The sequence below is a fragment of the Lutra lutra genome, chromosome 7 (assembly GCF_902655055.1).
Source record: "Lutra lutra chromosome 7, mLutLut1.2, whole genome shotgun sequence".
In the NCBI taxonomy this organism is placed as follows: Eukaryota; Metazoa; Chordata; class Mammalia; order Carnivora; family Mustelidae; genus Lutra; species Lutra lutra.
In genome coordinates this window covers 101604639-101665586 of record NC_062284.1, presented here as the reverse complement: position 1 = coordinate 101665586, position 60948 = coordinate 101604639, and the positions used below count along the sequence as shown (strand labels likewise).

The following is a 60948-nucleotide window of genomic DNA, read 5'->3' as shown; positions in this document are numbered from 1 at the left end:
GCAGAAAATTTGCAGTCCAGAAGTGGCATGATACATTCAAAGTGCCAAAAGGAAAAAAACCTACAACCAAGAACACTCTAACTAGCAAGATTATCATTCAGATTTGAAGGAGAGATAAAGAGCTTCCCAAACAGAAAAGAAAGGAATTTATCACCACTAAACCAGCCTTAAGAGTAATGTTAAAGAGACCTCTTCAAGTGGAAAAGAAATGGAAATTAATAATAATTAGACATAGGAAAAATATTAATAAAAAGATGTAAAATATGACAACATATACATAAAATGTGGAGAAAGATTAAAAAGGGAAGAGGAGAAAAAGAAAAAGAAAAAGAGATTTTTCTTTTTCCTTTTTTTAGAAAGTATTTTTTTTTAAAGATTTTATTTATTTATTTGACAGAGATCACAAGTAAGCAGAGAGGCAGGCAGAAAGAGAGGGGGAAGCAGGCTCCCCGCTGAGCAGAGAGCCCGATGCGGGGCTCAATCCCAGCACCCTGAGATCATGACCTGAGCCGAAGGCAGAGGCTTTAACCCACTGAGCCACCCAGGTGCCCCAATTTTTCTTTTTCTTTTTTTTTTAAAGAATGTATGCGAACCTAAATGACCAACAAATTAAAACAGATTGCTATCTACTTGAGATGTTGTATATGAATCTCAAGGTAACCACAAACCCAAAACCTAGATAGATACACAAAAAATAAAGAGAAAGAAAGCCAAATGAATCACTATATACACTCATCAATTATAAAGAAAGAGAGCAAGAGAAGAAGAAAGGAAAAAAAAAACGACAAAAAAGGCCAGAAGGCATTTTTTTTAATGGCAATAAGTATGTACCTATCAATAATTATTTTATGTGAAAATGGCTTAAATGCTCCAATCAGAAGACATAGAATGGTGGAATAGATTAAAAAAACAAAAAACAAGACCCATCTATATGCTCCCTATAAGAGACTAACTTCAGACCTAAAGATGCATATGGAATGAAAGTGAAATAATGGAAAAACATTCACTATACAAATGGTACAAATGGAAGTGGGGGAAAAAGCCAGGGTAGAAATATTTTTATCAGACAAAATAGGCCTCAAAACAAAAACTGTAACAAGAGACAAAAAAGAGCATTACATAATGATAAAGGAATCAATACAACAAGAGTCTAGAACAGTAATAAATATCTATGTACCAACACACCCAACATTGGAGCACCAAAATATACAAAGCAGATATTAACAGACATAAAGAGAGAAACTGATGGTAATGCAATAATAGGAGGGCACACTCCACTTACACCAATTGATAGATCATCGGGACAGAAAATCAAGTCAAACAGTGGCTTTGAATGGCACATTGGACCTGAAGGACATAACAGATATACAAAACATTCCATTCAAAAACAACATAACACACATTCTTTTCAAGTGTACATGGAACATTCTCCAGAATAGATCACATATTAGACCATAAAACAAGCCTCATTAAATTTAGGAAGATTGAAATCAAATCATGCATCTTTTCTGACCACAACAGTATGAAACTAGAAATAGATCACAAGAAAAAAAATCTAGAAAACCCACAAACATCTGGAGACTAAACAACATGATACTAAAAAACCAAAGGGTCAATGAAGCAATCAAAGAAGAAATCAAAAAATACATGGAGACAAATGAAAATGAAAGCACAATTGTCCAAAATCTCTGGAACACAGTGAAAGCAGTTCTAAGAGGGAAGTTTATAGCAATACAGGCCTACCTCAAGAAATAAGAAAAAACTCAAACAAACAACTTAACCATATACTTAAAGGAACTATAAAAAGGAGAACAAACAAAACCTAAAATGAATAGAAGAAAGGAAATAATAAAGTTTGGAGCAGAAAAAAAATGACAAGAAAGAAAGAGAGAAACAGAGGGAGGGATGGGGGCAGGGAGAAATAGAGGAAGGAAGGAAGGAAGGAAAAAAAAATCAACGAAACCAAGAGCTGGTTCTTTTAAAAGATAAACAAAATTGACAAACCCCTAGCCAGACTCATCCAGAAAAAATGTGAAAGGATCCAAATAAATAAAATCAGAAAGGAGAGAGAAGAAGTAAAAATTGACACTACAGAAATGCAAAAGGTCACAAGAGAATATCATGAAAAATTATATGGCAACAAACTGGACAACCTAGAAGAAATGGATAAATTCCTAGAAACATACAATATTCCAAAACTGAACCAGAAAGAAATGGAAAATCTGAATAGGCTGATTGCAAGTAATGAAACTGAATTAAGTAATCAAAAACTGTCAAGAAGTAAAAGTCCAGGACCAGATGGATTCACAAGTAAATTCTACTAGACATTTAACAAAGAGTTAATATCTATGCTTCTCAAAATATTCTAAAAAATAGAAGAAGAAGAAGAAGAAGAGCTTCCAAATACATTCTACAAGGTTAGCATTACCCTAATACCAAAACCAGACAAAGACACCACAGAAAAAGAAAACTATAGGTCAATATCCTTGCAAAATCCTCAACAAAATATTAACAAACGGCATACAACAATACATTAAAAAGACCATTTACCATGATCACGTGGGATTCACTTCTAGGATGCAAGTGTAGTTCAATATTTGCAAATCAATCATCATCATATAGCACATCAACAAAATAAAGGATAAAAATCATATGATCATCTCAACAGATACAGAAAAAGAATTGACAAGATTCAACATCCCTTCATGATAAAAATTCTCAACAAAGTGGGGTTAGAAGGAACATAACACAATAAAGCCCACATTAAAAAAAAAAAAAAAAAAAACTCAGAGCTAACATTATCCTCAATGGTGAAAAACAGAACTTTCTCTAAGATCAAGACAAGGATGTCTATCCTTGCCACTTTTATTCAACATATTACTAGAAGTCCACAGCAATCAAATAAGAAAAAGAAATAGGCATCCATATTGGGAAAAAAGAAGTTAAACTGTCAATATTTGTAGATAACATGGTACCACACATAGAAAATTGTAAAGATTCCACAAAAAAACCTCCTAGAAGTAATAAATGAATTCAGTAAAATGGCAGGATACAAAATTAAATCAAGAGCATTTCTATGCACTAACAGTGCACCAACAGTAAGTTGCAGAAAAAGAAATTTAAAAAACAACACTATAATTGCACCAAAAAGAATAAAATACCTGAGAATAACCAAGAAGCAAAAGACCTGTACTCTGAAAACCATAACACACTGATGAATGAAATTGAAGATGATACAAACAAATGGGAAGATGTTCCATGTTCATGAATTGGAAGGATTAATTTTGTCAAAATATCCATATTACCCAAAACAATCTACAGATTCAATGCAATTCCTATCAAAATACCAACATTTTTCACAAAACTAGAACAAACAATCCTAAAACTTGTATGGAACCCACAGAAGATCCTGAATAGCAAAGGCAGTCCTCAGAAAGAAGAATGAAGCTGGAGGTCTCAGAATTCCAGATTTCAAGATATACTACAAAGCTGTAAAAACAGTATCATACTGGCACAAAAATAGACCCACAGATTAAGAGAACAGGATAGAGACCTAAGAAGTAAACCCATATGTACATGGTCAGTTAATCTATGACAAAAGAGGCAAGAATATACAATGGGGAAAAGATAGTCTTTTCAATAAATGGTGCTGGGAAAACTGGACAGCTACCTGTAAAAGAATGAATCTGGCCTGCTTTCTAACACCATACACAGAAATAAATCAAAATAGATTACAGACCTAAATGTGAGACCCAAAACCATAAAAATACTAGAAGAATACATAGGCAGTAATTTCTCTGACATCAGTCATAGCATCAAGATATGTCTTCTAAGGCAAGGAAACAAAAGCAAAAATTAACTATTGGCATTGACTACATCAAAATAAAAAGCTTTTGAACAGGGGTGCCTGGCTTGCTCACTTGATAGAGCATATGACTCTTGATCTTGGGGTCATGAGTTCAAGCCCCACGTTGGGCATAGAGCTTACTTACACACACACACACACACACACACACACACACACACACACACACACACACACAGCTTTTGCATAATAAGGAATCAACAATAAAAGAAAAAGACAACCTACTGAATAGAAGATATTTGCAAATGATATACCCAATAAAGGGTAAATATAAAAATATTTAAAGAACTTATATACCTCAACACCAAAAAAACAAACACTGATTAAAAATGGGCAGAGGAGGGGCACCTGGGTGGCTCAGTGGATTAAAGCCTCTGCCTTTGGCTCAGGTCATGATCCCAGGGTCCTGGGATCGAGCCCTGCATCGGGCTCTCTGCTCAGCGGAGACCCTGCTTCCTCCTCTCTCTCTCTGCCTCTTTGCCTACTTGTGATCTCTGTCTGTCAAGTGGATGAATAAAATCTTAAAAAAAAAAAAAAATGGGCAGAGGACCTGAATAGGTATTTTTCCAAAGAAGACATACAGTTAGCCAACAGAAACATGAAGAGATACTCAACATCACTAGTCATCAGGGAAATGCAAATCAAAACCACAATGAGATGTCTGTTAGAATGGCTAAAATCAAGGAGAAACAACAAGAGTTAGCAAAAGGAGCCCTCATGCACAATTAGTAGGAATGTAAATTGGTACAGCCCTGTGGAAAACAATATGGAGGTTCCTGGAAAAATTAAAAATAGAAATGTCATATGATCCAATAATTCTACCATTGGATATTTACCTAGGGAAAACAAAAACACTAACTTGAAAAGATATATGCACCCCTATGTTTACTGCAACATCATTTACAATAACCAAGACATGGAAGCAACATAAGTATCCATCAATAGATAAATGGATAAGGACACTCTGCTATATAAACACAATGGAATATTACACAGTCAAAAAAAGGAATAGACTGTCCCCTTTGGGACAACAGAAATGGACCTAGAGGGTATTATACTAAGTGAAATAAGTCAGACTGAGAAAGACAAATATCATAAGATTCTACTCATAAATGGACTTTAAAAATAAACAAACAAAAAGTAGAATCAGAACCAAAAATACAGAGAACTAATGGTTACCAGAGGAGAGGTTGGGCAAAATGGGTGAATGGGAGAGGGAGATACAGACCTCCAGTTATGGAATGAGTAAATCATGGAAATAAAAAGGAGAGCATACTGAATATAGTCAATTATATTGTAATACGATATAATGGGACAGATGATAGCTATGCTTGTGGTGAACATAACACAATGTATAAACACCAAATCTCTTAAGTTGTACACTTGAAACTAATGTAATATTGTGTCAACCATACTCAAATTTAAAAAATAATAATAAAAAATAAAGACCATGTTGTTTGTGAGATACTGTAAAGCATTTTGTTGTTGTTGTTAGCAACAAGCAAATCAAATCAGATCAAACTCTCCAAATTCAATTCACACTCTTTTATAATAGTAAGAAGATAGACATGGGTTTCGGGGTGGGGGGGAGGTAACCATTCTCTTTCTTATTATCTCATCTTTCTTTGATCTCTAGAAAGTGCTTTCAATAGTCATCATGATGATTTTTTCAATAAACTCCTTAATATATCAAAACACCTCACAAGTCAAAAAATCTTCAGATTGCTGATCCACCTTCAATCAAGGCTAATCCCTTTGGCTTTCTTCTTAACCAATTGCTTAAAATTCAATCAGTTACTTCCATAAATGCTCATATTCAATTTGATGTTCCCGTTATTTATGTGTCCAAGACTACAGATTAATAACGAATACCATGTATTGGGCACTTTACACTCTCCAGGCCCTGGCCTAAGCACCTTACATTCGTTAATTCATTTAATCCTTATAGCAACACTAAACAGTCTTTCCAAATTCCCAATGGATATTAATCTTTAGGAAACAAGAAATCAGAATTCCCAGAAATTTTTGTGAATTCCTGACATCATTAATTATTCTATATTTTAGTGGTATTTACCAAGAAAAAGTTTTTAGTAGTGGTTTCTATTTTCCTTTGTCTTAGTAGTTTTGACAAACTTATAAAGAACTATACACTATAGTGAATATTCAGAAACCAGAAAATGCCAGCAAAAATTACTGGGTGATGATGGAAAAACCTAACATTCAGATCTTCTAGCAAAATTAATAGCACTACACAGAAACGTATGTGAAAAAAGCTGATTTAAGGACTTATTTTGCTTCCAAATGTATTCTTTCCTAAAATACTTAGGATTTGTATGAAGTATACAAATTTGTTGATAATTATTTTATTCACAAGAATGACTGATTGTTAGTCACAAAGAAGGCCACAAACAAGCTCTTATAACATGCTTCATTAGATTTCTTTCCTGTGTAACAAATCACCACAGATTTAACAACACAAATTTCTATTTATCTCATAGTATCTGTAGGTTAGGTCCCTGGGGCTCAAATCGAAAGCCACAGTTTTCATCAGGGGACTCAATGTCCTCTCGAAGCTCACTGGTTGTTGAAAGAATTTATTTCCTTGTGGTTTTAGGACTGATGTCCCCATTTTCCTGCTGGGTGTCAGCTAGAGACCACTCTCAGCTACTAGAGACCACCCACCATTCCTTGTCTGTGGCCCCAGGGGCAATTTGAAACCTGGATGTTTTTCTTTCTCCCAGTCCAGCTGGAGTGCTATCTCTGCTTTCTTCTTCTGTGACCAGCCAGAGAAAACTCTGTGCTTTTAAAGCACTCGCGTGATCAGGTAAGATCCAAGTGGATAATCTCCCTATCTAAAGTCAACACATTTAAGGCCCTACTTACATCTCCAAAATCCCCTCACAATAGCACTTAGATTAGTGTCTGAATCACTGGGAGAAGGTGTGTATACACCAGAGACCTGGAAACTTGGGAGCTATATAAGAATTTTGCCCACCACACCTGATCATAGCCACAGGATCTATATGCTGACCACCTATGTCATTGAATTTTCTAGTAGCCACATTAAAAATGGAAATGAGACTAGGACAAATTAATGTTAGTAATATGTTCAACCCAATATATTCAAAATATTATCATTTCAGTATGTAATCTAAATAAGAGTTATTGAGATATTTCACATTCTTTTTTCCATATTAAGTCTTTAAAACCTGATTTGTATTTTATACTTACAGCATATCTCACTGCAGACTAATCTCAGTTCAAGTACTCAATAGCCATACATGCTGTACTGGACTGAGCAGAATTCGATTATGGTTGATTTTCTCCTACATGGTTCTGCCCTGTTCTGGAAATGTCTAACTTGACTTTCACTGTGATAGCAGTTCCTGCTCTTGCTCTCAATGTGATATCACTGACTATCTTTTTTTTTTTTTTTTGACAGACAGAGATCACAAGTAGGCAGAGAGACAGGCAGAGAGAGAGAGGGAAGCAGGCTCCCCACCGAGCAAAGAGCCTGATATGGGGCTCGATCCCAGAACTCTGGGATCATGACCTGAGCCAAAGGCAGAGGCTTTAACCCACTGAGCCTCCCAGGTGCCCCTATCACTGACTATCTTAAAGCCTATAACATTTCTATGTTTTTTATTATTAAGCTTAATTTTCATAAAAGAATTATAATAGTTTGTACTATTTCCCAATTTCTCAACTGATTTTTTGTGGGTTGTAAGATTCAAGAAAACATATATTCCCTGGGAAATTCTGGGAAGGAATTTCCACATGGAGATACTACTATAAGATATACACTACAGAAAGTAAAACTGAGGCTCAAAGCAGTTAAGTTATTGCCCCAAATCACATAGCTAGTGCACTGTCTGATCACACTCTTGGCTACAATACAATATTGTTGATTCTTGTGTGACCAGAGGGACAAGCCTTCCTTCCTCTTCATTCCGCATTCCCACTATGTAAGAGATTAATTCTTGTCTAAGACCTTACTCAGAGGCACATTTGGAAGCAGTATATTCATACTTCAGTTACCTCCTTTAATGTACAAAGGAGCATCCAGAGCTAAATTTGGAGGTGAGGGCTGGAGACTAAAGAATTACTCTGCTCAAGAACATAGAGGTAAACCCATACATTTAACAGTCAGGAAGTTTTCTGACAAACATGCCAAGACAATTCAATAGGGAAAGCATCGTTTACCCAACAAATGGTGCTGGACGACTGAATATCTACATGCAAAAGAATAGTTAGACCCTTATCTCACGCTATATACAAAAGTTAACTCAAAATGGATCAAGGACTTAAATAAAAGAGCTAAAACTATAAAATTCTTAGAAGAAAGCATAGGTATAAGTCTTCATAAGCTTGGATTCAGCAATGGTTTCTTAGGAATGACACTAAAATCAAAGCAAACAAAGAAAAACAAAATAAATTGGGCTTTAAGAAAATTAAAAACTTTGGAGCTTCAAAAAAAAACACTTTGGGGCTTCAAAGGATACTATCAAGGAGGGGAAATGAGAACCCATAAAACAGAAGATTTAAATAGATATTTTTCAAAGAGGACATACAAATTCCAATAAGCACCTGAAAATATACTCTACATTACTAGTCATTAGGCAAATGGAAATCAGAACCTTAATGGGGTATCACTTCACATGTACTAGTATGACTATAATAGTAAAAGTAACATGTCAAAACAAAATGTGTGGTAATAATGTGGAAAGGTTGAAACTTTCATACCTTGCCAGTGGGAATGTAAAATGGTATGACCACTTTGGAAAACAGTTTAGCACTTTCTCAAAAAATTAAACATAGGGCGCCTGGGTGGCTCAGTGGGTTGAGCCTCTGCCTTCAGCTTGGGTCATGATCTCGGAGTCCTGGGATCAAGCCCCACATGGGGCTCTCTGCTCAGCGGGGAGCCTGCTTCCCCCTCTGCCTCTCTGCCTGCTTGTGATCTCTGTCTGTCAAATAAATAAATAAAATATATTAAAAAAAAAAAAGTGGGGCACCTGGGTGGCTCAGTGGGTTAAGCCTCTGCCTTCAGCTCAGGTCATGATCTCAGGGTTCTGGGATCAAGCCCCGCATGGGGCTCTCTGCTCAGCAGGGAGCTTGCTTCCCCCACCACCCCACCTACTTGTGATCTCTGTCTGTCAAATAAATAAATAAAGTCTTTAAAAAAAAAAAAAGTTAAACATAGACTTGTCCTTTAACCCAGAAATTCCATTTCTAGGGATATAACCAAGAGATTAAAAATGTATATTCATACAAAAACTTTTGCACAAATGCTCATAGCATTCACAACAGTCAACCATTGAAAACAAACCTAATATTCATCAGCCGGTGAATGGGCAAACCAATAGGCCTAGCCATACAATGGAATATTATTCAATCATAAAAAGGAAAGACCTACAGATGCATACTACAGCATGGACTGAAAACATCGTGCTACATGAAAGAAGCCAGACTATAAGACCATATGTTGTATGATTCCATTTATATGAAATGCCCAGAATAGGTAATCCATAAGGACAAAATAATAGATTAATGGTTGCCAGGGCCTGGAGGTTAGGGGCAGAGGAATGAGAATTGCTTAACGAATATAGGTCTTCATCTGGGGCTATGAAAATCTTTTAAAATTAAGCAATGATGATTATTGCATGACTTTGTGAATATACTAAAAAAACTTGGAATTTTTCACTTTAAAATACTGATGTACTTGATGGTATGGAATTATAGCTCAATGTGAATTATATCTCAATTTTAAAATAACATAGAACATACAAGAACTTGGCTTTTGTTCTGGAGAAGGAGAAAGAAAAGGAAGCAGCAGCAGGAAGAGAAAGAAATAGCCCCTAGGGCAACATGGCTAGAGACTGAGCCTTACTTGCTGACAGGGACAAGCATAATTTTAAGATTAAGGATATCTAGTGTTCAGTGTTAAGATGCTGCAACATTAAACCCTTTCTGTGTTACCACAACCTCAGAAAAGTCTGATAGATACATAAAGACTTTGTATAAATGTTTGTTTGTTTGTTTGTTTGGCTCTTTCCCTGTGTGAAAGAGAGTGTGAAATCAAGTAAAAGCTCTGAGTTCCAAGTGTAGGTCAACACATCATGGAATGGGAATATAATATGACAGATGATCCCTCTATAAACCAAGCTAACACAGGAGCCTCTGGAGTGTGGAGTGGAGGCGGGCATGGGACTGTCAGCACTTAGAAATTTGTAGAAAACTTTGGGAACATACTCGACTTCCTACAAACATGGAATGGAATTTCTAAATAATACTATGTAAATCTTAAGGGCAAGAATGACTCCAAAGGACATATGAGTAATCAGTAAAACTTAGTTTAAGGAAGATCAGTATTCCTTCTTTTACAGATTTAGACCAGGCCTGCCCTCATGAGGACTGTGTGTATTTCAAATCTCTATCCTTAGTTTCCCGGTTTCTATACAATCAGAAGTTTGGTGTAGATCCTTTAAAATGCCAAAATTCTTATACCCTGGAAAATTAAAAATAAGCAGCTCAAGTTTTCAACCCAAAGCTTTCTGAGTTAAAAAAAAATTTTTCACTGACGATTTACCCTCAAATCAATAAAACCTCAAATAAGTCATTCAGGAAAATCACAAAGATGCAAGCAAGTACTTGCCAACAGAGATATAAAGCAAAACTCTCTTTCAGCTGAACATGTAGAGACAGAGAGAACATCCTCCAGACCTACAATTCCTAAAAATTCAAGGTCCAAGTCCATTAGATATGATTTTAAATTTAGAGTAATCTAATTTGCAAAATAGAGAAGAGTAACTTCTCACATAAGGGGTTTTCTTTTCTGCTTTGGCAACTCTTCTCTACCTGAACAATGATACTCCACCAACAGCCTTTTTCCTGCAATACTTTCATGTAATCCAAGATAAATCCAAGATCAATCAAATGATGTCTTTATTATTATACTTAAAAATCTTAAAAAACCATGAAGAATGTATACAATGGTCAAGAATGAGATTCTCAGGGGTGCCTGGGTGGCTCAGTGGGTTAAAGCCTCTGCCTTCGGCTCAGGTCATGATCGCAGAGTCCTGGGATGGAGCCCCACATTGGGCTCTCTGCTCAGCAGGGAGCCTGCTTCCTTTCTGTTCTCTCTGCCTGCCTCTCTGCCTACTTGTGATCTCTGTCTGTCAAATAAATAAATAAAATCCTAAAAAAAAAAAAAAAAAGAATGAGATTCTGAGATCAGAAAGGTCTTCTTCCATCTAGAATGTAAAGTCTGTGAGGGCAGGAGATATATCTAATTCATCATTACATCCCCAAAACCTGGAATAAGCCTGACACAAATCAATTGTTTAATAGCCATTCAAATAAATGAATGGCTGAAATACCAACTCTACCAATGTGCTGTAGTTCAGTGAACCTCTGTTTCCTCATCTTCAGAATGGAGGTAATTATGTTCCACTCAGAGAACTTTGAACAGTGTGACGTATGCAATGAGCTTAGCATAAGGACTGGCACATAGCACTCACTCAATCCTTGGTACCTCTTATTGTCATTTTTCTATCTGTCTTTGAGGCTTTTCTTCATACACATTATGAAAATATTTTAATAAAGTGAGTGGCTTATCACATGAATCCAACTACCAGAACCTCATAAGGATAAAGTAATTTTAGCTCAAATTAAAGGCCAACCCATATTCAGACAGAATAGTTTTAACGGGGGAGCCACTGTTTGCTTAAGAGATCTAAGACTGAAGGAACAAAAATGATATTTCCAATTCTGATCTCACATAGGGCCTCATAAAGTACTGCAGGAAGAAAAAGTATTATCTCTGTTTTTACCTCCTACTACTGCCATGGCTCCAAAAGCACCCACCAGACCCTGTTCCCATCTTTACTACTACTTTAGAAACTTCAATGAAAAATCAGAGGTAGTCATGGGAAATCTATGAATGGAGAAGTCTCACTGCCATAATTTAAACCACAGAATGTCTGATTGTTCAGGTTTGCAAATTAGCAAGTGAACAAACCAATTTAAAGAAATAAGGACGGTACCACATGAAACACACTCCTCTTATTTATCTCGACAAGGCATGGTTCCATTTTAATGATTTATGTTAATGTTTTATTGTACAGTGGTTATGCCCCGAAGTACATTTTATAAGACAAATGAAGTCTTAGTAATCCCAGACATCTTCTCCAGTATTCTCTTATTATGGCTTTGCTGAGAACTCCTGCGGGGGAGACCACCAACCACTGTGTGAGTTAGGAAGTTTGCAAATCAATGAAATAAAAAATCAGTCAAATTCTACAGTAGTGAGGGGTCCACAGGCGGTTCCAATGGGATTCTGTTTTCACACAAAAATGGTTTATTGGTCTTCATCAAAATGAGAGATGAGCAAACTCTGCTGTATTTAGGGTTCATCAAACATCAAACCATTTTTTTTTTCAAATGTTTTGGGTTTGCCAAAATCCAAAACACGTTTTGCCCTCAGCATTTTTCCCTTCATTTTCAAACCCCTGTGTATTTTAAGGGAAATTTAATCCTTATGTTTCTGACTCATTTACACTTAACACGTGAACATGTTTCATAAGACTTATTTGACGTCTATGAAGCCTTGTAAGTCTTCTAAAGCCCTTTTTTCATAGCAGCAGGAAACTGTGTGTTGCAAAGACATGTGAACTTGAATCCCCAATAAGTGGAATTGGTTTAGAACTCAAGATTTGTTAAGACACCATGTTAAATTGAGTTAAACTTGGTAAAAATCTGTTTTCTCTCCTATAATTACTATCCTATACTTTGGCGCATGACTTTTAACAATGAAATTTCTGAGGCCACAAAACTCATTCTTGACATTCCTATGATATGTACCATAAGCTGGATTTCCATAAAGGAGAAAGGAGCTGAGGCCATTTATTATCTGTGGCCAGTGGAGTACAGTTTAAATTCTAGACTTTCTAGCTCCTAGTCACAATCCTCCATGGAAGCTCTTGTCTCCCAACTGTTCAAACTAAAAGGCTCCTGCACAGTCCTTGTCTTTGTCCTCTTCGACCTCCCCCAGTCTCATAAAGGGCCAGTGTGGTGCCTGAGGAAGCCCATGCACACTGGAATGCTACTAGACTTGGGTTCAAATCCCAGCACAATCACTTCTTGAAAGGCACATGGGGTGGTGGGCAAGCGTTGTCTGGACAAAGACCCTTTCTTACCCTAGAGATTCAGAAAATGAAACTAGAATAGCTATCAATGCATAGAGTTTAAGTCTAGATGGTTGGCAGTATTGCAGGTGAGGAAATGGAGAGACTTCAGTTCCTTCCCTATTCTTATGTTCGGCCCTTTTGGGAACTCTTCAATCCTAAGCAGCTGCTTCCACAGCAGTGGGACCTAGATGGGTCTAGAAGCGTGGTATAAATGGAGCATTCAGAGCCATTTCTGGATTCCTCCTAGAGAAAATATCAACTGTGGGTCTCCTGATGTTTCTTGAGGACAGAAATGATGTGGAGAGATTAGTGGTAAAACACAAGGACTTGAGAGTTAATCAAATTTAGACTGGTATCTTGCCTCTGCCACTTCTTAGTTGCTTAATGCTTGGCAAGTTAACTATATCTCTGAGCTCTGTTTTCTAACCTCAAATGGAGATTTAAAGATATACTTATAAAGTGGATGGACAAATGAAATGGGATCAAATATGGTAAGTGCTTAGTGAGCCCATGTTGGAAGCACCATGAATAGCAGTAGTATTTGTTGCTATTACCGTTGCTTTTGTCCTTGTTTTCAAAGCAGCTCCTATAGGATTTCTGAGATCTACAGTCCTTCTCTCCACTATTTACAACCCCTTTCACCATACTAATATTTGCATAGGACTGAATATCCAGGAAAAGGATTTGGTTCTATTTAGTTTTTGGTCACTACTGGATCTTTTCAGGGTGTCAATTAAATAAGGGTGCCTCCTTCCTCTTTGCCTACGTGATCCATCTTGAGGAAAGACATTGGGATAATCGGGGTTTTGTTTGTTTGTTTTCAAGATTTTTTAAAGGTAATCTCTACACTCAACATGGGGTTCGAACCCACAACCCTAAGATCAAGAGTCACGTGCTGGCTCAGTTGTTTAAGCGACTGCCTTTGGCTCAGGTCATGATTCCAGAGGTCCGGGGATCAAGCCCCGCATCCGGCTCCCTGCTCAGCAAAGAGTCTGCTTTTCCCTCTCCCTCTGCCTGCTGGTCTGCCTACTTGTCCTCTCTCTCTGTCTGTCAAATAAATAAAATCTTTAAATAAATAAATAAATAGTCACCTGCTCCACCAACTGAGCCATCCAGGCACCCCCAGTATTGAGATCATCTTTAACCTAACTTCTAAGCAGTGGACTTCTGTACCATCTTTGTAGTCTCAACAGGCTGAATCCAAATATATTTGCCTTTCCTTTGAGGTTGCCTTCCCCTTTTCTTCATTACAACAGATTCCTCCCTTCTATTCACTCTTCTATAAGCAGACACATTCATTGATGGCCTTCTTTCTGCCTTCATGCCCTTCTATAGCATTTCCTTCTGGTATTTGTGGAGTAATTTCTCATTTCTGATCTCCTGCAAGACATATCTGTGGTTTAACCTGTAAGCTGTCCTCAAAACTAATCCCTCTATCTTCCTCCACAGATTAATAACATGACTCTACCACTTTTCCAGACACTTGTGCCCAAACTCTGGAGTCACTCTGGTTTCTTCCTTACCATAGTCCCTCGCATTTAATAACTCTGTTCATTCTACCTCCACACAAATGTATTTATCCATCCTCTTCTCTCCATGTGCATCACTAACACTCTGGGTTAATCCACTGTTCCCTGAGGACTGTGCGACTGTAACACTTTTCACCTTTCTACTCTTCATCTCCTACAGTCCATTCGCCAGGGGATAGAACTATCTTCTTAAAATGAACATCTGGAAATACGTGGGTGGCTCAGTCTGGTAAGTGTCTGCCATCAGCTCAGGTCATGATCCCACTGGGATCGAGTCCCACATCAGGCTTCCTGCTCAGTGGGGAGATTTCTTCTCCCTCTACCTGCTGCTCCCCCTGCTTGTGTTCTCTCTTTCCCTCTCTCTCGCTCTAATAAATAAAATCTTTAAGAAAGAAAAAAAATGAACATCTGATCATGTCACTTTTTTGCCTGAAGACTTGTCACAGTCTTCTAATGTTGTTAAGATCCTGAAGGCCCACATAATCTAGCATATCCTGTTACACTCTCTCTAGCTCATCATGCACCACACATAACCACCCTTTCAATTTTTCAAAGCTGTTGTTCTCCTTTCCACATGCAGGTCTTCCCTCTGTTGATAACAAGGCTCTCCCCTTCTCCCTCAATTGGATTGATTCTTGTTCTTTCTTCTTGTCAAAGCTAGAACATCACTTCTTCTGAAAAGCCTTTCCTAACCTTCCTCCTACACCCTCATAGCACCCAAAATTCCTTGTGACACTTAGCACAAGCATCACTGAATAATTTGGGGAAGACTATTTGTTCACTAGCTCCTAGTTGTGTCATAAGCCTAAACTCCAACAGGGTCTGTGTCTCTTGCTCACTGCTGAATCCTCATTGCTAACAGGAATGCCTCAGTCTGGTTTGCTCTTAATAAAAATGTCTTCAATGGATTAACCACTCCCACCTCTGTGCACTCCTGCTCCATGTCACTTCCCATGTGAGTTTCTGTTGCACAGACAAAATTTCTGCTAGACTCAAAGTCTTTTAGTGCTGTAATTAAGGTACTTGATCTGGATCAGGATTACCTCATAAGCTTTCTGTGGAAAAGCACCACATTTTCTATTTCTTCTGTTTTCACCACAAATTTGCCGTTCCTAATATTATAAATCACAGTAAATACTAAATCACACAATATTATAAATACTTTCTGGCTGATAACTCATACTCTTCCTGGACAACTGTATTTATCTTCAGGATTCATCCTTTCTACAGTATCCAGTTTTTGCCCAAGCCATGGTAATATATAGTTGATAGATTCATATATATATACAGTTGTATAGTTACATATGAATGTATGTATCATTGTTAGATTTTCTCTATCAGTTGAGTGGCAAAATGAAATCATTGTTGTTAAAATTAAGTAATTGTTTTCAGTTTTTGTTAATGTTAAGTAACTCCATGCCTTTGATGAATCGTATTAATTCTAAGGTAAGGCCCAATTGCAACTGGTTGGATGAAGGCCACCTACATTAGGGAAGGCAATCTCTTTTATTCAGTCTTGTGTTAATCCTACCTAGAAACATCCTCACAAACACACCCAGGCCATGTTGACCAACTATGTGGGCATCTCACCAGCCCATCAAGTTGAACATAAAATTAACCACCATACTTTGGGTTTTCTAAATTCTTCTGCTTTTTTTTTCCTAAGAATGTTTTAAAGTTTAAAAAATTAAAGTCTTCCCTCAGTCCCTAGACTAGATTCAATACCCTTATTCTTCATTCCTATAGTCCCCTATCCATTTTATCCGTAACATTCCTCATCCTTGTAATTAACCACATGTTTAATATTGGTAATTCCCCTCATCTCTGGTTCAGTGAGTGCACTGACTATATCACTTTCTTTCTGCCATAGCCCTAGGTTGCAGAACTATGCCTGACCCAGAAGAGACACTTGATAAACGTTTGTTGAATTTAACTGATTATGTTCTAGTTCCTCAGTTTTCTGACCTTTAAGCAATTATCTTCCAGGTCTGCATCCATGTTGCACTATATCCCAAGTATAAATGATGGCAGTCCTCTTCCCATCTGTTTTCTGCTGAGAAGGGGCACCATGACTAGAATTTGGGTTTGGGAGAAATCCACACTAAGCTTTGGGTTTAGCAGAAATCCATAATAAGTCAAACAATCAAAATTCTCTATCTGTGGTTCATTCTTCCAACATAAAATAGTGGTTTCAGCAGCATACAACCCAGCCTGTCATCGTCTACCCACACTACCCTCAGAGAGGAAATCTCTCCACCTAAGGAGCAGGCAGATTAGGTGACTCTGGCTACACTTATTTGCCAGTTCAACATTGCATCTCCTGATAAACTTATTATCAAATGAGATAGAAAAAAACAACAAAGGAAATCCTGACACAATGTTTAGATAAAACAAAGCCTGGGATTTTCCTTCCTAAAATAATTGCAAAATAAATGTTCCATATTTAAACTTGAAGCATTATGCTTTTTTTTCCCCACAGTCTTACTATAGTTAAACCATAGCTACTTGTCCATCTATAGTAAGAGATAAAAATCCTAGCAATACTTTAGTTTACACTCATTTTTAAAAGGAAAAAACTATGACAGCAATTACCAAGAAAATGCTGGCCTAAATTTTAAGGTGTCACACATGCAAATGTAGCCACTCATTATTTTCTCCTTCAGCATTATAATAGAGAAGAAATGAGCCAGTCTAAGACTCAGAAGACCTACTTCTGATTCTTGATTCGATCTCTTATTAGCAGGTAGATTTAGCTATCAACTCATTGATGGGTAAAAATAAGATGATAATTTCTTCTTCCCTACCTTCCACAAACAAAGTTGTATAAATTAAATGAGATATCATATGTAAACATACTTTATAATTATGAGATGCTATGTATGTTAAGCTAATAACAATGCCACATTATACCAGTATTTTTTTTCCAAGTTTTAAATTCAAGTTAGTTAACAGATAATGTAGTATGGGTTTCAGGAGTAGAATTTAGTGATTCATCGCCTACATACAACACCCAGTGCTCATCACAAATGCTTTCCTTAATACCCATCACCTATTTAGCCCATCCCCCCCACCTCCTCTCCAGCAACCCTCAGTTTGTTCTCTATCATTAAGTCTTTTATGGTTTGCCAGTATACTTAATTTTTAAATAAAGGTCTTCTTTTTTTTTTTTTTTAAAGATTTTATTTATTTATTTGACAGAGAGAGATCACAAGTAGACGGAGAGGCAGGCAGAGAGAGAGAGAGAGGGAAGTAGGCTTCTCGCTGAGCAGAGCGCCTGATGTGGAGCTGGATCCCAGGACCCTGAGATCATGACCTGAGCCGAAGGCAGCGGCTTAACCCACTGAGCCACCCAGGTGCCCTTAAATAAAGGTCTTCTTAAAACAAAAGAATTTCCCAGTAAGATATGATTTATAAATAGTACTTTTAAATAGTTTGTTCAACTTTCATACTGAGATTTTTTCCAACAACTTCTTTTCCTGACTATATTAGGGTATCATGTACTTTATGGGTAACAAACAAGTAATTTGTTGAGTGAAAAAAAGATTGCTTCATCTTTTCAGGTTTCAGGCAGGTAGTTACTTGGTAAAACAACACCTTCAGTTAATTTCTTAGCCATTGTACATATAGGCAACTGCAATTTTCAGGAAGAGCTTTAAATCTCAGGGAAGTCAATGAATCATATTTAAGTTAAAGATGCTGCAATGTGAACCACCAGTCACAATGTTAAAGAAAAGGCAATGTTGGCACCATGTTCAAACTTCTTAGCGAGGCTCCCATCTTAGAAAAGGATCCCTTCATGGTTTATTTCCACCAGGACATCAGAGACAGCAGCCTGTTCCCACCATCTGGGTATAATAAATGAAGAATTTGAGTCATAAAAATTTCTACCCAATTTAAGATGCACAGTATTGCTTTTCTCAAACTAACTGCCCCTGGCAGTCCTAGTTAATACTTCCGTTCAAAACAAAACAAAACAAAACAAAAACAAAAAAAAAAAACTTAAAAACCTGTTACACTGACATTTAAAATAATTGGGAAACAATGTTAAGGTTTAATCTCATTTACATTAAACCTCCTATGAGATATGGTTGTGTAAACTTCCCCCAACACTTCCCCACTTATGGTAGACCTGCTGAAAAGCAGTATAGAGGGTAGAAATCAGTCTCCCCCAGGAAAACAAATGATGAGACAATGTGCATTTTAGATTTATCTCCTTAGCAGGGTCTAACCAACAACAACAGCAAATTCAACAAAGAGAACTGGATTCTACTAAGTCATGAGCAAACAGAGTCAAGAGCAAAATGTGATTTTTTTTTTTAAATTGCTATTCCAAAGTTTGAATCTTTGTCAAGCAATGCCCCACAATTTATTTACAGCTCATGGGAAAATATTTTCTCCTTAACTATTTAACTACCACAGACTCTCCAAGATACTGGTGTGAACCAAGAGTAGAAGCCTTAAAGTTGACAAAAATGTATTTTTCCAAAATTAACCACAAATTGTCTTTGGTTAACAGACTTTTTTGGAAAAGGAGGAGGAAGGAGAAGAGGACAAAAGAAATCAGAATGAGAAAGAAATATCTCTTCTACTTCTCCTTAGTAGAAATTTAATTTCTTTTTTTTTTTAAAGATTTTATTTATTTGACAGACAGAGATCACAAGTAGGCAGAGAGGCAGGCAGAGAGAGAGGAGGAAGCAGGCTCCCCGCTGAGCAGAGAGCCCGATGTGGGGCTCGATCCCAGGACCCTGGGATCATGACCTGAGCCGAAGGCAGAGGCTTTAACCCACTGAGCCACTCAGGTGCCCCTAGAAATTTAATTTCTTATACAGATTTTATTAAGACAAAATTTCTAAATTTCTAAATTTAAAAACATGAACAAAATCATGAATCAATGAAAAATTCTTAAACTGACTTTGTAAGAATGTAAAACTTCTGTATATCAAAAACAAATAGAAATAAGCTGGCCAAATGTGACCAAGAGTTACTTTCACTACTGTACAAAGAGCTCATACATGTAGATAGGAACATCAAAAACATCCCCTCGAAAATGAACAAGGGGTACAGACTATCACAGATGGAGAAATCCAAAGCAGAGAAATGTATGAAGAAAGGTCAACCATGCTAGTAAGCAAATAATTACAAATTTAAAGGAAAATGCTATACTTTATCTATTAAGCTGATGAATATTTTAAAGTGATAATTATAGTGAATTTTCAGTGAGATATGAACTCTTCAGCATTGCCAGGAAGACAGTAAATTAGTTAAAGTTTTCTGAAATAATTTTGACTTTAAACATTAAGAGGTTTAAAAACCCAGTCTTTAACCTAATATATTCATTTCTAGGGTTCTATTCTTAAAAAAAAAAAAAAAAGTCAAAGAACCTCACAAAAACTTATGTAAAAAAAAATGCTTGCAGTTTTTATATACTAGTGGCAAATTGTAAATAATCCAAACTATAGCAATAAATAGATTTCTCATGATGGCATATGATGTCACTGGTAGTGGGTATTAAGGAGGGCATGTATTGCATGGAGCACTGGGTGTTACACATAAACAATGAATCTAGGAATACTACATCAAAAACTAATGATGGGAGGGCCTGGGTGGCTCAGTGGGTTAAAGCCTCTGCCTTCGGCTCAGGTCATGATCTCAGGGTTCTGGGATCAAGCCCCACATCAGGCTTTCTGCTCAGCAGGGAGCCTGCTTCCCCCTCTCTCTCTGCCTACCTCTCCACCTAGTCGTGATCTCTGTCTGTCAAATAAATAAATAAAATCTTTAAAAGCAAAACAAAACAAACTAATGATGTACTCTATGGTGACTAACATAGCATAATAAAAAAAAAAGTTTTTAAAAGTAAGTGACAACAAGGGGAAATGCTATCCAATGGACTTAATGAAAAAGTAGGACACAAAACTACATATGTACTATGACCACATTTTGGTTAAAATACACACATAGAAAAAAAGACAGGAAGGAAATGCAAGAAAATATCAACAGAGCATACTGGAGCTCTATATTTTCTTCTCTATACCTGTGTATGTTCTATATGTTTTATAAAAAGATATTATTTCATAATTTTAAAAAATTCTGACTTTGGAATAATAGATGCACTATTGATACATTTTTGTCTGATGGGTCAGTAAGATATGAACTTGGCTTCAGAAGGGCGTCATTAAGTACCGTAAAGAAATATTTCTAATTTCTAATATTTCAGAGCTCAAATTCAACCTGATCCATTAAGCCTTCCATGGAAACTCCCTTAAGTATTCTGATTCAAAGAAATATCTCTCTTCAAAAATTCACACTTTGTTTACATGCATCTTTTTATTTAATATCATATAAATATCCCCAGTACTGATATCCTGTCCTAAGACCCTTAGATGTGTTAACTGTTATTATTCCCATTTTATAGCTGAGAATGATGAGGCAGAGAGCAGTTAAATGACTTGCCCAGAATCACATAACTAATAAGTGGTAGAATGAGAATTCAAATCCAGTTAGTGTGACTTCTATACTATTTTTCTCCACCACATTTTAGCATGTTCTATCTGTTTTAGCACCATTTTATGTGTGTTGAGTCTCCTCAGTGACAGCACATTTGCTTTAGAGTTGCTTTAGGGGTAAGCATAGGACCTTCCTTAAACTTCTCTACCTATCTTCATCAAAATTCAAGATGGTGCTGTGGATTAAGGATGCTGGCCATAAGGAAAGCAAACAAGTCCAATATGTTTACATATGCACTGAAATCTTCAGGAGGAGTACTTTAGAGATTAATATTATTGATTTTCAAGACTTGTTCTAGACATAGATATCTACAAGGCAAACTAGAGCTGACCTATACAACCGTGTGTTCCAGTCTTAAGTTCTCTGTTACAGCAACATAGAAAGGAATAAAAAAAATTAAGATTTATTCACTTATTTGAGAAAGAGAGAGAAAGCACAGATGCATGTGCAAGTAGGGAGAGAGACAGAGGGAGGTGAAGAGAGTCAGACTCCCAGCTCAGCATGGAGCCTAACCTTCAACTCGATCTCAGGACCCTGAGATGATGACCTGAGCCCAAATCAAGAGTTGGGCCACCCAGGCACCCCAAGACTAACAAAAATATTTTTTAACTGAAAACACCAAGTTGTTGTTATGAACAACCTTTCACATAAATCCATTTATTTATTACCTGTGGAATTCTTTCGGACAAATGCAACTCAAAGATAGAAAATGGGGAAGGAAGAAATGAAAGACTCCTTTTGCATTCTTGCCAAATAAACAAGTGGTTTATAAACTTGGCTTCCAAAGGGAGTCAGTGAGTACAAAGCACAGTTACCGTGCTACCTACTGCCTCAGCCAACTTGGTAGTAGAACATGTTTAATAGCATGTAATGTGATGCAAATTTGGGGGGGCAAAGAGAACAGAAAATGTAATGTGTCATCCAAGTGAAATTACTAGGGAATTCTGGGTTTGTAGGTTACCCAAATTGGATTTTGGCCAAGTGATTGAAGATCTCTAAGTGGGTAGAAAAAGTTGCTGGACTTTTTACTGACCAGGACAGATTAAGACTCCATGTTACAGCTCAGTTGAAAGCCAAACCTTCCAACAGTGGCCCCTGACACTAAAGCCGGCCCAGTCCTGGTTCAGAAGAAAGAGTGCCAACATGTTGAATCATCAAATTATTTCCTACAGCAGATATTTCTTGGATGTCTCCCATGCAGTTTCATCAAGGCAATGATCCTATTTCATTTATAAGCGTACAGCCCAAAGAGATGTCTACATGAATACTCAGAGAAGGCTTCAAAGGAAGACCCAATAATATTTTTTAAGTTTCAAGGTGCTGAAGGCAATAAAGGAAAAAACTAGGGTTTTAGGGCTGGAGTGCTGAAAACAACACAGCATGTTTCTTATAGATTGCTCTGGCCACATATACCGTTTCTAGTGACTGTCGCCATGGTTCTTATACCCCATATCTCTTTCTTATTTTAGAAAGCCATTGTACTGTGTGCTAATGGAAACTCTGGCAGCACCAGCAATGAGAAAACTTCATAAGTTTTGGTAACTTCTGGAAGTTTACATATATTAGATCCTATCTGTCTTTCTAATTCCCGAGTGTACAAATAGCATAATGCCTGAAGTTGGTAGGTACACATGAATGTTGTTAAGTTTCCCAATTCCTTTTATTACAACTTGGATGTGGTGCAGTCAAAAACCCTAAGCCCATTTTATGCAGTCCTTCCCTTCATGAGATGATACCCCTATTGAAGAGGATTTTGGAAGAGCGTCTTCTGCTCCAGGGATTTACTGCAGCAGCCAAAGATCCAACTCAAATATCTATCTGCAGAAAGAATCTTCCAGTTGTCCAGGAATTTGCCTCTTTCTGTTGAACTATAACTACCTCCTCACAGCTAAGATTCTCAAAATCCTTTGTGTGTGGCTCTCCTCCCATGTCTCAGACTGTTGTATTTCTCCGGGGTGTTTATATCTGCAGGGGACAGTGAACGACTTCCTTATCTGTCACAGTGCATTGCCGTCATAATTGTCTTCAAGGTGTTTAAAGACTCCTGATGAGAATTTGGAAAACCTGGTTTCCAGTACTGAATGAAGGAAAACACGTAACCTTTGTCTTTTGTCTCATTTCCGAATAAGTGATAAAGATCTCTCTCCCAAATAGTTCACAGTGGTAAGGACCAGCATCTGTAATATAATTGCAAAGTGTATACAAGCACGTGGAATTATGCACATGAAAACATAAATACATCCAGGCAAATGCTAACAATCTAAAAAATATTAGTTGAATCTTAGTATGGAGTTAAACTTATGGTCAACCAAAATTTACCTGCAAATGGCCATGTCATTCATATTCAAATTAAAAGAGCCTTTTAGTGCCACTCAAAACAATTAAGGGTATTGCCCTAAAAAGATAAACACTGTAATAGGTCTTTGAAGTAGGAACTGGTTCAGCTGCCTTTCCCCTCCACTGCAGTGCCTTCAAAATCATCAAAGCAATGTTCTTAAAGTGTGAATGTCTTACAAGTAGCTCCTAATGGATTCACCCTTCACTCTGTTTTTCACTAATCAGAGGTAACCTGACTTTTACATTCGTAATTATGCCTCTTTCAAAGAGCATTAAGGCTAATATTGGTCTTAAATGATCCTAAATGCATCTCTGCTTTTGACCTGGGCTGCTCTGACCACATACATCCTGATATTAGAGCAATCCCAAAGACAGTATGTCCCAAGGGCACTAGTCAGTAGGATTTTTTCCCCCAGGGTCATTTCCCTTTCTTTTCCCTTCACCACCTGCAGGATGTTCTCTAAGTGGTTGACTTCCTTAGAACCCTCCCAGAAGAAGTCAAAGTTTTTCAAAGGCTCACTCTTGTCTGAAAGAGTTATTTTCAAATTTAATGCACTTAAAACAAAAACACAAAAACCAAGGCTTTATGGGATATTGTTGAAAATGAAGACCTCCTAGGCCCCAAATCCCTGATATTTTAATCCAATTGGAGTGTGGGAATGTGCATTTTAAATAAGCAGGCTAACCTGTCCAGGTGTAGTTGATCTGCCTTTTGAAAAGTACTGCCCTATAGATTAATGTCCATTCTGGGCCCAAATAACTTTCCAGGCTTATCTCCCACCTTAATTCCCAAATCCCATCCTTAATGTGTGCGTGCATACACGCACGCACATGCACACACACACACGCACACACACAGATATTAGGCCTTAGAGGATGATGTACAGCCTCATCTTTGTGCTCTTCTCCTTTTTCTCTCAGCTTTGACTGTTCTTCTCTATTCCCTGCCACGTGAGGTCTATGTGTTCAAGGTCTTACCCACACACCAGCTCTGAAGCCAGTCCTAATACCTCAATTAGAACTCCCTTCTTAAAGTTTCTGGAGCACCCAGTTTAAATGTCATTTGACCCTTAGCAACATATTCCTTGCATTACATTTATTTTTTAGCCTATCTGTGTTCATTATTAAACTATAAAATACTTGGTAAATATCATATCTCATTTATCTTTTTAGTCCTAGCAGAGGGCTATGAATATAATAGTTGCAGAGTAAATGTTTATAAAAGTAAACTTACTTTACTTAGGTCTACTAGATGTATTTAAGGTTAGTTTGTGAAGATTTTTGCTGTCTTCCCTTGGAACATTAAAGCAGAAATCATCTCTGAGGTAGCTACAATACACAACTCAACTAGCCAAAATTACAAGTTTCCAAATGTCTGCATTTCGAAAGGACTGCTTACCTTGTTTTGCCAACTTTGGGTTCCAGAATCTTACCCATAATAGACAAGCTGTAAATACAACTATCTAAGTATAAAAATATTTAGGATTGTTCTTTAATGAGGAACTTACAGAGATAACAAAATATTGACATAAAAATTAAATGATCCTTGGGGTGCCTGGGTGGCTCAGTTGAGCGTCTGACTCTTGCTCATGATCTCAGAGTTGTGAGATCAAGTCCTGCGTCAGGCTCTGCACTCAGTGTGCAGAGTCTGCTTGGGATTCTTTCCCTCGGCCCCTCCCCATACTCACAAGCTCTCTCTAAATAAATAAATAAAATCTTTTAAAAAAATTGAATGACCCAATAATTAGAAAACTTTTTATACTCCTCAAATTGCAAAAAATTAAAAGGAGTAATATTGTGTATTATTTGAGATGGGGAGCTGAGCACCCCCACATATGGTGGGAGCATAATCTAGAACAAGGGTCTTGGAGAACAATGATAGCTTCCATTGAAATGTGAAGTGTAACAATTCACTGACCCAGTCATGCTACCATTTTGTATCTTCCCCAAAGAAATTCACATACAAATACAGAGAAAAATGCACAAAAATATTCATTGCATCATTGACTGTAATAACAAAAATTCTATCAATAAGGGAAGGTGTAAACAAATATCGACATGGTCATGCTACAGGGCATTATGCAATAATTAATTATGAGATGCATCTATATAGACAGATATGAAGGACCTTTTATATATATTCTTGAGTTTAAAGCAAAAGTTGCTGTGCCTTATTGTAGGAGACTCTTTCTTTCTTTTTTTTTTTTTTAAGATTTTATTTATTTATCTGACAGAGAGAGAGAGAGAGAGAGGGAGAGAGAGAGAGAGAGAGATCACAAGTAGGCAGAAAGGCAGGCAGAGGGGGAGGGGAAAGCAGGCTCCCTGCGGAGCAGAGAGCCCAATACGGGGCTCAATCCCAGGACCCTGGGATCATGACCTGAGCCGAAGGTGGAAGCTTAACCCACTGAGACGCCCAGGCGCCCCGAGACTCTTTCTTTTTTGAAAGCTGATCCCGAAAGTCAGTAAGTTGATATGTACATTTAATTGCAGTTGCAAACGCAAATTTTTTAAAAATGTAATTATATCCCTATATTGTCTTCTTCTTTTACGCCTTTTTTATGTGTAAAAAGACACGGAGGAACATATTGACACACAGGAACATATCACAAACTGGTGACATGGGTTCCCCCTCCTAAGGTGATGACTGAAATTGGCACAGTAAGTATAGGGAGTTGGGGGACAGCCAAGAGACTTTTCCTTTACTTGTATTGTCTGAATGTATTTTAAATGAGCTTGTGTTCATTGCAGAAGTGTTTTACATAAATGACTTGTGCTGTGAAATGGCAATTACATTCTACTACATATTTTGTATGGTAGAAAACTATATTATATGGTTAGTTTATTATACAGACACTATATGGTTAGCATCAAGCTGTAGTTTCCAAAGGATGTGCAGAGGTTCCAATTCTAACTGCCAATTCCCTTTCACAAAAGACTGACACAGACACTTAAGTAGCCTGTTGGAAACAGAAATCTGTTTGCCATGGTAGCGCTCAGTTTCTTCCTGTTTCCCTGGGTCCTCTTCACAATATCCTGAGGCCTGTATGCTACACCTGCTCTGTGTTGTCATTCTCCTATCCCAGGACCAAGGACAAATTACAGAAGTCTTTACTCTCTTCATCTACATAAATATTAAGCAGGGTTCTCCAGAGAAATAAACCAAAAGCCTATATATAGATATATAGAAAGAGATTTATTATGAGTGATTGGCTTACATGATTCAGAAGTCTGAAAAGTCCACAATTCTGCTAGAAGTCCAGGAAAGCCAATGGTATCATTTCAGTCTAAACCCAAAGGCCTGAGAACCAAAGGAACCTATGGTATTAAGTCCTAGTCTGATCCTGAAGGTCCCAGAACCAGGAGCACCAAGGTCTTAGGGCAGGAGAAGATGTATGTGTCAGCTCAAGCAGAGAACAAATTCTCCCTTCCCCTCTCTTTATTCTACTCAGGGCCTCATGTATTAGATGACACCCCTCTGCATTGGTACACTTCTTTAGTCAGCATACAGACCGAAATGCTGATCAATCTCATCCAGAAACACCCTCATAAACACACTGAGACATAATGTTTGACCAGTTCTGTGGGTTTCCCTTACCCTAGTCTAGCTGACACATATCACAACACAACATTGCCCACCGCTTTGCCTATTAACCAGGTATGGCTGCAGAGCACCACGATTCTGTCTCTCACTAACATGAGCAGAAGGCACAGCTTCTGACTGGTATGTTCTCTGCATCCCAGGAGAGGGGAATATCTTTAATTCCCTATTCCTGTAAAGGTCACTGTGAGTGGGGGCTCAAGCCAAAATGGATTTTGGTCTCCCTTTGTTCCTACCTCTCAAAAGAAACCAAGAAATGAAGATATTCCTTATTTTTGTGAGACTGACGTTTTTATCATTCTGGAAAGCCCTCCCTAGGAAAACAAATGAAAGGTTACAAGTAAAAATTGCGAGGGTCCCCCACCCACGGCCAAGATCCTTAGAAGTGACATGTTAAGTGTACAATCCTCAGTCTTAAGCTTCATTAGCCTCTGGGTAAATCCCCTCTGCTTGAGGCACCATACAAGCACACATGCACGGGGTGGTGTAAACATGCCACATCCATCATATGTGACTCACAGAGCTCTCTGTCTCATTTAGTAAACGTGAACAACCTGGGATGATGGGGATTAGGAAACTCCCTAAGAACAGTGGTAAATCGGGGTATATGAACACACATTACACCCTAAATTGCCCATGTACACCCTTTAGGTCATGGATCAAGGAAACTAAATCCTTTTATGATACTAAAAGAAAAAAACAGTGAAACACACAGTGACTTTCAAGGACCCACAAATTTTATGTATACAGATAGTTCCCATTTTCTGATAAAACTGACTCAAATGAAAGAGTTCTATTATTTGTAAGGGTTTATTGATACAAACTTTGTATTTGGTAAGTTACCTGTAGAAAAGGAAATTGTTTCCCTTACAATTATGGTGTGGTTACTGGAGTTCACACCATGGCCAGTGCCTCATGCTTTTGGAGATCACACACATTCCCTGAAAAATGCACAAACTGGGGTGCCTGGGTGGCTCAGTGGGTTAAGTCGCTGCCTTCGGCTCAGGTCATGATCTCAGGGTCCTGGGATCGAGCCCCACATCGGGCTCTCTGCTCAGCAGGGAGCCTGCTTCCTCCTCTCTCTCTGCCTGCCTCTCTGCCTGCTTGTGATCTCTCTCTGTCAAATAAGTAAATAAAATCTTTTAAAAAAAAAATGCACAAACTATAGAAATAGGACTTTGGATTTGCCCTTCTAGGCAACCAACTTGAGCCACAGTAACCTGAGCAAGATGTGCCCACAGTGACCACTGAGCTGAATACAAACAGGTCCATTAGGTGACACACCTCAAAATATTCAGAAGCTCTAGCTTATGAATAAGGTCTAGCTGACCAGTGGGCTAGTTTCAACCCAGCACGGGTACCCAAAAAAAGAGAATTCCATATGTTCCCATACTTCCTAACCTTATCCTACACCACCCCACCCCACCCCACCTCTTGACAGTGTCTGCTTTGCTGTCATGTCCACTGCTTCCTTGAGGCATATCCAATCAACTTCTACCTCCTTTGGCCTGACTTGAGTGAATCCTTTCACTTCCCCTGCCACCAGCCTCCACCTGATTGAGCCATCCTCCATGACCACATTCAGTGGAAGCTTGATCCAACATGTAACAGGACAGTATTTTTCCCTGTTCCTCCATTCTGCTTTCCTCAATGTTAGCTTCCCTAGAAAACTCCAGGTTTTCCCCTTGAGATTTAAAAAACAAAAACAAAAACAAAAAAAATCCTGCTAAGTTCTAGGACTCACATTCTCATCACAGCACACTGAATGATAACATCCTCAGAAGTCCTTGGACTCAATCTCTTTGGCCACATTGTCATGTGCCCGACCACATACTATCCCGGTCACAGAGGAGCAGATAAGATAAGGTGACTGGCTTAAGGAATCAGCTTATCCTTTGGGCTCAGGGTAGGATGATAATTCTCATGGATGAGAACAAGGTGGAAATAACTTCCTTAAAAGGAAAATTTTGGTGCCGTTGGCAGGAAAGGGGAAGAAAAAGAGGCTGGGCTAGACCAGTATCGGCACCAAAAAATGTCTACTACACCTGCTAAGTGTTAGTCCCAGATAGGTATGAGAACCTAAAACTTTAATATAGCATCTGTTCATGAGCATTCAGCTAAAAATAACAAACAAAGTTGTTAGTCCCTCATTCTTCTTCCAGTTCCTGGACAAGAGGAAATTTTTTACCATTATTTGCAATTTAGAAAATCTTACTAAGAAATGTCATATTTAATTGCTATGTATATGGATTTTCTCCTCTATGAGAAGACCATGGTGACCTAATGACCGTAGAATCTAAAATCTTCTCACAAAGCAAAGACAATTTATGCAAGAGGAAAATGGACACCAAAACAATGATTGAGATAATAGACCTTAATGTTCTTTCCACTCCTTTATAGAGATTTCTAAGTCAGTCTGTTTACACCCATGTCTGCCTTCATAGTATGTATCTTCTGAATTTTCTTATATAAATATTTTTTATCCTTTTATCAAGATTTATTGAATTGTCAAAACCACATTTGGAATTGCTCAAACATTGTGAAGAATTGAAATGTGTTCAGCCTTAACACATCTGAGTTCAAGATTGTTATGTTCTTTGCCAATAATGTACCCCAAATCTGAAACCAAGATAGAATATTGTGTCATGTATCAGGGAACCAGGTATCGGTCTGAATTTTCACCACACTTAACAGCAATGGCAAAAAAAAAAAAAAAAAAAAAAAGTTTAAACATGAATTAAAAACAAAAAAGTAAAAGGAATTTCCTTTTTCATAGGTTCACAAAATTCTTACTTGGAATATTCTTTGTGGTGGGTTGGTTTGCCACACAAAATGTTGTTCACCTTGTATTTAAGTGAAAATGTGAAAGGTGAAAAATGTGTTGGAATGGGACAGAAAAAAATTGAGTTCTAGTCTAAGCTAGACTCTGTGACTTTGGGCAAGTCACTTTACATCTCTGGGCTGCACAGTGTACAGCTTGGCTGACATATCTTTAGAGGTTCCCAATCCTGAACTTATTAGAATTTTGTGAAATGAACAAACTAAATAGGGAGTTCAGTTTCCCTAAATATCTAAAATGGAACATTACCATCCATTTCCCTCCTAGGAAACTGATATCAGGTGAAAGAGATAAGAAGTTTGTAAGACAATTCTGGGTTTCACAAACAAATTTCCATGTATCTCTTTAATTTGCGATTACCTTAAGCAAGCAATTCCCTTTACACTTTTATTCAAACATAACAAGCTGTGTTTGAAAATGCCGGTATACACCATTTATTACGCTCTCCAACCCAAACACGAAAACATTTGTACTTATGTTATGACTTCACCTGGTGGCTTTCATTTTCCCCAACATAAAGACAGGGTGAAGCAAAGTAATAGAAAAATAGAAAACATCTTTGTCGGAAAATGAGATTGCAGCTGTGTAACTGGAGCACACAACCATAAATCAGAATGTCAAATCCAAAACACATGACTGTTTGCAAGTTCTCCATGTGCGCTCTAATGTGATTACAGCCTGGTTGCTATTATGATTTAAAACAAAGTCTTTCATGCTAGAAACAAAATGCGGAATGTGAGCTGCCTGGGGGAGAGAGCTGCAAGCGAACTAGCGAACTAGGGACATACCCCTTGCTGTCAGAGAGGTGGGCTACAGTATTTCAAGTGCTGGTTTGTCAGGTGTGAGAGAGCAAGAGGATACAAGAGGAACCTTGGCAGAGGTCTTAACATGAGGGACAAATTAGCCAGCAGTGTTCAGCTCAGCTTGACAATCTGAAATTAGCTGCTCTCTTCTCCCCTCCCCATCTTTTTTTTTCTCCTGAGCAGAATCCTGAAGCCAAATACGAAGATTACAGAAGTCATTCTTTCCTGCCTATCACATAAACAAATGGCCCAGCTGTTATTGCTAAGATTCCAGTTTTAAACTTGGACTTTCTTGTATAAACTTCAATGTAATGGTATTTAAAGTGTCATAGGCAATAAGCATCTAATCCTACTCAATAAATTGTAGGCTCATTGCATGAACTCCTAGAGCTGTTAAAGACAGCTGTGCTTTTTTTGTAATTTAAGTCATTTCCAAATTGGGCAAGTCTCCAGGTGTATTTTCAGACAAACAATGTGTACTAGAAAAGTGATGTTCTGAGTCTTTCAGCAATGGAATAAACACAAGAGAGTAAAAGCTGAGATGTAAGGCGGTACAAACATTCCCGATCACCCCAGGAGGGCAGGCACCAAGGTAGGGGAGCTGGGAAACTGGTTCTTATTTCCTTGGACTATTAGAATATGAGCCAGAACCTTTTCCCCCAAGGACCTTCTTAGATCCCAACTACTTTTGTAACTGCTTGTTACAAAATGGGTTGCCCTAAATGGGTACAAGGATGGACAATAAGAATTTAGTATTTCTCAAAATAGAATCATCAACTCCCAGAGCAATGACATAACCCTGAAATAGAAAAAACTCCTCCCATAGCTGATATTTAAAGGTTTCAGGAGAAAACGGTTTCCACCCTGTGATGTCATTGAAATAAATCATCATGAGACCAAAGAGTAAGAAGGCATTTTAAGAGGTCATTTCATCCAGAGTACTCTTAAGAGGACCCACAATAAAGGCATTTAAAGAAGATTAATTGGTAATTATTTTAGATTCAAATCATCATTAAGCATTAAATGAATCCTCTTCTAGGACTTAAGAGCTCTGAGTGGGCCGGGTAGGGAGCATGCTTTTCTGTATCTACCCCAAGTTGAGTATTCTATAATCAAATGATGGACCTGAGTAGGGGGACGACCAAGTTCTTTACCTTGCTTTAATGATAGAGAGTGGCCCTCAGAGAGGCTATCACAAATGTCTACCTCCTGGATCTGATTCCAGAGCAGGGGAATATTGTTATTGTTTCACTTTGGTGGCTGTGTTATCACCAGGAGTTGTTATGCGCCAATAGGATATTCTTACCTACATTTGTTCTGCTCTCTTGTAAGGTCCTGTGCATTATCTTTTGGGCTAACCACATATGATGTCTACCTCACTGTCAACAATGTAGAGAAAACAGAGAGAAGCTCAGGGAAAACATAAATCACAGATCTAGAGCCCACAATGCAGTTCCCCTGAGTCCTTCTGTGGTGGGTTGAACTTCATCATTGACGAACTAAGCCTGAAATGAATCAACACCTCTCTCAGTTACTGGAACATAACATAAGCTCACAGGTGGAGAGAATTTCAGGCAGTGACTCAGGGTTACTTTTGGCCTAGGTAGACAGCTAGACAGCTACGACTAGTCCCAAAACTCTTAGAAATGATCTTCTGGATCCCTGCCCCAACACAACCCCCCAAATGACAGTTCTATGTGCAAAGAAAATTCCTACTGAAACTTGTAAGTCTAGGCTTAATAATTAGAACTTCCCTTCATGCAGGGATCCTGATGGTATTCCTACCGTCCCCCTTTGAGAAAGACATGTTACCTCAGTGGAAAACTTCACCTCAGGCAAAAGCAATGGCCCACCGAGCACAACCCCTTAGGCTTGTTCAGTTTTGAGGGGAAACATAAAGATCTAACCGAAAAATGTATACATTAAAGATTTAACCAAAAAAATGTCTAGAAACAGCTAATCTCTCGGTGTCACTTCAAACAAGTATAGCATACCAGACACATGGTATTTATCAAACAATTTAGTCTCTCAGCTAGCCAACCTATTGGGTCCCATTTCTGTCACTTAAAAAGTCTCTAAAAGCCTACAAAAATACTGTCAAAATGACAAAATGATAGTATTTGGAATTGTGTTCCTAAAGCAATTTACCCAATACCACAGGTAGCAATTCCTCAACATGTGCATAATTAAAATGCTCTTTAATTTTCATGAAAGTATCTTGAAAGAAAGGACAAGCCCTATAGAATGGAATGGTGGGTAGATTTTTTTAAGCTAAAAGCCAGAGAATGAAATTATTGAAACCATCTTCTGTTCTACTTTAATTTTCACCAGCTTTTTGCTAGTTTACTTTAACAAGTAATGTTTGATTGAATTCAGGCCTGCTTTTGTTTACAAAATGAACCAGAGCCAGCAAGTCGTGGCCTGGTTAATTTGCACATCCACTGCCTTGGTCTCCTCCCCTTTAAACAAAAATTTAGAGTTTGTGATTTATTGTTGATTTGGTTAGTTCAAATTATTTTGATGGCTAAAATCTACCTTCTGCCCCATCCTTGAGATTCTCACCAAAAGTACCCAATCTACAACTCCTATGCAAGGCAGAAATGATCCCACCACAAAAAAATGCAAAACACATCTTCTTAACTTCAGATGCCAACAAAAGAAACTGAGAATAAAAATTCACAGATGGAAGAAGGGAGAAAGCAGTATCCATAAATCAGTAGCTTTATAAACCAAACTGTTCCATTCAGAAGAAAAATATCAGGAGAGCAAAGCAAAGTGGTCATTATTGATGACAGGTCTCTTTGAGTCTTTGAGAGTCATCATTATATGACAGTCAGGTAAACCAGTGGCTCTCAAATCCAGCAGAACATCAGAATCATCACGAAAGCCCTATTCCTAAGTCTCCTCCTCTAGAAATTCTGACTTTAAAAGTCCATGATAGAATCTATATGTTCAAAAAGCACCTCCAAATGGTTCTGGAAGCTTTGAAACAGGGTATAGTCTTTATGAATGTTTAATGTCGCCCTGCCCAGCCAGTCTCATCTACTCCTCTGCTTGAATTCTCTACTCCAGATCTGAAAGTCTCTTCTTGCTCTAGGCTGTGAAACTGGTGTATCGTTCCTCATATAGTTGGGTGAGAGTAAATATGTAGAGAGAATAATGCCATGCCTCCTTTGTCACTCATGTACAAAATCCACACCCACACACTACTGTTGGGGTGTGCTCCCCAAGATCACTATCTAATGTTAAAAATGATTTCTCATGACTGTGAACTCTGAGAAACAAACTGAGGGTTTTGGAGGTGAGGAGGGTGTGGGGTTGGGTGAGCCTGGTGGTGGGTATTAAGGAGGGCACATATTGCATGGAGCACTGGGTGTGGTACATAAACAATGAATTTTGGAACACTGAAAAAAAAATCAAATTAAATTAAAAAAAAAAATCTCTCACATGCCCACTGTTCATCCATAACATTCCATTTCCATTCAAACTTCCATTTTCTTAACAGCAAGGCAAAGCTCATTCCCAATCTCCTTTACCTCCATGGGATATGCTGCCTTTCTTCTAATGCATCTACTTTCCTTCATATTGCTCATTTAAAAGTAATCTCATTTGAAATAAAAAGGGAATTTACCTAATACTACAAGTATTGAGGGAATGACTATTAGCTCTTAGAGGGAAGGAACCATACCCATTTTGCTTATCTCTGTATCTCCTACACATTGCCTAGCATATGGCACATGGCAAATGTTCAGTAAATACCCAATGAAGGGTGCCTGGGTTGCCCTGTCAGTTAAACATCTGCCTTTGGCTCAGGACATGATCCCAGGGATCTGGGATCAAGTCCCATATCCGGCTCCCTGCTCCACAGAGAGTCTGCTTCTCCCTCTGGCCCTCCTCCCACTCATTCTCTCAATCTCTCTCTCTCAAATAAATAACATCTTGGAAAAAAAAAAGTTTTAATTAACTATTTATTGAAAATACAAATGAGGTCCAAGATTAAAGTTTTTCCTAGAGACTACTTAAATAATCTGTAATTTTTCAGACAGCACCATCTGGGATATTAAAATCCTAGAGGTGGAAGGGCTGATAAGGATACTGAGTTCATGTGAAGTTATGGTTTTTCTGAGGTCAACAGCACATGCATGACAACTCTCAGATTAGCAGAGTCCAGTGTTTGTTGTTATTTTCATGGTTCTGTTCTGTTTTTTAGTACTCATCTATGAAATAATTAACAATGCTTCCCACATCATAGGATAGAAGGAGGTAAAATGTAATGAGAAGATACCTAAAAATGTTTACAAGTGTTCCTGATGCATTGCAAGCACTTAATAAATCTAAGCTTTTGTTATTTTATCATATCATCTTCACTTTCCAAGTCTAATATCTATGCCTGATATCTAAATCTTCCATAATCTGCCTCAATTTTGTCAATCCAATTGAGTTTCCCATTATTGCTCTTATAACGCAATTCTGACACTAACTACCCAGAGATAGGTCAGATTTCACAGGTGGAGGGCACAGTCCTCTATAAGACTCCTCCCATTTCAGACTCTAGTCATAAACTCTGGAGTTCTCGGGCTACCTGCACTTCTGACCAACTGGCTACAAGCTTGGGTGTTCCCACTACCCTCTCAGGTTTAATAATTCACTAGTATGACTCATAGAACTTAGGAAAGGACTAGACTTATGATTATGGTTTCACCTATAAGATGCAAATTAGTACCAACCAACTGAAAAGACACATAGGATAGGGTCTAGGAGGATCCCAAATGCAAAGCTTCCATTTCCTCAGGACCTGTCACCCTCCCAGCACATCGATGTGTTACTTCGAGGAAGCTTACTCAAGCCCCAGGTATCCATAGCTTTTGTTGGGGTTTCATTGTATAGGTACCACTGACTGAATCATTAGCCATGTGATTGGGTTCAATTTCCAGTACTCCTCCCCTCCCCAAAGGTCAGGCTGATACCACATGTGTCAAGCCTCAGTGCTCTCTAATCACACGGTTGGTCCTCCCAGATTAGCTAGCCCTACCCTGAGTCATCTCCTTAGCTTAAACTCAGGCATAGAACTGGGTTCCACTACAAATAACAAAGGCACTCATCCCTCAGGAAATTCCAAGGATTTAGAGGTTACCTTCCAGGGACCAAATTCTTTATTAGATGCCAGGTTTCTACTCCAATGTGACTGGTTTTTTCATCATCCTCAGATCATGATCAATTAATTCTAGGTCCTTCTATTGAACAAATCTTAGTTCTTTGTTTTTGTTACACTCATCATACTCATAATTACTTTTCTTTGTCTTCCTCATTAGACTGTAAGATCTGTAAGGGCAACCATCATGTCTGTCTTATTCATTACACTTAGCCAATTCTTTACATTTTTCTAAGGACATAGTTAATATACTTAAATTTCGGTTGGCCAGTGAACTCCATCTTCATGTCTTTATTCACAAGTATGGAAAGAACATTTGCAAACCTGAAGTTAGCACCAGGGCCACTGAGGCTGCAGTAAGAGCAGGTACAAATTGCAAAATAGGATAAACAAGGAAATCTACCAGCCATTAAAAAAAACATTCAAAGGAGATTTGAAACATACACCACTTCATATTCTATTGTGGCTACAAGAGAAGCTGTGAAAAATGTGAGACAACAAGCACAGAAATAAGAGAATTTCTGTATTTTTTACCCTGAAGGTTCTGATGACGGTTATAGCGGAGGAGAGATGTTAATTGATTTTTTTCTTTACTCAACTTCTCATTGTATTTCATTCATCTTTAGTAAGCAATCATCCTCTAAATAAGCAAAATGTTTCAAGCTTACTTTCCCCGAAAAGGGTAATGTGGTAATGGTATCTGCAGGCAGAATTCTATCGCAATTGCCATACAAAGATCCTTTTCCCTAGCCACACCATCACCAAAAAAGATCTTTTTAAAATGGAATTTGCAGTTTTAATTTGTAATGGAAAGTACAACCATCCTACTAGTTCAGTCAATAAAAGTAAGACTGAAAGTGAGCCTCTGAATATTTTAATCCACCCTCTTATAATAAACATTAGTAGAATTGAAGTGAATTGAAATCTATTCCCTCAGTTTCATTGGTCTAAGTCTTTTTTTTTTAATATTTTATTTATTTATTTGACAGAGACAGATCACAAGTAGGCAGAGAGGCAGGCAGAGAGAGAGAGAGAGAGAGAGAGGGAAGCAGGCTCCCTGCTGAGCAGAGAGCCTGATACGGGACTTGATCCCAGGACCCTGAGATCATGACCTGAGCCGAAGGCAGTGGCTAACCCACTGAGCCACCCAGGTGCCCCTAAGTCTTGCTTCTCAACAATTGCTGGTTGTAAACTCAATAGTAGGAAGTATCTCTTATGGAATGAAAGGCTTATGGAGTATCATGGCTGGAACTAATCTGTATGAGCAGAAAGCAGACAGCCACTGAGGACAAGTAACTTGCTCAATTTTCCATACCAAGTTAACAGCAGAGATCTCCCATTTCCTGACTTCCTACTCTATATTTCTTCTCTATCATATTATACTAATATTTCTTTTCTATGCTTCAGAATTTATGACAATGCTCAGCACACAATAAATGCTTAGCAAACTATGCTGATTTTGATTTCTTTTTTTTTTAAAGATTTTATTTAGTTATTTGACAGACAGAGATCACAAGTAGGCAGAGAGGCAGACAGAGAGAGAGGAAGGGAAGCAGGCTACCCGCTGAGCAGAGAGCCCGATGTGGGGCTCGATCCCAGGACCCTGAGACCATGACCTGAGCCGAAGGCAGAGGCCTAACCCACTGAGCCACCCAGGCGCCCCTGATTTTGATTTCTTAAAGAGGATTTATGTAACACATTCTCAGGCATGATTCTCATTAATTACATACTTTCCTCTCATGTATTTATTCCCACTTTTGTACCCACACAGATTACACATGGCCATTCACAAAGAGCCAATCTGCTGAGAACCTGGTATGTCTGTATTTCATCTGTCATCCTTCTTCAATCTCTTCCCTATGTATGCACTTAAAGGTAAGAGTACAGCCCCACACAGCGTGGGGGGTTTATAGCTTATCACTACCCATCTCAGAAGGTAGACTTGTTCTGGTTCCAGTTTTCAAGGCAATCAATAGTGTTGTAAATGGTTTGGAAACTTGACTTGTGGGGGTGGGGGGAAGCTCACATTACTCAAGGACATTCAAATTTTTTCCTTGGTCTCACTAGTCTCCAAAAGATTATATCTAGCAATTACTCTGTTCATTTGCCTTTTAAACCAGAATGACTAACATACATTGGTCCCTAAAATGTGCATTAAATAAATGAAAATAAGACATGTGATTTGAATTTTTCACATTAAATTATAATGCAATGTGTTTTAAAATCCATATTCCACATTTGAAGTAACTTTGAATAGTGTTTCAATTTAGGTGGCTAATGAATGAATATTGGAATTCACACAGGAGTCAATAGACACATTTGGAAAAGACAAATCATATCAGATCTTTCCTGCTTGAAGTCCTTCATTGGCTTCCCACTGTAATTAGAATAAATCAAACTCACTTAACAGTAGACTTCATGTCCCATATGACCTTGTTCTACTTTTTCCTCCAGCCTCATTCCTCTTGAAACTTCTTTTCATTCATCATCAGCCAGTGACCTTCTTTTAGTTTCCTCGGATTTTAGCTTTTTCAGAGCCTTTACATATGCTGTTCCTTCTGCTTAAAATATTCATAGTCCTCCCACGACTCTCCCCTCCCATAAATCATACCTCCTCGTGTCCATGCCCTTTTGTAATTAGACTTTGCTGCTTCTCCCATCAAGTGGTGGAGGCCATTTTTTTCTCCTCTAAATCTGGACTAGACTGTACTAATACAATGCAATGGACCCAATATTCTGGAACTTCTGAAACCAGGTCTTAAGTGGTGTCATAGCCTCCAATTTTGTTTTTAGAATCATGTTGCTATGTAAAGAGGTTCAAGTTTCTTGCTGAAGAAAGAAGGCACATGCAGAGAGAGATCTCCTGGAGAATAAGAATATGTAAAAAGAGATGCCCTGTAAAGAAAAACCAAGATATCTTCGTTGATAGCCAGCAACAAAGATATCTTCGTTGATAGCCAGAAAAACCAAGATATCTTCGTTGATAGCCAGACAGACTCAGACTGTCTTGTGTTCTTCGGCCCCATGCCTGGCACTGTATAGAGCAAAAGGATCATCCTAGCTGAACCCCGCCAAATTCCCGACTTACAAAATTGGAAGCTATAAATGGTTATTGCCATTTTAAATTTATCTGATTTAAAAAGTTTTACTTGCAGTAAAATTTTTTTGTTTGTTTGTTTGTTTAAAATTCTATGGACTTCAGTACATACATAGAAACCAGCACACAAATGAACTCAGCATAATTCTAACATCCTGAAGTATTTCCTAGTACTGTCCCTCAGTAGTCCTAATTCCATGCCTACCAAACCCTAGCAATTACTGATCTGGTCTCTGAACCTATAGTTTTGCTTTTATCGTAGTATCACATAGATGAAATCATAAAGTATTCAATGGAATTCAATATAGTATTCAACACTGGTTTCTTTCAATTAGCTTAACACATTTAAGATTCATTCATGTTGTATGTATCAGTAGGATGTTACTTATTGTTGCCAAGTAGTACCCCACTGCATGACTTTAGCACACATTCAAGTATTTTGAGATTGTTTCCCATTTGGGGTGATTTTGAATAATGATATTTTAGGCACTTGTGTGGAAGTTTCTGTTTGAAAATAAATTTTAATTTCTTTGGGATAAATAGCTAGCAATGGGATTGCTAAGTGATGTTTAACTTGTAAGAAATTAACAGAGTAACTATACCATCTTGCATTCCCACCAGCAATACTCGAGACTTTCAGTTGCTCAAACTCCTTGTCAGCACTTGCTATTTGCAGTATTTTTAAAATAGTTTATTTATTTCACAGATAGAGAGCACAGGCAGAGGGAGCAGCAGCCAGAAGGGGAGGAAAAAACAGGCTTCCCACTGAGCAGGAAGCCCAAAGCTGGACACAATTGCAAGACCCTGGGATCATGACCCAAGCTGAAGGCAGATGCTTAACTGACTGAGGCACCCAGGTGCCCTATTTTCAGTATTTTTATTTTGGTCATTCTAACAGGTATGTAACGGAAACTCATTGTTATTTTATTTTGCATTTCCCTAATGACTAATAATGTTAAGGCTATTTCATGTACTTTTGTGCTATCTGCATATCTGCAAATTAGCTCAATCCATTTGCCTCCACTTTTATTGAATTATTTTTTATTGTCGAGTTTTGCAAACTCATCACATTTTTTGTATACTTGTATGCAAAGGGCAGAATAATACATACTGGCAAGCAATTTAAAAGGCAATTTAAAAACTAACAAAATTTTTCTCACTTGCTGAGTGTTGCGGGGAAAGGGGGTATGTGGAGAAGATGCTGGGTAATGGACACTGGGGAGGGATGTGATATGGTGAGTGCTGTGAAGTCTGTAAGCCTGACGATTCACAAAACTGTACCCCTGGGGCAAATAACACATTATGTGCTAATAAAAATAATTAATAAGAAAAATTTTTTTTCTCACTTGGAGTTAAGTTACTTTCTCTCCTGTTTGATCACTAGTGGAAGTAAGAATTGGACAGTGGCTAGCATATAGATAGATATAGATATAGATATAGATATAGATATAGATATAGATGATATATAATATAATATAAAATCTTAATATAATTTAAAGCATATTTAAAATATATATAAAATATATATGTATATATGAGTATATACATGAGCTAGATAGATACTTATTATTGTGCTTCCTGACTTCCAGATATTTCCACACATTCTTTGCCAATTCTTCAAATTCTTTTATTTTCTTATATTCATGAGATTTTAATGTCCTTGCTTAAAGAATTGAGCCCCCCATTGTTCCTTCCTCATCTTTATGCTTGATCCTGGCTACCCTAGAAAAGTCTTCTACCTTCTATACTCCATTGTTCCTGGGAATCCTTCTGGTCCCTCCTCTCAAACCCTGTTAAACTTCATTTTGCCTGCAGTTCTCTGATGTGATTCATTGCTTTAAATCTAGTTTTTGTTTTTTCATTCATTACCCTTGGACTAGATGTTTTGGAACTTCCCTTACATCCTGGGCCCACCCCAGTGCTCATCTCAGACTTTGATTCTAATTCCCCTTTAATTAGAGCCCTCAAAGTGCAGAAAAACCACACCCACTCCAATACCAGTCCCTGCTCGTAGAATTTCAACTTGGGCCCAGTCCCTGCTTGCCTGGGAAGAAAGGTCTCACACCTCACTTGTTCGAAACATAACATGAAACTCAGCAGTGTGGGACCATCATGGAATAATTCATGTAATCATGCTGGCTTTGTTGATTACATTACAATTTAATCCATCGTGGAAAAGATCTCTGATTTTATCCGTTATTGGAATGAAATTTTTCTGCCTTCCTAAAGGAGTACATGAAATATCATTTAACTTTTTTCTGGAATCATTTTAACATCAATTATCCACTGGGCTTTTGTAGAATGAGAACTCCAGATCTTAGTAAATGGGGAAAGACCATTTCTCTCCTAAAGAGGCCAAGATTGCTGTAGTTTTTCTGTTTTATTGGTGGGGGTAGTATTTGTTTGTTTGAATTCTTTTTTTCTACTTATTGTAGTTTTGATGTTTTCTCCTTTTCTAATGCAGCTTTTCCTTCCTTCTTGAAGGAAGTATGTTTTTTGGATATTGCTTCTAGTTTTCTCTAAACATTATTTAGGAAGAAAAACACCTGTGATTCACTTAACACCTCTTATTCTTTCTTTTGACTTCTCACACATATCTATGGTTTTCATTTTTGCAATGATTATGAAATTAGTTTTACACATTATAAATTAATTAAAATAAAAATTTTAAACGAATTTAAAATAGTACTTACGTCATGAAAAATTTGTGAATATTAAACACATGAAACATGTTGGAGCATACTTCACACCTAGGAAGAATTCAGGAAACATTAGCTGTTGTGGCTTTTGTTTTATGGCTGGTGCCAGAGATGGTATGATGCTCATTTGCAGCTGCTGTTAGACATCTCTTCTTGGATATTCTACTGGTGCCTCAAATTGCAGACTTGAGTTCACTATTTCCTCTACCTCCCCCCAAACTTATTATTCTTCTTCCTGTGTTTTTAAATTCTGCCCATAACACCATTTCACTATCACATTTTTTAAAGATTTTATTTATTTATTTGCCAAAGAGAGATTGAGAGAGAGCACAAGCAGGGGGAGAAGCAGGCTCCCCATGGAACAAGGAGCCCCATGCAGGATTCAATCCCAGGACCTTGGGATCATGACCTGAGCCAAAGGCAGATGCTTAACTGACTGAACTACTCAGGTGTTCCACAGACTTGAATTTTTAAAAACATCTTTGATTTTTCTCTCTTCTGTGTCTCCCAACCTGAACAATTCCTAAGTCCTTTTTATTCTATTTCATGAAATTTCTTAAGACTTTACTTTTCTCTCTGTACCCTTGTTCAGGATCTTATTACTGCTCATCTGGACTAAGGCCATAATCTATGGACTAAAGCAATAGTCCAATAACTGCCTTTGATTTCCAGCCTCTGCAATATATTCCTACACTTAGATTAATTTTCCTAAAGAACATGTACGATAATGTCTCTCTCCTAGTCTGAACTTTTATTGACTCCCCAGTGTGTTCTGGTTTAAGCCTTTCTACTCTCTGGCCCCAGTCAACCACTGCAATCTGCCTTAGCAATCTCTTCATGCTTTGTACCCTCCAGGCAAATTATTTAAATTATACTAAAATAAAAATAGTAGTATTCTAATTGAAGGTCTATGACTTTTTTCTTTCTATATTTAAATCAAGAGATGTATGAGTGGGCTTTGATCACCTCTATCTGGACTTCTAAGTGGTCTCCTCTGTTGACTTTTAACAGATTCTTGGCTTTATTCTGGATGGATGAGATTGTCAAATAGCTAAGTTCATTATAGGTGAAGTTTCCTGCCATTAAAAAAAAGTATCACGTACACACACACATACACTTGCACACACCACAAATGCATAATAAGGAACACTTTGGTATTTTAACAACATTAATTCTTTACCTCAAATGCAGTAGATACCAGAGAAATACTTTTCCATTTCCCTTTACATTGGACATATTTGCAACTTGAGAACAAGAGCCAGTGTTGGTTTTCAGACAGAATCCATTTAATTAATCATACTATTTGAACAGCTGGGGAAGCCATGTATTTATGTAAGAGCTTAACATTCTTTCAAAAATTGTCAAGTATGAATCAAAATAATATTATTTCACTTTTTAATGATACACTATTTATCTTTAGATTTTATTCACACTTAACTTTATAAATCAATAGTTCCAGTCTCTAAGACACATTGTTACCTATGTTTAAAGGCTTTTTAAAAGCACTATCATGTGCATAGGGCTAAGCTTCTATTTACCACAGGGACTCGTTTTGGAAGTGTGAGACTTTCAAAGTTTTGTTTCCAAATTTGACAGGCGCTGGGTAGAGTAGAGAAGAAATAGCTTGATAATATTGTGTTTTCCCCTTGGTAGTCACCAACAGAAAGGTAAACTTTTCTTATTTAAAAAAGGTAGCTTTTCTCATTCAATGCAACAATATGAACTCTACATGCACAAACGTGGGTAGAAGACATAATAAAATTGGATTGTTGCTTTAAATCTCTCAACAACATAATTTTATTTAAAAAAAATTTTTTTAAAGATTTATATATTTATTGTAGAGATGAGGGTGGTTGCAGAGGTAGAAGGAGAGAATCCTACGCAGACTCCATGCTGTGCACAGAGCCCTACGTGGGGCTTGATCTCACTGCCCTGAGATCATGACCTGAGCCAAAAACAAGAGTCAGATGCTTAACCAGATCCCCAAGAACACAATTTTGAAGAAAAATATTAATTAAAATGTGAAATAGCAAAAATATGTAGGAAAACTTCATAAAACTAGTTTTAATACTGGATTCTAGTTTCTGTTCTTAAAGGTAAGGCTAATTTGAAAGAGAAACTTTGGATTCTGCCCGAGATAATCTGATAGAAAACTTTAGGGATATGCGCAATTATTTAAAGGGAAGTCACTTATCAATAGCAGTCCTTCAGGGCCAGCCAGAGTGGTCGGGGTCCCTGAGAGTCACACTGAGGGCCTTGGAACTGTGTTTTAATTCAAAAATTTCTAAAGGGACAAAAGCTCCCTAAGACTAAACGAGAGGATAAAGAGAATGACAGGCAACTGGAACATAGCATGGTCAATTTTAATTTTCCATTTTGAGTTCTATCATTACAGGACAGAATTGTTTATGGTTAGCAATTTGCATAGCTAACGGCATATGACTTTGACAATTAGGATTCCAGTGGAGCCAAGGCATATCTCCCCAAGGCATAAAATAGGAAAGTGGCTGCTGCAGGCTGGTGCTCAGAGAAACTCTAGACTTTTTTACACACTAAATCAGCCTTGAAAGTCTGATGAGGCATTAACCAAGGTCCACATACCCACATACCTCCCCACAAACCTTTCAGGCTGCCTTTGTCTTTTTATGCTGTCTCTACTTCTTCTCCCCTTTAATTTGAATGCCCTTCTCTGTGCAGGAAAAGAGCAGAGTGTGTGTTATTGTGTTCTCTGTTCTAAAACATCATAGGGGTGGTCCTGGCTCCTACCACTGTCTGAGACCGCACTGAGGACTGGACCAGAGAAACTTATCTCAGAAAACTAAAAGCCAGTCTTCACCCTCTAGAAATTTAATAATACAAGAGAGGAGATGCAGATACACCCAAACGTAGGGACTTCAGGAAAAAAACATTGAATTTATACGTGAAATTGTCAGAGGCAGCTCAGCGAACCTTAATGTTATTCATTCATTTATTCACTTTTTCGTTCATTCCTTCTTTCATTCATTCTACAGACATTTATTGGATATTGCTACATGTTCCTAGGCACTGGAGACAGAAAAGCGAACAAGAATCAACCCTGTCTCTGCCCTTGTGGAGCTCTCAAAATAGTGGAGTAGAAAGACAATCAAATAAGACATAAGTATAAAATTGAAACCAGAATGTGAAGAGCATGATAATATGAGGGCCCACCATAATAGACATGACACAGTCATGGAGGGAAGACTTTCATGAGGAGACAGACACTGAGCAGGAATAAGTTGTGTGATGGTCAGGGAATGGTTTTCCATGTAGGAGGAGGGAGCATGGTAAGAGGCACTGAGAAAAAGTCAGTGTGTCAGGCATGGAGAAAGTATGGGGGGATATGCTGGGAACTGAGCCGTGATGGGGAGAACTCAGACTCTGCACAACTGTAGGCCTCATTGATGAGTTTCATTTTGAGTAGAAAGCAAGAGTAGCAAATACTTCAAAATGATTACCCAGAAGCACTATTTCCACTCTGGACGGAAGCAAGATAGACCTGCATAGTCTAGAATCCAATATGGTTGGGTATTGCAAAGTCACACCCACTCTCTCAGTGTACATTAATTGCTGGGGACAGCAATATTAAGAGATGGCTTCTTGAAAAGGGGCCAAACCACCACTTGGTTAAAACAGGGAAGTTTTGACTAGCTCCACTAATAAATAATGAACCCAATATCCTTTGCCTGGCCTTCACTCTTTCACATAAATTCAATATGTTAATGCATCTGTAACAAATTAAGTGTCTTTTAAAAGTCCCTTAAAAGTCTCCAAATCTTTTAAAATTTAGAGTGCCTATGGAAAACAAATAAGCAAAATCCTTGACCTTTTCTCTATTCATAAGTAAGATCAATGGACGATGCCAAGAACCGAGAAACCTTTTTATTCCCAGATTTTTTAAAGAATTTACTTTTATGAACCCAAAGTGAAATTGGAAATCTCTTTCAAAAGACTAGCTTGCTTGGTTAGCTTTTGATAATGAAGTCAAGAGAGTACTAATATATACCAGTCGCATTGCAGAATAACCTAATCTCCAAAACGCACACTGACATTTGACATATGTAGCCTAGACAGCCCTGGGAATCAAAGAGGAACAATTTAAAGTTGTTTATTCTTACATAATGGAAAAGGAGGGAGGGGAAGAATTTCTATTTCCCATTAGTCAGTGTCACATGTCCTTTCTGTATTGCTGGTGAGTATTTTCTATAATAACCCATTAACCCGATCTGTAGCAAGCAATAAAATACCTGAGAGCATGCATAGAAACCCAAACAGAATCTTGGAATAGAGAGATAACAAGAGGAGAGACTTTTGTAAGCATGTTTAAAATAACATTTCATTTCATTTATTTTATTTTATTTTACTTTGGGGGAAAAAAAGGGAAGAATGGGGAAGGAAATGCTATTACAGGGCTACCACAAGGAGTCAGCAATTTCTGAGTTTTTCAATTAAGTTGCCAATTTTCAGGCTATTACACTGCTCCCTGAATCAAAAGGATTAACAATTTTCCTCTTAGCAATTAGAAAGGTAGAATTTTACCATTGAAGCACATGGGGGAAGACTGTACAAGAAGTTAGAATTAACTAAATTTCTACCGAGGACCACCCAAGAGGAGCTAAATGAGGGGTTACTTTCAAGTGGGGCTGGGATCAAAGATTGAGGGAGATTAGAACCAATAGGAGGTTAAAGAAAAACATCTGGTCCTTTGCAGTAATCACCAATAGTGAGGTAGATCTTCCTCGGGGGGCGGAGGGTGGGAGGAGAGCAGCAGATCTGACCACCGACCCAACAATGGGCCACAGGGTGCTGATTCTATGGGGGTGGACATCTCTGTTGTTCTGCGTGAAAGACTCCCAAATCAGAAAACCTGACAGGGACCGTTCTTCATCAGGAGAAATGCAAATGTACAATTCAGCCTGGAGGCTTAAAAGATGGTCCCCCCGCCACCCCCCCGATCGGGCAACATAGGCATGCTACATATTGAGTGTAACCCCTTGGCAGCCTTCCTCTAATGAAGCCCATCACTCTGAGTGGTACAGGAGGGCACTGACCCCTTCAGAAAACAGCTGAGAACTGAGGCTATCAGGAAAAGAGGGGATGCACATTCACACTGATTATAACCTTGTCACCTGGTCTTACAGAGTAAACGTCCATTTCTGTTGAGGCAAGAGATGTTAAAGTCCTGGGCAGAAAATGGAAATATTCCGAAGAAATCAGGAAGAGGGGATGTTTCAATATTTTCCTAATAAAAGAAGTCTTTGATGAGAAGAGTACTTTATTTTAGAATGTTCTTGCTTTTTGTAGTTTGAGCCTTTTAAAAGAAGAGCCTACTTTCACATGGTTTCTATACAGAGTGTAATTCTACCTTATTCCCTATTCTTCAGACGATCCTGAAGAATTAATCACCTAAAGGGATGATTAATAGAAAACAGCCCCTCAAGTGCAACTTTTAAACATGCCAGTTTTATCTGTTATCTCTGCATATCACATTTCCTTAGAAGAATTCCAAGGAAGAATTTTTTTTAAAGGATCAGAGCTAACGTGTTTGCCTGACTCCTCTATCTAACAGGAAGGCGGCTGGGACGAGATCCCGTGTGCACTTGGCCACTGGGTCGTGGAGGGCAGCAGGCTGTTTCCTTAGTCAGGCCACAGAGAAGAGAGGGCGCACACTTTCTGGGCACTGTCTCTCTGCATGTTTTCGTCAGCGATGAGTTTGTATGAGGGAGAATCATAAACCATCGTGACTTCAGAGCAAAGATCTAAGATGAGACCAATTCACTTTTCCAGGGAAGAAACCAAGGTCTGAAAGAGTCCTAGGTTGCCGTGAAGCCTCTTTCTGCTGCTTTTCATGGAGAGCCCTGGTTGCCACTCAGGATTTACCTGCATTTTCCCCCCATGTCTCATAATCAGGGTTCCAGGGCCACCTACCCTTGCCAGTGGCTTTCACCTGTCCTCCCTCTATCTCAGACGGCTAGAACATAAGGTAGCAAGAACCAACTAACCTCAGCCCGAGTTAGTGCTGGCGACCAAAAGAAGGGAGAACCTAGAGCCAAGGGTCACTGGCTTCAAGTTTTCCCGCAGCTTAGAAGTGGGTTTCCCTCCTAACCTATCTGTCACCCCCTCCTACTTGACTTATTTTCTTCTTTGGACCTTGGTTGTACAAGATTGAGAATTATCATATTTTTCAGTTTGAGGCTCACTAGCATCTGTTTGTGCAAAACACTCTCTTTCTCTAAGTTTTATTACCTTCCCCCTTTATCTTTCATCCCCACTCTGTTGTCCTTCCTTCCATAGGCAGGCCCTCTAATGTGTTTATTATGTGTCCTTGGATATCCACATGTCCTTGAATAATTTAGCATTGTTTTGTGCAGTACCTGTTTTTAGTTTACAAAAGCTATATTGCATAAAGCTCTTCTTCTGTTACTTTTTCACTCAACTTCCTTTTATTAAGATGCATTAATGCTTCTGTATGTAAATTTAGTTTATTACTTAGTTTAATACTTCAAACTGCTGCATATTGTAGAAGGCATCCTAACACTTTTCTTATCCATTACTTCCAGGAATGGACACCTATGTTGCCACCAGCCCCAACTACCATAAATGATGTTGCTCTGAACATTCTCATATATACCTCCTTAGACAATGAAAACATTTCTTTGAGTTAGACTACTGGGTCAGGTGGAAGATAGATTTTTTTTAATTTTCACTTCACATTTGCTTGCTACTCTCCAGAATGTCTGTACTACCTGCAGTACAGAAGAATTCTCCCATCCTCATTAGCATCCAGTGTTACATGACTTTTTAACTGTGGCCAGCTAGGCTTCTCTCTTCATTAATAACAAGACTTTTGGGGCACCTGGGTGGCTCCGTTGGTTAAGCGACTGTCTTCAGCTCAGGTCATGATAGCGGAGTCCCAGGATTGAGTCCACATTGGGCTTCCAGCTTCATGGGGAGTCTGCTTCTCCCTCTGACCTTCTCCCTTCTAATGTTCTCTCTCACTCTCTCTCTTTCAAATAAATAAATAAAATCTTTAAAAAAAAATAAAAAGACTTTTGATTTGGCAATTGCAATTATTATTTTATGATATATTTTTCTATTTCCTGAAATTATATCAAATGTATATACCAAATGCAAGAAAATTTCTCGTGCAGTTTAAACATATATTGGGAATAACCCAATGTCCTGATTAATGGGGTGCTATGGGTAGGGCATACCCAGGTTACCATTTTCAAAGAAAGTGAACCACCTGTAATTGTAAAACCTCCTCTGTGACCACAGTTAGTCTGTGAGAATTCCGAAGTCACTTTAGGATTAAGTGTGATCTATAGATCATTATCATGAAAAGTAGTCCTGGTTGTATTTTCCCTGTAAATATATCAGCTAAGAAATTACTTTGTTTTATAATAAGGAACAATGGGGGCGCTGGGTGGCTCAGTGGGTTAAACCCTCTGCCTTCAGCTCAGGTCATGATCCAAGCGTCCTGGGATCAAGCCCCACATCATCGGGCTCTCTGCTCGGCAGGGAGCCTGCTTCCTCCTCTCTCTGCCTGCCTCTCTGCCTACTTGTGATCTCTGTCTGTCAAATAAATAAATAAAATCTTTAAAAATAAATAAATAAATAAATAAATAAAATAAGGAACAATGTTAGAAAATGTAGCAGACGTATTTATGATTTCCATGCTCCTTCATCCCACCCCCACTCACTCCTACACACTCTTTTGGAGATTGATCTCCACTCACAGAAGGAGTGGTCCTAAGTCCATGTTACTACCACATGATCCTGCTCCCTGGCCACATTTTACGGGATGAGAGAAATTCATTGATCTAACATCAAACTCCTCTATAATTTTGGATGAACCAGTAGGAAACTTATAACCTTGAATTAACTGAGATGGAGTCAGTTAGACATAGTGAGTGCCAGAGGCAGCACTTAAGCAAGATAGAGCTGATGTCATGAGAAGACATAAACTAGAAAATTGCAGAGGATTCTGATTTGCAAAGAGGAGCAGAGATTACAATTCAGCTGTAAGTGCATGAATCAGACAGGCAGGAGCCTTACTGGGAAGAACCTTTATATAAATCCTTCACCTAACTGCACTCCCACTCTATCGGAAATAAAGCCTATTTGACATTCTTTTTCAAAGACATGCTGTATCAACCCCAGGCAAGGGACTGACTTTCAGGACTCTGTTCTCTCCGGTTCTCCAGAACTCCCTCCAACTAAGCACCATCCACCATGTTTGAAGGAAAATGGAACATCTGAGCCTCCACTGCACCATGCCTGTTAGAAGTAAACTTCAGTAATTTACTTTCAACGAGATGGATAGGGAAAGGAGAGACAAAAAAGAGCTATGTGTCGTCTTTACCAGGGAGTAATTTCAGCATCTAAAGACTCAACTAGAGTATGGGTGATTCAAATACATCCTGAACAAGGATGCCTGGCTGTCTCAGTCAGTGAAGCATACACCTCTTGATCTCAAGGTTGTAGGTTTGAACCCTTTGTTGAGTGTAGAGATTGCTTAGGAATAAAATCTTAAGGAAAAAAAAAAATCCTGAACCTACTGGAATATCAAAGCTAGAAGGGAGCTAAACATAATATAATTCATATATTTAATGATATGTTTTTAAACAACCAAATAGTATTGTGTTCTTGTTTTACTACACTGAAGATGCTCTAAATACTGTTTTTGAATAGAATCAGTTGATTTGGTGGAAGTCATCAAGCTGGGGAGAAGGACGTAGGAGGAAATAAAAAATGAAAGACCTGTAGTTATAGGGAAGTACTTTCTTAGTGGCCAGAAAACAACTTCTGGGATGACCTTAGAGGAAAAGGTCTCCCCTGCAACATTTTGACAAGTGAACCAGTAACTCTCCATTTGCACTATGAATTAGATGCTACCAAACCACTGGCTCTATAAATTAAAAGCTAAGTAGAGTAGACAGTCATGTTTTCCCTTGTCCCTAAACTTCTCTTCAGGTGGCAGAATGAGGTGGTTAAAGGAATGAGCTGTAAATTGGGCTATTGACATTTTAATCCTGGGTCTATCTCCTCAGCCACTATATTGAACAAGTTACTCAACTTCTCTACACTTCAATTTACTCATGTATAAAGTAGAGATAATAATAGTGCTTCCATTACAGGTTGTTATGATGATTGCCTTTAGAAGAGTGCCTGGGAAATAAGGACTCAGTGTGTTGGCCATTACAATTATTATTTTGGTAACAGCACCACAATTTTCCTTCAGGAAACCACCATTTCTCTCATTCTCAGTCCAGTTAACTGAATGGACTGACCCCCCTACTTTAGGTCCTTAGATATTGCAAGAGTAGTTTCTTTGAGAGTCAAGGTCAGGACTTTTGATTGGAGCAGGCACTTTTGTATTTGCTGGCATTTGTTAAGCTAATGACAGTAAGCCTGAAGCCCCTGGAAATTTTCTAATTGAAGGTCCTGCCTGAGGATTAAACCAAAAGGGTGAAAAAATCAGAGGTGGGGGCGCCTGGGTGGCTCAGTGGTTTAAGCCTCTGCCTTCGGCTCAGGTCATGATCCCGGGGTCCTGGGATCGAGCCCCGCATTGGGCTCTCTGCTCGGCAGGGAGCCTGTTTCCCTTCCTCTCTCTCTGCCTGCCTCTCTGCCTGCCTGTGATCTCTCTCTGTCAAATAAAAAAAAAAAAAAATCAGAGATGAATGAAGCAAGAGACCAAATCATTATGACATTATTTAAGTCACTGAACCTAGCTGTACCTGAAACTAGTACCTGGGCTCCTTGGAATTCCCAATTGTGTGAACCAATAAATTCTCTTCTTTGTTTATCTAATATATATTGGGATTCTGTTATTTATAATTGAAGGAGTCCTAAGTAATATAGTAAGTTATAGCTTAAAAAAAATTGGGGGCTAAATAATTCATTTCTTAATTAATTTATTAAAAAAACTTGCACTGAGTACCTATTTTGTGTTATACATTATAATGGGTACTGTGTACAGTATCAAACAAAATAATATTTTTATTCCAGTGAAGGAAGTCAGTCAAGAAGCAAAACTATAAGATTGAACTACATGAAATTGTAGGTCATTTTTGTAGGTCAAATGCAGTGAAATATTGACAATTGCACATGGTTCACCCTAATACCTAAATGTCATACTATAGGTACTGTCTATTGTAAGAGGTTATATGCACTGAAGTGAGCCATATTATTAGTTTCTAAGTAAATCACCATGAGAGGTTTTTAGTTTTACCTCTTCATCCCACAGATCTCCATTCCTCCTGCCCATCATTCCTTCTATGATGAATTAACTCTACATACTACTATAAACTCTGTTGTATCATGACAGAGAGATACAGCCACCTTAGAAATCATTTTCCTATCACTTAAGTCCCTTATATCTCTAAAACCACATTGCTAAACAAACCTGGGGCCACATTTTCCTTCACAGGTTGTCACTAACAGCCTGGCTCACTATCTACTTCTTCTAACCTATTTACCTACTTGACCCCAACATGGCTCATTTATTTATTTTTTCAAGTTTTTATTTAAATTCTCGTTAGCTAACACATAGTTTCAAAAATAGAATTTAGTGATTCATCACTTACATTTCACTTACATATAATACTCAGTGCTCATCACAAGTGACTTCCTTAATGTCCATCACCCGTTTAGCACATCTCCCTACCCACTTCCTCTCCAGCAACCTTCAGTTTCTACTCTATAGTTAAGAGTCTGGTTTATGGTTTGCCTCTCTTTCTTTTTTTCCCTATGTTCATCTGTTTTGTTACTTAAATTCTACATATGAGTGAAATCATATGGTATTTGTCTTTCTCTGACTTATTTCACTTAGTGTAATATACTGTAGCTTCATCCTTATTGTTGCAAATGGCAAAATTTTCATTCTTTTTTAGGGCTGAGTAATATACCATTGAATATAGATACCACAATGTCTTTATCCATTCATCAGTCAGTGGACATTTGGACTCTTTCTACAATTTGGCTATTGTTGATAATGCTGCTGTAAAATCAGGATGTGTGTGTCCCTCTGAATCAGTATTTTTGTATCCTTTTGGGTGAATACCTAGTAGTGCAATTGTTAGATCATAAGTTAGTTCTATTTTTAACTTTTTGAGGAAACTCCATACTGTTTTCCGGAATGGCTGGAGCAGTTTGTATTCCTACCAGCAGTGTAAGAGGGTTCCTCTTTCTCTGCATCCTCACCAACATCTGTTGTTGTTTTAACCATTCTGACAGCTGTGAGGTGATATCTCATTGTAGTTTTAATTTTTATTTCCCTGATGATGAGTGATGTTGAACTATGTGTCTGTTAGCCATCTGTATGCCTTCTTTGGAAAAATGTCTATCCATGGCTTCTCAAATATGACTCCCTTATCACTGATATCACTTGGTACCTTTCTACCAGCTCCTAGTCTGAATTCCTCATTCCTGTTCAGTTGCTCATTCCTTCCCTTCTAACTTAGAACACCTGGCCATCCCCCATCATTTGTAGTCTAGGGAAAGGTTATATCTTGCCTGGCTGGTGGGGATTTAGCAGGACCAAATCTGGTAGGAAAACTATTTATATTGGGAGTGACAGTAAAATCAGAGTAGTCATGAAGTGGGGCAGAGAGACAAGATGGGTGGCCCAAGGAAGTGGACTCTCAGACAGAGAAAGGCTATAGGAGATTATTGGGCTTTTGAGAACAACATCTATAGAAAGGAAGGGAAGAGAAGGAAAGGAAGTAGAACTAGGTAGAGGGAGAGGTTGAACTACAATGTAGTTCTAATGGAAGCTTCAAGAAGCCTACAGAGAGTTCTAAAGATGGGATGACACTTAAGACTTGTTCTGAATTGGGGTGAAAGAGTAAGGCCATAATATTCAGAACGTGGTACCTAAGAGACCTGCTATCTTGGTGCTCATATGTTATCAGCAATATTCAACGGTGTTTAAAGTATGTTTTATCGTCTTAGTTTTAACTACAGTCTTTTCCCACTTATTACCAAGCCCTTTTGGCCCCTAAGTATGTGTTGTCCTTAAAAGCCAACCAGAGGCTTATTGAAAACATGAATTAAAAAATGAGTAATTTGTGATTCAAGGGAATGAAACAAGTCTATAATTCATACTTTCTACAGGACTGTTTATGTTTAAAGGAGGAATTTGATCATTTTGTTGTCAATATTTAAGATAATTTTACATTTTAATCTCTTAACAAATGTTGGGTAAGCAGTTTGTACTAAATGTTATAGGCATACAAATGAGAAATGATCCTTAGTGTCAAGAAAGTCATTCTATTTGTAAGTCATACAAGCAAATAATTCTGATGCAATTCAGGATGTGTTACTACCAACAGAATCACCCAATATGCCCCAAGAATTGAGACACTTGAGTCTCTACTAGATAAGGGACAGGGTAGAATGTTTTGGGGAGGCAGTGCACTTAATCCGAGCATGCAGGATAAATTGGGTGGATGAAGTAGATGAAGTTAGTGAGATGTTCCAAGCTGAAAGAATGTCATGGACAGAGGAAGAGAAAGTCATGTGAATTAGGTACATGATGGTGTGAATTTGTGTAGTGGCAAGAGATAACACTGGAATATAGGTTTATCATCAGGCTCTGGAAACATCCAAGAAAGTCTTAACTACCAGACACCTGAGTCTTAAGAGAAAAACACTCTAGTATTCTATCTTATGATGACTGCAACTGAAAATGGGTTTAATTACAAAGGTGATGGGAATAATTTGAGATTTGGAATAAAACTTAGGAAAACAAGAATAAACAATATATTTACTGATATATTTTAATTACTATCAGCTTGTCCTTCACAAGTAAAGCCAACCATGGCTGAACCTCATCTCTAAGGGTCAGAAAGTTCTAATTCATTGTTACCATAACTTTAGTTTTCAGCTAGATCCATTCTAGGTTATCTGCTGGCATTTTTTTGATAGTCTTGTGTCTCACACTGGGCAGGAAGGTGGACCTGCTGAATTAGAGCAGGACAGCCCCAGGTTTCTTTTGAAGAAATCCATGATTAATGTGTTCTCACATCTCCCTCAGCAGGTTGCACATTGGAAAGGTCTTTCCAAAGCCTTTAAAAAAAAAAAAAAATTGCAGGGCTGGGCAGATTCATGAATGTCTTCTAGCTCCAGGAAAGCCATCCAGACTGGAGATTTGCCAAAGGGCATACTTTGGCTTCCCGCCAGTATTTTGTAGTGGGGAAACATTATGTGGAGGGACTTCCTTTGCTCTAGTGAAAGCTTACTAAAGGTCAGAAAATTATCCATTTTACCCACACACGGAGTCTGACATTCACAGATTTATTGTGGCTCAGGAATTCCTGACATATCCTCAGAGTTTACTCTGGATGACAAAGAAAGTAGAAATACGATAATGAAATCATTAGACACAAACGTTAGTCTTTTCTGCACATTTTCCTCACACTGTCCTCCTCCCCAAAAAAGTATAAGTAATGATTTGATTTGTTTCATTTTATAATTCTTTAAATAACTTCTAAAAATATTTTCCCAACAGAAACAATACCATCTGGTTCATAATACCTAAACCTGATGTATCAAAGCTTATATACAACAATTTTTCTTCAAAGTTTTAATTAAGTTATTGTATTTATAGTTTCTTTTAAACAAAACACTTGATATCAAGGAAAAGAAATACCACAATGTCAGATTGGTTACTTCTAACCCTTTACACTCCATCCTATTTCTCTTTTACTTTACATGCTGAAATTAAAGAAAATAATGTCTTATTGTTGTTCTTTCTGAAATAAACGGGAAAAATTGTGCACACTATCAAATTTAACAAAGCAAAGCAATTCTTTCCACAATTAAAATTTGCCTCATCTTTTTCATTCAATACCAAGCTTAAGACCATCAACCTAGAAACAAATTCTCATTTTAATAGCTCCCATTAATATCTATGAAAACACAGTAAATGCATAATTTTCACATCAGGATATGGAACCACAAGAAGTGAATTATTTATATGGACTGCATAAAAGTAATCTAGCAATACCAATGCTTGCCAAACAAAAGTATCCTTTATAATTTTCATTCACTCGACAAAGATTCATTTTAAGTCCTACCAAGTGCTTTGTATCAAGGCACAAGATTTAAGGGAGATGAGATATATAACAATGCAACTCCTGCCCTAGAGAAGCCAGACTCCAGTTGGGAAAACACACAAGTATGTGTACACACATGCTTACACATACACAAAATACCCAGCTATATGTGATTAAGGATTCAATAGCAGTCACAATACACAAAGGGCATGGTGGCTCAGAGGAAATAGTGATCACCATTACTTCTAATGGTCTAAAAAGTTGTCATGGAAATTGTGGGCATTTTTCCAAAGGATAAACCAATGCCCAAGGACCCTACTCTTCACAGATGTAAATATCTAATTGAAAAGAAAATTCTGTTGATGCTCCGTTACCCTGGATAAATATTTTTATACCTTAACATCCCTCTTCTTTCTTTCTTTCTCCTCCCCCCCCACACCCATCAGCTGCTTGTGCTTATAGCGCCTGTTGCTATGATTCCTATGTGTTCTGCCAGAAATCCTTAGCCAAAGTGAGTCTTAATCTCTGAGCACCAGAGAAAATGGTGTTACATTAATGACACATTCTTATGTACAAATGAAACAGCCTTTTCAGAGTTGAGAAAGAGGCATATATATAAATGCATAGATTTTCTGAGGAAATTTTACTCGGAGTTAGTTATAAGCCTTCTCTTGTATTTTCTTTCGTAGACCGAAATCAGCTTACCTCAGAATGATTTATCTTTGTGAATAGATGACTGGGTTAGGTGGAAACAAAGTATTCATACTTTGTAGTTACGTTTTTAAATATTTCTGAAACTGCACACTTAATCTATTCTTTTCTGGGCTTTATTATTTTAATTATTAATTAGAACCAGCACTAGAAGAATGTATTATATCATTAAGAACTTTACTTATACATAAAAGATGAGGGAATCAAAATCAGATTGAAACTGCAAGAGTTTCATAACAGAGTGGACATTGCCTTTGTTTTTGACCCTCTGGGGTTGGAGAACCTCAACCAGTGAGGTACCTCAACTCCATCACGAAATAATGCTCCATCATCTGAGATGGGTGGGTCAGCGTAGATGCTCGAGTTACCATGATCCAGAAGCTCTTCCAAATGTAGAAAGAGTTCTATTTTCTTTCAAAACCCTTTTCTGCTTCGTTTTCCTCAGACCTCGACTAAAATTAGGATGTTTCACACATGTGTTAAGTCTTATTTGGAAAAGTCAAACCATGTATCTTTTCTTAACAAATTGGTTGCTTTCTGCACCAGCACAATGGATGTCCTTTCCAAGTGTCAAGCCAAAAAAGAAATCAATTTACAGCCTGTTATTCAAATTAGGCCAGCTGTGAATTCTTCTCTGTGCAGGGAGGTTTTATGGTCATTCATTCTTGAAAAGGTTGACAGTTGTTCAAGAAATCTGTGTTAATTTCACCAATTGAAATTGTATTTGTTAAGAAGCTCCATGTATTCAGAAAGATAGATGACTTGGATAGGCTAGCTTTTCTGAAATGAGCAATCCAGATTTGAGGGGGCTAGAAGAACCAACTTTCCAGACAAGATGCCCCTTCCACTAATGAAACAGCGAATTTATTTCACCACTGGGGTTAGTGATAGCCTAGATCTTATTCTGAGCCATGACTCTATGACCTACGAAAAAGCTGGAAGACTTTGTAACATTTCTGAGGCTAAGCAAAAGTCCCTATGGTTCAAAAAGATGTATAGCCATGAAGCATGAAGGTAAGACATGGGAGATTAGGGAAGGACTACAAGAATCCTCTTCTCAATTTTGCTCATCTTTATGGCTATTTTATCCAGTGAACTTTTCTTCAGTGACTAACTCAGCATCATTAGATGTCATGCAAGTAAATTCATTTCTGGATCTATAGGAGCCGGGAAGGTGGTGCAAAGATTTCTGAGCTCCTGAAGAAAAAGTCTATGGAAACATAAAAGGTTTTTAATAACTTTTCCTCTAAGAACCTGCTTTTATATTTCCCTTTCTCTCCTCTTATTATCCCCCCACTCTCTCCCCCATCAGTCATTCTTTTCTATGGTCAGTTGGGTTACCACCCAAACCCACAGTGACACCTGCTGGCCAAGCAGGAATGGTCGAATAGAGTCCTTGCAAAGGCCCAGTGAGCCCTGTGGTATAAGCAAATGAATCTATTGAAACTAACATTAAATACTACAAAATTATTTTAGAAACTTAGTGAGAAAAAAATTGAGCGAGCATTGTACTCCTCTGAGCATCTTGGGAGGGGGAAGATTTTCAGGGAAATCAGCCTGTATCATTATAAATATAAATTTTAAGGATTGTATGTGCTTTGACCTCATAAAAATGAGCCTGAAATACATCCTGTACCTAGAACCAATTATTAAGCATTAAGAACATTGTCGTGCTAACTGCTCTTGGAAAGTCACTTTTTACATAGGTTTTTATCAGCTAAATGTTTTATGTTACATTAACTTCAAAAATTCCCAAAAGAAACACATAAAAATGTGTGTTACATGCACATTTGTTTCCCTCAGAAATATTTATTAGACCTCCAACACAAAGGGTTAAAATTTTAGGTTGAAGACATTCTTTCCGCCACTTCCCAAGAACTTCCAATTCTTGGTTGAGTTTCTTTACTGAGGAATATTCATATTTTGTTAATCCTAGGAATTTATACATTGGTTATTTTGGCTGGGTACATTTTTAAGGATGTTTGCTTTGTTTTAAGCAAAATCCGTTTCTGACTTGAAAGTACAAATTCTAGTAAAAACAAAGACAACAGGAATATTTTTTAACATTCACACATTTTCTTAAAATATTTACACTTTTCATTTGAAGGTTAAATCCTAGGAAAAATTATCCATGCACATGTTCATATTTGAACTAGAAGGTTGTCCCTGAGGACTTGTAGCAGCAAATGTGTTTTGGACAAAAATGTTGGCCTTCCTCATCCTTACTTTGTGTTCTAAAAGCCAAAGCTTCAGTTTAGCATGAACTTAGAAGAATAGTGATACTTTTAGCATTTCCTGGTATTTGGTGGAAAGAATGTTTTTATTTGACTGTGGATGTCACTTGGTTTACAGGAAAGATTTGGTAACATGTTCATGCCAATACTGCACTTACCCCAAATTTCTTGCTATGTAGGAAGAACACATGTCAAAGCTCACTGTTTGTTAAATGGAAAAGATTCAGTACACCAGAAGCTTCTATTATAAACATTGTGACTTCGTGCAATTTACAAAATGTTCTATCTCCATTAAACAATAAACCCTTGACCCCAAAGCTCAGTTTTGGGATTCTGCGATTTGAGAAGGTAGACATAATGGATGGCAATAATAAATGAAAAGTTCAAGAGGTTAAGAAAAACTGTTTAATTATTTCTCTAGAGTGTGGGCTGCAGAAGCCTTGCATGTCTGCCTTCTTGTGGAAATGCTGCATGGAAGGCGTCCACCAGTGCAGCCCAGACAGGGCATAAAAGCAGGTTGCTGGCCCTCAGCTGTGTTTATGAACAAATGTTCTCTAGATACCCTTCCATCTCTAAACCTTGCAGTTCCTGCCAGGGGAGATCCAGTGCCAGTCCCAGAGCTCAACATCTGTTTTCCAAAGAGCTTGGATTTGTTAGCATGAGAAATTCATTGCTCATAGTTGCTTCCCAGCTGTGGCACTAGTGAGTGTAGCCTTTTTGCCTTATTTATTTGTAGCAAACCATGTTCTGTCCTCTCTTGGAGGCTCTCTTACATAATCAGTCCTGGACACAGGCTGCTGTGCTCTCAATCCCAGACCCATTAAATTGCCTCGTTAAGCTAAAGAACTCCTTCTGTAATGCCTCCTCATTTGAACTTCACAAGTTTGGGGGTAGGGGTGAGGGGACAGTGTCCCATGTGAGGGTGGACCCAAAGCACCACATTCTTGAAATCAGATGCCCAAGAAATAGGGCAAGTCTATAGACTGGCAGTGTGGTTGGAGAAATCGTCAAGGGAATGCTCTTAATGGCATTTTGGAGGCCAGGTGCAAAACCTTCGAGAAGAGAATGACCAGAGCAGATCCCCTGGGGATTCCTCATAGAGTCTGTAGAGTGCTCAGAGCAGAAGCCAGTAAAGAATACATAATAGGTCTAGACCCAGGATTTTAAGATAAGCAGACAGGTGTTCTTGCTGCCAGATGAATGTGAATTCTTTAAAGTTTCCTATCCCTCAGCTCATCCCTAAAACATTTACCGTAAATTGCTTCATGTCTGATTCCATCTAGACTTGTAGAAACCGGGTCAGGGACACCTGCTTGCATGAACCTAGGCTCTGGAACTCAAGAAGCAAAGTGTCATGAGGCTTGCAACATGGCAAAGGAAAAGGATTTGGCTTTGCTATAATTTAGATGCTGAAAAATTTTTTCATTATGGTCTGAAAAAGAAAAATTGAAACAGAAACTGTAATAAAAGAATTGTAGCATTTTATTCATTTGTGTCTTAATATGAAAGACATTGCAATTAGCATGCCCATAAAAGAGGGGAAACTGGCTTTTCTCCTATGTGGAAATGAGGGTAAGAACTGGAGTTTTGAGTTAGGAAGTTCTGGATCCTACTATTACCTATTTGGGTACTCTTGGGAGGTTTTATTTAACATCTCTAATCCTCAGTTTTCTAATCTGTAGGCTAGAATAATAGTCCCAACCCCAGACTGTTGTAGGGTTTAAATGACACGTGTGTCTAAGAAGATGCTGAACACAGGGTCTGGCACAGCTCACTCATTGCTGGCGATAACAATTACCATTAAGCCATCAACCATGACAATAAAGACCTTGAATTAAAAGCCGGCCTTGACAACAACATTCTGTTTGAACTCAAATTTCTTCCCTTTTCTTTGGCTCAAGATCAGTCCTTAGGTATCACTGGGATGACAACAGAGTGAATGAAATATTTCTTGTTTTTAATTGGTACAAGATTAAAATGAAATCATCATTTTGAGGGGAAAAGATGGCATCCTAGGAGCAAGTGTCTTTATTCCATGCTTACTCTGCACTCTGCAGATAAGGTCCTGACAAGAGGAAAATGACAAGCCCCATGGCCTGAGCAGTAACTCAAACTGATGGGAGAAGGGGGCACATGATTGGCACTGGACACAGGCCGTTGGGTCCCCAGGAAGAGAAAACCCAGCTAAACCAAAAGTCAAGAGTGGGCTAGAGTGGAACTTCTCACCGATGTGCCTCACCCCACGTATGACCTGGAGGACCTCCACTGGATTAGAGGCCCAGAGGCCCCCTCCAAGAGTAACTAAACCCCTCCCAAG

General features: G+C 38.1%; 2 long non-coding RNA genes across 2 annotated transcripts; one reads left to right on the top strand and one right to left on the bottom strand.

Annotated features, from left to right (window-relative positions):
* Positions 1-22741: 22741 nt before the first annotated feature.
* On the bottom strand, positions 22742-38495 carry LOC125103701 (uncharacterized). The gene is made up of 3 exons (XR_007128473.1): positions 38424-38495; positions 24820-24867; positions 22742-23260 (listed from the first exon to the last, which is right to left on the bottom strand). It is a non-coding gene; the product is annotated as an uncharacterized LOC125103701 (long non-coding RNA).
* A 1268-nt stretch (positions 38496-39763) lies between these two features.
* Positions 39764-46993, top strand: LOC125103811 (uncharacterized). The gene is made up of 3 exons (XR_007128503.1): positions 39764-39807; positions 44620-44864; positions 46768-46993. It is a non-coding gene; the product is annotated as an uncharacterized LOC125103811 (long non-coding RNA).
* The last annotated feature ends 13955 nt before the right edge of the window (positions 46994-60948 follow it).